This window comes from Parasteatoda tepidariorum, chromosome 2, assembly GCF_982258835.1.
Source record: "Parasteatoda tepidariorum strain Cologne lab strain chromosome 2, Ptep-v5.0, whole genome shotgun sequence".
NCBI classification, from domain to species: Eukaryota; Metazoa; Arthropoda; class Arachnida; order Araneae; family Theridiidae; genus Parasteatoda; species Parasteatoda tepidariorum.
The window spans coordinates 89364050-89436138 of record NC_141756.1 but is presented as its reverse complement, the minus strand read 5'-3'; the positions used below and the strand labels follow the sequence as shown (position 1 = coordinate 89436138).

Genomic DNA, 72089 nt, shown 5'->3' with positions numbered 1-72089 from the left:
TTAGTAAAAAGCTAAATCATTATTCTGTTAAATATTAGCAGGTGACCAATATCAGCCAAGAATGCGTATGTGCATGTGTGTGAAATAAAGTTTCATTCAAACTGTTTTAGGAGGAATGACGTGTGAAAAATACTTACTCCCCCACATTCCTCTCTACCGATTTTGAAACGCCCGTTCGAGATATGCCTTTTTATTAGTGTTGACGTTAATCTCCCAACTTTAATTGTAACTTAAAATCGACCAAATTCGACTTTTAACCGTTTGCTCTAAGTTGAAAAAAAATGATGGCTTGAAAAAATTAGGTGTTAAACCCATAAAAACAGCTTGCCCAAAAACAGCTTTTATGGTGTTACAGAAACTGCCACCATATCAACCAAAGTCGATCGGCCAATTGTGTTAAAAAAAGAAACAAACATAGAAAAAAAGTTAAACTGCTTCTGAAAATTTCAAATTTTCATGAAAAAAATAATCAAATTTAAAAGTAACTAAAGTTAACTAACACGTCCATAAGTCCTTTCAGAGCTAAATTTGGAGTAGTGCCAGTTAATGCTCCTCCAATATCTGCTGAATAGCAAACTCTTAAGAGAAGCTACACTTTTAGAGTAGAACTTTCAGCCAAATGGTGCCTGTAAAAATATATATGTTATCTTGGCTCGTTGCTGGGTTGTTATAAAAATAAAAAAATACTAATGATGATGAGAATTTAAGAGATAAATTGGGGCCGAAACGAATCTGTATAGGTTTGCACAACACATCATGCCGCAAATGTTCATACTTATCCTGAAGAAATACACTTCATAAAAGACATACCTCTTGGAAGTTGTCCTCCTTTTTTTTAGGCTGCAAGGAAAAAAGACATCTAGTCCACTATAAGAATGAGCGAGTCCATGTTATGGGCACTAACATTTTTTTATTTGATGTAGATCACTGACATAACACAACGTCACACTATTCAACAGGAATTTGATAGCACATCAACAGCCGGAAAATGAGAGAATTTATTTTCTTTAAAACCAACAGTGGTACAATGGTGTGGATCTGGAGCGGTGGGCAAGGCATAAAGAATCGAAGACACCACGAACTGCGTCGATGTTATCTCGGAATACTTCCATTATTCTTTTTGCGTGTTGACTATAGCAAAAAAGACATAAATTGACTTTTCAAGAAGAGATGGTTGCTTCAATGAAATTATACATGATGATGATCGCCATGAAATGTCAGCGTAAACACCCACGAGAGGGTGTAAGAAAAACTATGAAACATCTCCGTCTCTCAAGGAGAGGAGGGGGTAAAAATTAAAAATCCCTGTTAAGGGATCGTAAGTTTGTGTTGTGAATGAATTTCGAATGCTGCCCGCTCCCAGAAATGGGCGGTATTTAAAGAAATAGCAAGAAGTGGAAGTTAAACTTCCTAAAAAAGCAAAAGAATCTAGCTTAAGGAGCGAATTGAAGTGAGTTGACTAACCCCTTAAATTTAAGCATAATTAAATACTAACGGCGACCGTACAGTAACTAAAAACATGTGTTGACATCAAAGGTCGCCGACAGCTTTTTTTCCAAGAAAAGGAGTGTCTGAGGAATGTGCAAGGAACTTCCTGCTGAAAATGTCCTCATTGCGCTAACGCGTTAAGGGGCGAGAAGAAAAAGGTGAAGACAATAAAAATTGTATCATAAAATTATAAATTAAGCCGGAAAAAATAAGTATTTTGATTAACAAAACGGGATATTTAGAAATTAGGCTGTGACTTAATGTCACAATATATAAAAAACTCTTTCATATTTTATTATCGAACAATTCTTCTTTAACATTTATGCCTTAAAATATTAAATGAAGAGGCCTAGAGAACTAAAATAAATAAGTTTGAAAACACTAATCTCGGTTAAGAACATATCATGCTTCCATACGATTAACAAGTAAAATATATGAGAACTTAAACCTAAAAAAAAAATTTTTTGAAACTCTTTTGAGCGTTAGTGATCATTTCACATTTTTTTTAAAATACTCGCTTCACAAGTGTTTTTACTTTGATCTAAATATTGGTACAACCTAAAAAATATTTTGTGAAACTCTTTCAAGCGTTAGCGATCATTATGACTTTTTTTAAACACTCAAACGGTGCTGTTCGTTAAACGGTGCAGTAAAGCTGCCACGGTGTTCGGTAAAAAGTTCTGTGATGGCGTCAATTTGTTGTTCTCAGGCATCAGAGAAAGGTTTTCTACCACAAAGCAATTAGTTCGAATTATTGAAAGCATTACACATGGCTTTTTCAAAAAAGAATCCACTGCTCTCCTGATGCTGGAAGTGGGAAAAGCTTTTGATCGCCTCTGGCACCAAGACCTCATTTACAAGCTGTTTCATCGTATTTAATTTCTATTCGTATCTGTTCTGTGAAGCTATGTTCGAAAAACTTGATATTCTTTCTATTCTGCGTGTAGGTTTGATTTACAAGCTAATAATTTAGGAATACGTGCATGTGTACAGCATAAATTATTGATTTTAATATATCATTAAAGTTACTTTATCCACTCAAAATTGATATTCTTTCTATGCTGCGTGTAGATTTGATTTACAAACTAATAGTTTAGGAATTCGTGCATGTGTGCAGCATAAATTAATGATTTTAATATATCATTAAAGTAACTTTATCCACTCAAAATTGATATTCTTTCTATACTGCGTGTAGGTTTGATTTACAAACTAATAATTTAGGAATTCGTGCATGTGTGCAGCATAAATTATTGATTTTAATATATCATTAAAGTAACTTTATCCACTCAAACTTGATATTCTTTCTATGCTGCGTGTAGGTTTGATTTACAAACTAATAGTTTAGGAATTCGTGCATGTGTGCAGCATAAATTAATGATTTTAATATCATATCATTAAAATAACTCTATCTACTCTTTTGCGTACAGCATCTTGCTATAGTAATAAATTTTAGTGTTACGAAAACTAAAAATGGCGTCACCTACTCTCCGACATGTAGTGCAAAAAAAAACTTTCTTGGTGTTTTACTACATGTAGGTTATTTAGTGTTCTTGGTGTGCAAGGGTCGATATAAAGGGGTGATATATTGTATTTTTAGGCGTCGATCGGACCTAGGGAGATCAATGAATGAATACCTATCACAAAGAATTTAAATTTAAATTATGCCTTAAGTATCCCCGAATGGATTAGCGTGCCAATTTCTGCTCAAATTTTCGGTAGTGATATACAAGATGAATTATTACTTGACCTTTAATTAATTATTTTTGAATGAATATAAATATTTAATATTTTGTAGTAGGGCTCAATATTAAAAATTGCATTCCTCATATATGGCTTCAGTCATGTTAACTTTATTTTAACAAACAGATGAATGAACTGAATGTGGAACATTTAGGAAACACGTCATTTTTCTTATTATTTCTTTAATAGACAGTTGATTAAGTGAAATATAAAATCTTGGAGGTTGATGATCAAAAGATATACCGACCCTTGGGGTCAGGAAATATCAAGAAACGAAATTTATCTGTGGTGTCTTAGTGTAAAGCAGCTTTACCGCCATTTTTGATGTAAAGATGAGCTAAAATTATTTTATAGCGTATGGAAAAAGTATATTAAGTGAATCTTCTTGTGTTTATCCTAATAGATAAACCCGTGGTGGCTCAGGGGATAGAGCGATTTCCTCCCAATGATGCGATCCCGGTTCAAATCCCAACGAAGGCTGGTCGATACGAGTTTCGCACCCGACTCCTACTGACCACAGTGCTGACGTAAAAATATCATCTGTACTAGACGGATCATTGGTTAGAGGATCTTGTCATCAAACTGACAGAGGGAGGTTTTTGTGGTTTTCTTCCCCTTGCAACGCAAATGCGGGTTAGTTCCCACGAAAAGTTCTCTACAAAGGCAAATTTCTCCCAATACTTAATTTAGTAATTCCCTTGTCTTCCGGATTGGATTCAAAATTGCGAGGCTGCGGAGTTGAACATTGGTAGTCGTAAACCCAGAATTGGATCGGCTGTTTAACGATGGTTATAAAATTAAATAGATAAACCCTGAGGACACTTACAATCAAATTTTTTATTAAAAGAAATTTTTTTCTTAGAAAAAAATTCAGCCTAGTTTTTAAATGCTTTGCATTAAGTAAAATAAAAAGAGTTTTTTATCAACGCATGGTGAAATTACGTCAAATACAATTCTGGGGGGAAAAAAGCACTTTTTTTATTTCAAATTTGAAATGAATTTATCAATAATGCACTGTAAACTTTTAAATATTTACAACAATGCTTCACATGAAATGCTTACAACAATAATAAACTCTTTCAGAAATATAAAAAAATTCTGTCTTGGACATTGTTTTAACAATCAACTCATTTCTTTAAAATATTGTTGCAACAATGAATGTATCTGATTACAATGGTAATAAATGCATTAAAAATTCATTCTTGTTTGAGCTTTCTCAAATGCGGTTTGTGTTTTGCGATTAAAAAAACTTATTGAGTGATAATTATGAATCGAAGCGATTTATATCGTTTTGCTGTGTTGAATAACTGGCGGAAGGGACTGGAAAAATATCCCAGACCCAATCGTAAGCATAAAAACGTACTTTTTGTGATTTTATCTGTAGTTAGATATCTAAATGGAATACTGCTGAAAACAATCTAAAACTTCTGCGCAGTAATCAACATATTTTACAAAAACTTAAATTTAGATAAAAAAAAAACAGAGAAATCGTTAACATGAATTAAAAAACTATCTATACATTATAAAAAATATTTTGCTTCAAACTTGGAAATTTTTCCCAACACTTTTACCATTCATTCATTTGAACTTAACTCCAATAAAAATACTTTGTTACATGGTAGTATTAAAAAAGGTACTTTTTGATTATCCCGTCAACCTGTCAACTCCCTCGAAAATGAGAAAATCCTTTGGTGCTATCACAATGAAAAGCAATTTCCAAAATAAACATTCTAAACTCATTAAATTTATCAAATAATAATAATAAAATAATAATGAAACACCACAGAATGAAACGACTAATTGTTTTGGCGATTTCATTGGCACTTCAGTTGTATAACTCTTTTGGTTAAGAGGTAATATAAATTACAGGATAAACAGTAAATGAAGCACCACAGACTGAAACAGCGAATTGTTTTGGCGATTTCATTGGCACTTCAGTTGCATTACACTCTTGGGTAAGAGGAAATGTCAGTCACGGGATAAACAGTAAATGAAATACCACAGAATGAAATAACTAATTGTTTTGGCGATTTCATTGGCACTTCAGTTGCATTACACTTTTGAGTAAGAGGTAATGTAAGTCACAGGATAAATAGGAAATGAAATACCACAGAGTGAAATAACTAATTGTTTTGGCGATTTCCTTGGCACTTCAGTTGCATTACACTTTTGGGTAGGAGGTAAGGTAAGTCACAGGATAAGCAGGAAATGAAACACCGCAGAATGAAGCAACGAATTGTTTTGGCGATTTCATTGGCACTTCAGTTGTATTACTCTTTTGGTTAAGAGGTAATATAAACTACAGGATAAACAGTAAATGAAACACCATAGAATGAAACAACTAATTTTCTGGCGATTTCATTGGCACTTCAGTTGTATTACTTTTTTGGGTAAGAGGTAATATAAATCACAGGATAAACAGAAAATGAAACACCACAGAATGAAACAACGAATTGTTTTGGCGATTTCATTGGCACTTCAGTTACATTACACTTTTAGGTAAAAGGTAATGTAAGTCACAGGATGAACAGGAAATGAAACACTACAGAATGAAACAACGAATTGTTTTGGTGATTTCATTGGTACTTCAGCTGCATTACTCTTTTAGTTAAGAGGTAATGTTAGTCGTATAAAATATATACATCCATTAATACTTTTACATCCCAATGTCTGGAACATCAAGATAGTAATTCTTATTGAGTCGTCTTAGCAAAGCAATGCTTTTATTTTCCATAAAACTAAATTTAAATGCGTGTTATTTTATTGCTCTTGCGCACCACAAGTCACGGAACAAGCAGAAAATTAAAAACCTACAGAACGAAATTAATAAGTAAAACAAGACAGTGGTTTATATTTAAAAATATTTTTAAAAAAACTTTCAGTAATTAGACTGGTACTTATCAATTTCAGGGGCAGCAAAAAATTGCCTTAACCGTTATTGACATAAAAGAGGCATAATTAATTGTAGTTATTAGCGTTACTGGTACAGTAGTTTTTTAATATACTAGTACAGGAAACCTAATATATACTTACTGCTGTAATAGGATTTTTACGGCAACCCGGAACTAATAAATATCATTCAAAAGTAGGATTCAAACTGAATAATATGACATGACAGTTAAGCAATTACCATATTTGTTCAGAATATTTCATCCTTTATTTTCTTTGTACATTCCATTACTTATTTCATTATTGTGATTCATTTGACCTAATACATAACTTAGAATAGTCAAATGATAATCAGGTTGTCTTCCTAGAGACCATCACCTGAGTTTCCAAGATTATATTCCACCAACACTCTTGAGAGTTATACAATGCTTTTTGGAATTAAAAAAAGAGGCTTCTGAAACAGAAATAAAACATACTATATTAAGACAACTACAGAAATAAGGAAGAAATGTGTACAACCATATTTTTTTTAGAATCTACGTTTCTATTTTTTTAATGAAATCAATATTTATGGAGTTGTTGTTTTTTTTGTAAGTAGCAAGTGAAAGAGCATCTGAGTGTGGCATTATAGTAAAATTTTCTTTTATGAATCAATTGATAGATCATTAAACAAGATTTATACACATTTTATATTGATTAATATTTTAGCTTATGAGGATGGGAGCGAATTCGATGACGAATTCGATGAGGATGAATTTGAATTCGATGATGAATTTGAATTAGATGAGACTGGTATTGACCAAGTGTAAGTAGTTATTTTTGAAATCTTGTAGCTGATAACCCTCGTACAATAAGATCTGTATATATATGTGTAACTTGTATACAGAAAATTAATGTCCTGAACAATTTGCCCTCTATTCGTCCTTAATACTCTCAATAAAATATAATAAAAGAATAATAATTTTAAAATTATACATTTACGAATTTTAATACCAGAATTTTTCTTACTATCGACTGTTTATAAAGAAATATCACTATGTAACTACTGTTTGTGCTAGAAGAAAGTAAAATTTCCTTTAGCTCTTATTAAATTTATTGAAACACATGAAGAAATAGCACAAAACAGTCACATAGAAATAAACTAATACAAATAATAATTATTAAAAAGGAAATGAGAAGATAACATTTACTGGCATGCGGACATAGACTCAACCTAACAGTTCAGTAGCTGGAGACTGCAAATATTCTCGCTAGATGGCATTTAGCAGGCAATTTCGCTTAGAGTGGATGCCGTGGCAAACTGAATTATAATTAAATCTGTTACAACTACTTTTTATAAGTTCTTTATAGTAACCATCCTCACTGATCTCAAAGCGATTATTTGAAGCCAAGAAATTTATATTCAATAGCGTGGGAAAATTTTTTGATTACTATTTTTAAATTATGTTTTAAAACACTTTAAAATATTATTTAGGATCTTATACGAAACATGGGAAATTTATACATAGGGTATTTAATATTCATGGAAAACTTTTATAACAATAATACTTGCTTATGGAAAGTGTCCCTTAAAAACAGAAGTAAAAAAACGAAATATAAAAGAACTACAAACATTTTTAGAACTTATATATATATATATATATATATATATATATATATATATATATATATATATATATATATATATATATATATATATATATATATATATATATATATATATATATATATATATATATATATTAAGAAAAATGTACTACATGTAAGTATTTTGCATCTGTTTTGAAAAATACATCTTAAATTAAATCAAGCAAAAAGGGAATTTCAAAGAAATTTTTGTATCACTTTTACAATAAATTGATCTTACGAAAATCAATAGAAGTAAACATTTTTCTTTTACAACTTTAGCTCTGATACTGAGTGTGATGGGGAAAAGCTGACAGTGGTAGCTAATGATGATGGTGATGATGAGTCAGAAAGGTATAATCATTCGAATTGTTTATAAATATTTTGATAATAATTATTTTAAATGCTTAATATAATTTTCCATGCACCCGACTTGTGAAATTTCAAAAAGTTCATTCTCTTAATGTTTTTTTTTTAGAAATTATTTGTCTGGTTTTGTTTCAATTTTGGATTTCGCTATTATTGTTTAGCATAAGCAAACACTTGTAAATCTTGGTAATCAATATTTTTTGGACTGTTATAGAACAAAAACAATAATTAATAAAAATGAAAATATCTTCGATTAAACCAGTTTTACAAATATGTGTAATTTTTTATTCACGTAAACAGCTTGAAAAACAGACAAGTAAGCAAAGGAAAAAAGAAAACTGACATTAAGTGATCCGAAGTTTCAGCCGCTCTTCTGGAAAAATTATTGTGACCCTATTTATGAGTTTACAGTTCACCACCTCATGCTTTAGGGACTAAGGATAAAAATCATATTTTTTTATAGATTGTACCTTTTTTTGTCTAATTTTATCTCTTAAAATATCGTCTACAGAAATAATTCTTTAGCATATATTATGTCAACCCAACAAACCTTAAAGATTGCATATGGTACAAGAAAATTTGGCCATAACATTTAACATTGTTCAGGTATTCCATTCCGTCTGTAAACTAAAAGAAACTCTGATTATCAGTTTCATAACCAAATTTCTGAAATAAAAATACTTCTAATGCAGAGGTTTGTTATAATTAAATTGACCCTATTCAAAACCCGAATTCTGATTGCATTACTGCATGGTATGGGCTTGCTTATACTTGGACCGTTTATCTTTGACACTCCCTCCTCAAGATCCTAAAACGTGCTCTGTAACAATGCTCTATAACTATGGTACATCTTCCAAGTGAGGTTTTGTACCTAGAATATTTAGATTCCTTAACCAAAAGTAAAAATACCCAAGTCCATGGTACAGTGACCTCACTTGATAGCAGATCATTCACGACAATGATTGTTAACCAGTGTCTTTATACAAGATTGAGAAACTTTTCACATTGGAAGCCAAATGAATAAACTGTTTGGTGTTAACTTTGGCGAGAATCGCGTAATATACAGAATTTTTTCATCAGTCTGGCCTCTTTGTTCACCTGACCCAAATCCATGTTATTTTTGTCTGTGGGGATTCTTATCCCCACACGTAATCTTACGTTTTAGGGCCGTGTTTAAAGTGGATGAATGTAGGACCCTATCTTAATTTAAAACCAGTATTACATGCCATGTTTATGAAATCCCTCGAAAATTTATTCTCTCTACCACTGAATATAATATGCACTTTCAACACGTAACACTAAGCACATTCTTTAATTAGATAAATATCAACGATTCTGGGAAATTTTCTGTTCTTTAAGAGCAACAAGTGTTGTTTAAATTTGAGCTGTTCTTTTGTTGCGTAAATCATTTCCCCATGGTCCATATGTCGTAAATACCGAGTTTCGTCAAAATTTAAATAGTGTAGCGGGTTCCAGAGGGTTCTGGATGTGGTCACTTTCTGTGTAAGCACCCTGTATTTAAAAGAATATTTTTCGCTTCTTATTTTAGTGACGAAGAGTGTATGGTGGAGTTGAAGGCCGAATGGCCAATGTTTGATGAGGAAGATGAGAGTGATTATAAGGTTGGTGATTATGGATTTAACGATGAGGAATTTGATGAGGGTAAAAATGTAGATAAACTTGATGGTGAAGTTTTTGATTCTGAAGTCGTAGGTGATGTAGTAGTTGAGGAAAAAGTTGAAGACGACTTCACAAGGTATAATAATTAATAAAATTCTTGTGGTAATCTAATATTTGCGTAAAAATGAGTTTCAGTGTTTAAGTTATTTTTCAACGTATTTCAAATTGTACTTTCGTTGCTACTTTAGAATTTAAGTGCAATCTAATAACACGAATACTCTTGTGTCCTAAACAAAAATGTATCTTATTATTTTATTAATCTTGAATCAACGGTACAAACTATCAAACATGATCTTTCTGCATAAGTAAGGAGTGATGTAGTAGGAGTCATGTAGTGCATGTGATATATGAAAAAATATAATTTCTTGCTTTGACAGGAAAAAAATGAATGATCAAATTATTAACATGTCAACTCAATGATACTTTGTTTAGTAAGAAAATTATAAATGCTAATACTATAAGAGTCACAAACATACCAGTTTAAAAGAAATTTGAAAAATGTTTAGAGAATGCCTTTGAAGGTTTTCAGTATAAAACAAAGAAAAAGCTGGCTTTGAAGAGTGGGTCAAGCAAATTCGTATTTTCTTCAAAAAAAAATTTTAGAGATTTTTCAGATTAATTTTAGTGAGGACACACACTTAAAATACACATTTATTTAACAAAAACATTGTATTTTACTAATAAATTGTTTTTTTTTCTTCTTTTTTATCTTTAGCGCTGAATGTTTTCATCCAACTTACCTATTCACTGATGAACAGATATCGAAATTGTACAAGTTGGATGTATTTCATGAAAAGGATTCCATTGCATATGGTATTCCGGACCAAAGGTACTCTTTACTTCAAAAATTTTGATGATATAGAGTGATTTAGAACAGAACATGATTATTTACAAACTTGAAAAGCGTATCATAACTATTGAGAATTGCAAAGCGACCCATGGCCAGAGATGTCACAGCAAATGGTGCCTCCTTTTTATGAAAGGGTTGCTAATGTGCATTTAAAAAGGCAATTTTGTCTCAATTTTATGTTAAATTTATGTTTTGTTCTAATTATGCTAAAAATTGTAATCAACTGAACACAGAAACAGCTGTTTTGGTGAAATTTAATGTTTTGAACACCAACTTTGTGAATTTAGCGTGTCAGTCTCCGTAATATTAAATTGCGATGAAAAGGTATTTTGGAACCTACTTGAATGCAATTTTCGACAGTCTTAATAAGAAACGTAAAATTAACCTTTATAAATAACGAACAGCGTGAAATATATTTTTGTTCGTTATATGAGTAATTAATTTAATTTTAAAATCCATTAAATCTAAACTTTTTTTATCGCGAAAAATGTCATAACTGAGAATTCATTTTTATTACGTAAATTAGTTGAGAAAACAATGTTGCGTCTTTCGCAATATTTTACGAAGATGATACCTCAGTCCCATTTCCCTAAAAAAAGAAATGATATTCAACATTTAATTGCTGCCTCCTTAAATTTAATATTGAAAATTGATCTGTGTATGTGATGGTTGATTTTTCAATATATTTACTTAAAACTTTTTACTAAATAAGCTCTGGATATAAAAAATAATCATAATTCCGTTTCAAAGGAGGGATCAGTTGCAATTCGAAGAACTGACAAATTAAAAAGGGAAATAAATTTAAATTAATTGAACAGATTATTTTAAAGTTAACGGAATAACATTTTAAAATACAGTCTACAAGTATTGGTGAGCAAACCAACTACAATTGCACTTATAAGGCAAATTTGAAAACCTCCTAATTAAAATAAAAATCAATATATCAATTTTGAAAACGTTACAAAATTAAAAAAGAAATTAACAATAACTTGATATTTAAAAGAATCAACTATTAAAAGAAATCATAATTTAAAATATAAATTTCTAATCTGCATCTGAGTTTTAGTAATTGAAATTAACATTTTTACTTACAAACGTTTAGAATTAAGTGTTTTAGAAATTTAACTGAATCAACTGAACTAATTTATTGTATTTCAACAATTAATTAATCGTATTTCAACAACAAAATAATTTCAGCAAAAAAATTTTTGGCAAGCTTTTTAATAAAGTGATTTTTTTTTTTAATTTTAGATTGGAAAAACATGAGGAATTCTTCATAAGAGACATAAGAGATTATTACGACATCAGCGATAGTGATCTTAACATCATTGAACATGCTGAAAAGAAAATCAAGAAAAAAGGATGCTTCCATTTTTTCTCAAGAATTTTCAGCAGATGTTTTAAAAAACAATAAAAGAGATCAATGTGATGTCACATCGTTACCATCATTAAAAACTTGCACATGCTATTTCCAACAAAATGTGACATTCATATAATGATATTGTTGTGATACTTGAACGCATGTAAATTGTCTATCCCGAAAATGACGCTTAAATTATTATATTACTGAAAGTCTGGAACATCTGTAGACTTTCTTGAAATTGACATTCCAATAATTATATTGCTGTGATTATGTAATATCTGTAACTTATCTTTCGCAGAAAATATAATATTTGGCAAGATTAAAGTGTCTTTCATTTACATTTAGTGTAAGAAAACATGTGTCTAATTTATAGTGCGGCTTTGAGGAGAACTCCTTCAGACTTAAGATCTGGGGCAGTCTGCTGCTATGGTTACAAGCTAGAGCACATTTCTAATGAGGGTGCAACAGAGGAATGAAGGTGCTGATTGGTTTACTCACACTGACCTACGCAAAGATCATGATAAAACTATTCACCCTACACCCCTATTCGAAGTGACTTTTCCTCGTAACCATGGTATCCTGCTGCGACGCGAGTCTGTTGTCTGGAGGAGTTCTCTTGAAAGCTGCTCTAAACATGTCATCACTTAAGCTTAAAAAATATTTTTTATTCTGAATATACAGGGTGTTCCAAAATTCTCTTTACAACTTCAAAAATTCATAACTTCGAAAAGAAACAAGATATTTATATTCTGTCTTTTGCATGTATTACTGCAACTAATAAAGTTTTGTTTAGTACACTTCAACATGTGCACCATTGGTGGCCCTAAGCACTTCCAGTCTGTAATCAATTTCAAGCCAGGTGATGTAAAGATAATTTTGGAACACCCTGTATTATTCCAGGATTTACACGCATGGATAGCTAGTGTTAAGCATATATACCTACTTTTTTTCCAATATACCTCAACTTACATTTCATTTCAAATAAGATTAATCAAAACTTACATGCTAGCAGTCATAGCCAGCTAGCTGTTGTAGAGTTAACAGCCGCGAGAAAGGAAAGAAAATGACAAATAATTACAAAACAACTCTTACAAAATAATCAACTCAAGGTGTTTAATTCGACTTCATAATATAACATACCCTCTAATAACTACGGAATTTCAGATTTAGAAATGTTTTTTTTTTTTATAGTGGTAGCAAATGTTATATTAATATAAGGGTTTAATAAATTGAAATGCAAAGAATTTTGTCCTCAAATACAAATAAATAATTTAAACGGATAAATAAAAGGTAAAATGAACAAATGGTGATGAACATATGTTCTGTCAAGAAATCTAGAATAATTTGGTTTCTTTCAAGAAAATTTTAAGCTAATTACCACAAGAAATAATATGCAGAAACCTCAATTGTTAGAAGGTATGAAACACAGCAAAACCAGTGAGGTTGACCACACCTTGAGTTGATCACCTGCCTAAGTTCATCTTAATGATCAATTACAAAATTAAAAAGAAAAACAGATCAAGAAAGAAAAGGAAATAAAACTTCCAGTTTTCATAATTCCAAAGCTATTTCGAAATGTTTAACAGCGTAGTGGTGTTCCACAATAACCCCTGATGGATACTTTTAATTTGTGATGTCCATTTTTTTAAATTTTGCTATTTGGTTTTCAATTTAACAAAGAATCATGAGCTGTAGGATCTTGCATATATATGCGTAACAATAAATAAATAAGAATAAATGTTAGAAAAATGATAGTTCTATTGTGATTTAGTTTTCGTTTTATATCGAAAAGCTGAAATTAAAAAAAAGGAGATAAATTTCTTATTTTTTGAGATAGCAGCTGCAAAAAAATCATACTGCTAACAGTTATCGCTAAAAATCCCTTAGACATAAAACAACTCAAAAATAACATCCGCACCAAAAATATCGGTTTGTCCAACCATGGTTCTCTTCCCATGCTCCTAACTGTCGGTTGGAAACAATTTACTTTACTTTTAATTTTGAATTCTTGGCGTTAGAAATGGGGGTTACGGCCCTCAGCCCAACCATTCAAAATTAATTTCAATTTTGAATTCCTCTTTCTTAAATATTCCTCTTAAATATCCCCTAATTATATTCTTAAATATCCCTCTTTCATAACAAACGAAAATGTATATGATACAGCCAAAAATAGGCTTAATACTGCAATGATACTACTTCCACTATACACTAAAGATTGGATTAACCAACGCCATCATAGGTCCTTAAAAGATATGCATAAAGACTTTTTGTTGCTTAAATTTAAGTTGAATTTTATACAATGAAAGCAAAAAGAGGAATAAATCCCGTTCGAGTTAAGCCTGCACTCAAATAACAGAATAAAAAAATAATTACCTTTTGTTTTTTGGAGTGTTCGCTCAATCAACTTTTTTATTTTTATTCGAAACAAGTTTAGACATGTTTTAAAAAGAAGTTTTGTCAATTTTCAGACATTTGTTCGCTTGCTTTATAAAAATAAAAATAAAACTTTGGTAAAAAATAATCTGCAGAAGCTGAAATAATCTGCAGCACCCGCTGCCGTGCTCGAGGGTTGCTGCTACCGGTTCTCCTGCAGTTAAGAATGTGCAACTACCTAAACATTCTTAACTGCAGTTTGAAAAAGCAATAGTTAAAAAAAAGCATATTTCATTCCTAAGGAGATTAAATTTCGCTAATTTTGATTCGCTTACATCAAAATTAAAATATTTGATTGTGGTCAAACTAACTGCCTTTACCTATAACTTATTATAGAGGTTTAACTAACCGTCTTTATAATAAATGTATTCGGTTAGAAAAAACTATAGTCAAATAAAGCATATTCATTCTTAAGGACGATAAATTTCACTAATTTTGGCTTGCTTACATCAAAATTAAAATATTTAATTGTGGTAAAGCTATCTTTGCCTATAACTGGCAGTATAGGTCAAATTAACCGTCCTTATCTATAATAAATGTATTCAGTTAGAAAAAGCTATAGTCAAACAAAGCATATTTCATTATTAAGGACGTTAAATTTCGCTAAATTTGGTTTGTTCACATCGAAATTAAAATATTTAATTGTGGTAAAACTAACTATCTTTACCTATAACTGGCAGTATAGGTCGAGTTAAGCTTTTTCTAACCGAATGCATTTATTATAGATAAGGACGGTTAAGTCAAATAAAGCACATTTCTTTCTTAGTAAATATGAGTTTAGTCTGTTTTAGTTCGCATACATCAGGATTAAAAAATTGTATTATAAGTAGGACTGGGCGATATTAGAAATTATATATCGTGATATATCGTCAGTTTTGCATCGCGATATAGCGATGTATCGCTATATAGTATTTTTGAATTTCATTTACTTTAAGGCACAGAAAGTCAGATTTCTATCAAGACTTCATACGCATATTGATTTAAATCAATTTATAAATTTGAAAATATATATGTTTTGCTAAAGAAAGATATTAAATAAATTGACTAAGATGTACAAATCTTACTTAAAATATTTATTGAAAAAATGTGTGTAGATACAGAATGAAATATTTGCACTTCTTTATCGTTTATAAGGTATAAGCAGTCTTAATTTAAGTTCATCCCTAAAACACCCTTAATGAAAAAAAAAATTGTTATTAAACAAAAGCTGATTTCAAAATATATTTTAATTAAAATAAAAGTTAGATTGACTAAAAGCCGAAGTTTAAAATTAAAAATGTTCGAATTTTAAACTAAAAAGTAAACATAAGATTTGCAATAATTTCTTAAAATTTTCGTTCTCTGAAAGATTTCTCAGTTTAAAAGTAAAAAGGGAATTTTATAAAGATATCTAGCTGAAATTATTGAAAGAAAATTTAAAAAATTAAAAAAAAAGTTTGTTAAGAAATTCATTATACACTTAAAACAAAGTGTTAAAAATATTTTTTTTTTTTTAAAAAAAAGAAACTTTTTTTAACAAATCAATATTTGCTTGTACTATTATGCGTAAATAATTACAGAATTATTAAGTTCGATCGTAATGTTCAAATTCTTAATGAAGAAGTAAGCACAAGTTTTGTTATATTTTCTAAAGATGATCACGCAAATAACAAAATATTTCTTAGTTTAAAAATATAAAAATAAATAAAAGTGAAATTTATCAATATATTTACCTAACAGCATAGGAACAAAATTTAAAAAATAAGTTCGTTAAAAAATTATTTGTATGCTTAAAACAAAGAGCTAAATAAATTTTAGAAAAAAAATGCTTCTTAAACACTATTTTTATTATTATTTCATATAAATAATTAAATTAAATTAAATAATGACCGAATTATGAACGAAAATCAAAGTAAGGCAAAGTTTCTTAATTAAATTCTTAAAAATAAAAACAAAAGAATTGTGATATTCGGTAATATATTTAGCTAATTAACTAATAGTATAAAACGAAAATTAAAAAAAAATAATGATTTTACTCTCTAATAAAACGAAGTAGTAATTGATAAAAAATAAAAAAAAAAGAAATGAATAAAATTCGCAAACTTTTCAAATTCTTTTGAACAAATAAAGTTTATTGACTTATGTCCAAAAAATAAGTGTTGTTTTAACTTTATTTCTAAAAATAAAAACAACTCAAGATTTATAAATTTAAAATCAGTAATAGAAGCCCATTAAATTATTAGAAGTTTTATCCGAAAAGTTTTTAATAAATTTAAAAAAAGTAAAAAAATAACCTAACAAATTTATTTACTTTGTAATTTAATTCCTTATGGGTGCCTTAAATTAGATTTCCGATAATTTTCACATTTAAAAATATAAAAAAAGTTTTGTCAGAAAATAAATAAAAGACTTACCTAATTAATGAAGAAACTTTTCTTTATAAATTCTTTTCAATAATAGATTGCGTTCAGAACAAGGTTACGACGGCGATCACGAAGTTAATCCCATTGAAAATAATCTACAAGAAACGATTTCAAATCGCGAAGGTGCGAAAACGAACATGTGATATAACGATATAAGGTCTCAAAACTGATTCTGATTCTACCGCTCATCAGTCAAGGCCGTCTCAACATAACGAAACAATATCGTCTTCCACAGCGCGAGTTGGCATCGGAACGTAAGAGAAAGTCCTTGCGTGTATCGCTATATCGTCTTCTTCACTCGACGGCTTAAATCAGATTTCTGATGTATCGCTTGGAATGAAAGTTGCTGTATCGGTTTGCCGATATAGGCGTTAAATCGATATGTCGCGATATATCGATTTATAGCCCAGTCCTAATTATAAGTAAAATTAACTTAATAACTATATTTAACTAAGTGATGGGAGTGATGCAAAATAAAAAATAGAACAAACCATTCCTTTTTTAAACTTCTGTTGTTTAGAATGACTCACTCTGTAAAAAAATGCCGAAGCATATGGTTGTTCTGTAATGACAGCAGTTTAACTTTCTGCCAACAAGATATACGAGAGAATCGGTGAAATGAATGTTCCAGCCATGGATTTCATTTATCAGGCAGTCACACGTAAATTATGAGCAGGATTGTATTTGGAAAATGATTCTTGCAATGTTTCATTAGATCAATATATTGTAAGATATTGAATCGATGCATCTTTTGTTTTTGATTTTATTGAGAAAATTTAAGTTTATCTTTGATAAAAAGTAGGAACACTTTATAAATTATTTAAGTACATCCATGAAAAGAATTCCGGATCGAATTACGGTATAAAGTACCAGCACTTTAAGTGCATCATATGTAAAATTCATTTTTACCGTAAAATATTATACCGTAATTTTTACAGTAATATTTGTTTAATTAGAATAATTCAGTTATTTTGCTTTAATACTGTAAAAAATCACACTTTAGCGTGTTCCAGTAAAAGTGGATTTTAAAAAATATCGTCACCCTGAGTGTCGATGCTTTTTACCGTAATCTGATGCGGAGTTTCTTTTACCGTGTATGCTGCATTATGGAACTAAGTGTTTTATTCCATTATATCATATAAGTTAGATTAATATTTTTTCTAAAAATATTGTGCTGTACCGTTTTGTAACTTATAACTTTATTTACACAAATTTGAGCTTAAAATTAATCATGTAACATATAAATTACTCATAAATATTTTCACTGCATATTAAGAAATTGAAAATATTACTGTATTGTAAAATAAACAAGTTTAATATTTTTAAAATAATCACAAAAATCCGAACATCATATTCCTGTGAAACAAACGATTCTGATGTTCGACATAAATTTGATACCTGAAACCTAATAAGACATCTTACAAATGTGGTTTTTTTTTTCTGCTGATGATTGATGATAAAAATCACACAAATGGCGTAACAACATGATTGCTCACATCAAACCATGATAAATGGCGTGTCAAAAAGAAAGATAATATTGAAGAAGAAACTTACTGAACATAAAAACAAATTGATTCAAGAATGTATTATTAATACATTTGTTTCCATATTTTTTGATTTAGGGGGGGTGGGGAAGGCCATGAATTTTGTCTTAACATCTTTAACGAAACTACTTATGATCTTTAAAAAATTATTTTCCGAGAACAGAAAGTGTGGAAATTTGCATTTTGGGTTTATAAGGTAATGTAAATTTTATTTCATTTAAGAGGATAATCAAATCTTTATGATGAAAAGATTAAACATTCAAACACGAAGTTACTTTTCAAAAAAAAAAGTTATATTATTATTATTATTATTATTATTATAAAATTATTTAGCTAAACATGAACGAAAAAAAAATCTAGTTAGCTATCTTAACCCTTTGACATAGAATTCTTATTAAAACTATTTTTCGTACTTTTTTCCTTATTTTGCATTAATGTAGATCAAAATAAGTGAAAAAAATAATATGTTTAGCATTTTAATAATTTTTGTTTAAGAAATACAGCATCAGACGCCAGTGTTTTCTGCTTTACGGGTAAAATTTTCTTAACGTGGCTCCAAACAATATATTTAATAAATAATTATTCAAATTTTCATTTATTTGCAGTTATTTAGACCTAAGAGAAACAGTAATTTATCATTGAAATCTTTTCAATTAACAAAACAGTTATTGATAAACTTTTGAATATTGAGTTTAAAAAAAATTCAAACTACTTTTTTTGGATTTTACATTTTAGATCAAATATAATTCTGAGAATCTAACAGATTTTTTTAGTAACTATTGGATTGGTTTTTATAATTAAAAAATACCGAAAGCATTTTTACTTAAAATAGAGAGTCAGAAAAAAAATTTAGAAAAGGAACACCGGTGTCCTATCTGAGACCAAAGGATTAAATTAGTAAAAAAATTGGAAACAAATAGAAAAATTACTTGAAATATTTTTTTTCTACCTTAAAAAATAAAAGAAAACTCAAATTATATCCTCTTTACCTTGTAAATAAGAGCTTTGAAAATTACAGATCCAAAAATTTAAATTTTCTTATCGTTATAAATATATAAGATAATAAATGATGATCTGAGTAACATAATGGCAGAGTTATAAATTTCAGTCTGATATATTTATTCCCAAAACTTAAAATGTCTACGTTATTTTAAAATGATGATGACAGCAAAACACTGTAAATATTTTAAATAAAAAATTTACAACTTTTTGAAAGCTTTCAAAAAATAAAATAACTCCGCATAAAATACTGAAAGCATTAAATATTAATGCAGGAATGTCTGGAATAAAAATCTCAAAATTGATCACGTTTCAAGAAAAAGTCATTTTGATATAGTTGTTAAAATGCCATTAAAAATTTAGTATTTATAGTTTTGTATAGTCTGTACGAAACAGATTTCATGGCATAAAAAGAAGATAAAAGTTCAATTTTAAAGAAATAAGTTATTCATAAAAAGTACTATGGTAAAAATTGCGAGTTTCACTTTTTGAAACTAATGTCTTACAGCACTTTGCCAATAATTTACATTGTAATTTACATTTTTTATTAATGTTTTACACTTTTTATAACACCTTTATCATATTTAAAATCATTTGATTAAGGATAATGCAGTTTTAGAAGTGTAAAATTTGTTTTTCTAAGCTTAAAGGACAAGTAATTTATCATCATTTCCTTTCATTTCACAATTTCATAAGGAATTTTTTTTTCTTCAAATAAAAAGATAATTTAAATGGAGCATTTTATTTCATAAAAATATCGATTGCAGTAGTTAAGAATGAACTTTCTTACTACACATTTGTGTTCTTTAAACTGTTAGAATTTAGCGGTTGGAAAATTCAACATAAAGTCATTTTGATATATCTGTTAAAATGTCTCAAAAATTTCATTTAGTGTATGATTTGCGTGAAACAGTTTTCATGTCACGTAAAGAAGATTAAGTTTAATTTTAAAAGAAAGTTATTCATGAAAAATATACAATGCTTGAAATTCTGTCTATTTCTTTCTTTTTTTTCTTTCAATGACTGATAAATTTAAGACTTTGCCATTAATTTGCGTAGAATAATTCAGTATAAGGAAGTTTCAAAACTGTAAAATTTATTTTCTTAACCTCAAAAGAGGTTAAGAAATTTATTCTCTCAATTTATCAAATCGTCTTTTGTATTAAAAAGTATTATTTGCCTAATCAAAGCAATTTTTCAAATGGAACATCAAAAACTGCATTTTTATTTTGTAAAAATAAATATATTTTACAGCGTTTTGAATTAAACATTTCGTAATAGACAATACAGTTTTCTAAACTGAACGCAATTTATATACAGGGTCATTCTAAAAAGATGGGCAAAATTTTAGGAAGTGATAGTACACACCCAAGCAAACAATTTTTATCAAAGAATGCATGGTCGAAAACAAAACGTAAAGGTGCTGGCGCATTTGGAAAGTTGTTTGATGCAAACGTAAAAGCTCCATTCCTGTTGCGAGTTACTGCGCTGCGTTACTAGTCACCAAGCTTTCGGTCGCTGCAGGGAAAGTTCGTGATATGCCTGGTGTGTTTCAGAATGTTCACCTATCTTTTCTTCGCCGTTGTACTGCATGCATAGCTGCTGCCGACCGCTGTTTTGAACACTTATTGTAATCACATGCCATTAAATTTGCTTTTGTAACTTAACTTCATCGTTCTTTGTGTGTTTTTGTCTCATATAAGAACATAAACTTTGACGCCCTCTAGCGGTTTTGCGCTTTGTTTTCGACCATACATTCTTTGATAAAAATTGTTTACTTGAGTGTGTACTATCACTTCCTAAAATTTTGCCCATTTTTATAGAATCACCCTGTATAATTTGGGATTACTATCCGTTATAAAATTTATCACATTTCATAAAGAGTAAGTAACAGAGGCAATATTTGGGAACTTATATTACTCATACATTATATATTTTTTAATTGCTGCTCACCAAACAAGTTTCATTAGTAGTTATCAAGAATAGGAGAAATCATCAACTGCGACACATTGTTGGAATATTGAGCATAAATTTAATTTCGATAATGCAATAATTTCCACTTCAGTAACATCAGCTTTACTCGATGCCCGGGAATCCTGTTTCATTCATATGAATGCTGACTCCCTTGTTAACTTCACGAGTTCCTCACTACTCCTCCATAGCGTATGGACTTTGATTTGCCCCTCTAGGCCACTGTGGTTATTTTTGTTCTGTTTCAATCTTTTTTTCTCTCATGGCAATTGTGATTTTTCTAGTTTTGTTTCTCCCCTTTATTTTTTCCATTTTTCTTCGGCAATTTTACGTTTTATATTTCAATTCAGTTTTGTTTCTTCTCATTCAAGTCTGACAAGCCTTGAAAATGGGTGACTATTGGCTATCGCAACGCTCGAATACGCCATCTGGGGAGAGACCGGTTTCATGCCTTTGGCACTTCTCCTTTCCCTCTCCTCCTCTTTTCAGTTGTATAGGAATGTACTACGATATTTTCACTTTTCTTAATATTTTTCCTTCGTATTTAATAAAAATATTTTTTTAAATTTCCGTGATACTTTTCTTTAAAACTATGTTTAATGTAGTTTTCAGCTCCATATAGTTTTTCAACTTAAAATATTTTAATCTATATGAAAATCAAGAGAGAAACTAACGCACTTCCTTCCTCTATGACTCTCCACGCGCTAATGGGAAAAGCATGCGAAGTGTTGCCATAGGTAGAGAGTTCTGCTCTACGCCACCTGCGGCCCATTTTGATTGCCAATATTTGAGCGCTTTCGGAGCATGTCAACTGTTATTTCCTATTTATATATATTTCTAAGCAAATGAAGTTTTTTTAACTGGTAAGTCTCCTCTGTGGTATCTTTTTTAAATAACGTGGAGAAACTGATTGAAGAGTAGAGGTTCACATATCATGTAAACATCTAAGAGGTAGTGATTTTTGTTCCCATACAACAGGTAACCTTACGGCAAATGTTGTATTTTCATTTTCTTAGAAAGGCTGACCAATTAATACTTTTTTAAACTTGATAAAAACATTAGTTTGCCAAGCTCTTTTCTTTAAAGATTGAATAATGGCACGCAAAAATTTTACTTAAATCATATTTATTAGCTTTTACTGTAAACCTTGTTTTTGCCCTTTTCTCATTCTAATTTCGTTGAAGCTCACAAATGAAGCATTTTGTTAGTGTTTAAAACTCAATAATCAGGCAAAGCTTTACTTTTAAAGTGCTGTGGAAAGTATATAAAAGCCTGCGCACATAAAGCTTATTTCATTGAAGGTCAAAAAATCTAAAATAAACCTTGAGAAAGTGATTTATCCTCTGTTTGAGAACTCTTTCTATTTTTGATTTGCGAAGAATGAGACTCATCCTCGATTTCAAAAGGTTTTTCTAGCCTTGTTTTGTAAAGGCAGGTTCAATCTTAATAGAAAATGGTTGTTTGTGCGAGCTTAATGCAAATCTCATAGCTTGTATACTAGTATAGTTAAATTTAACATTGTCTCATGTATGCATGGTTTGTTCGATGATCATTCATAAACATTGAAGATTTTTATTTTTAAAAAAAATTGTTGCTATCTGGGGCCTATTTTTGTTAAAGGAAGGGAGTTGCAAACAAAATCCTTAATCTAAATTGATTGAGAAAAGAATTCCCAGTAAATTTCACAAATTCAATGAAACTAGGTGAACAGATTAAATCAAGATAATATAAGCTATTAAATTAACAAATCCTCTCACATAGCAGAAATCCGAAATTTTAGTTTTCCTAAGACCTTTAGTTGATTAAATTCTGGAACTAAAAGATTTCGAAAAGTTAGAATTAAGCTTTTAACTTGCGACAAATATTTTGAGCCACATATTTTTGTAATAAACTAACCATTGAAATATTTAAATACAGAGTAAGCACTTGTTATTCAATTATCTAAGCTAACGTACAGGATAATTATAATTTGGGCAAAACTAGGATTTATAAATAACAGAGAGAATCATAGCTATAATTTCTTTAACTTAATAAAAGATTTATCATAATCAAAAAATGTTTTCTTTTTAGGAGTTTTTTAGAAAAAATGCATAAATTTAACTAATTTTATTTAAAATTAAAATATATAGAGAGAGTGTATCGTAAACTATGTCTTTTTTTTTCTTTTTCTTTTTTTTTTACAAAGTGTACCGTAATCATTACCTTTATTACAGGTTTTTAGAATCCTTGCTAATAATGAAGTAAAAGCACATACACTTTATGGGTTACAAATTCGTCACGAAAATAGTATTAAAAACATTGAAACCAGTCTAAATGCAGGATGAAACTTGAACGTGCCTCAAAATAATCCCATTGCACTTTCATTAGTTACCTCTGTCAACCAAACATGTTTTGATGTTCGCAATATTTTCTTCATCGTTAATGATTCGCCAGATTTTGATAACGTTTTCCTTTCTTTTCTTCACTTGAGTATTAGTTTTCAACCCTTAAAGTGTATATTTTTAATCCACTTTAAACAAGAATTCTGATAAACTAAGAGACCTGCATAAATTCATAGCATATTTTTTAAGCAAAATGTTTTCAAAATAAATACGCAATTCAAATTTTATTATTGTTGTTGTCTTTTTTTTTTGAAGAAAAATCAAGTTAGTGGTAGTACAGCTGATAAGATTTAATAAATGTATATTTAAAATATTTGTTCGTGAAATTCATTCCTAAAAAATTGGATTTAACATTTTTGATATTAAACTTTTGATATATAATTTAAAATCTCAGAAGAAAATAATTTCGAATTCGTAAATTTTCAATTTTCATTACTATTACCAAAAATTTATTTGCGTAGGCCCAATAATCAGGTTATTTAAAACTGTAGTTATTAGTATTTATTTATTCAACATTATGGTTATTCTGCATTTTTATGTAAAATTAATAATGCGTTAAATGGGTTATTCACTTGAAAATATCCCATATCATACGCTAAGTTTGAAAATCCCGAAAAAATATAAAGAAAAAAATCTCTTATTTATTTATTTTCTCATATCAATGTATAAAATGAAACCCCAAGACAATTTTAAAATAATACTGATGCAAAATATCGAATATGCAAATATCATTCATAAAATATAAAATAATTCACAAACATAATTTCAAAATTAAAAAAAAAAAATTTTAAAAAATATTATTTTTCTTCTTTCTTTTTACTCAATCCTCTCCTGAAAGAAATTCTTTTACGAAGAAATAAATTTTTTAAAAAAATAATATTAATTGCATTCTGCATCATTTTATTATATCTTCTCAAAATTATTTCTTTTATTTCACAAAAGGCCACATCATTCTTATCAAGTTTAATACTCCCATGGCTCCCACACCACAGACTAAGATACAGCTCAAAAAAATAAAGACAAAACAAGAATCATTCTTCACAAAAATTCTAAATTGAAACTTCTTGTTCTTAGTACTTTCCAAAAAAAATCTCACTTTCTTCTCCTAATGTTTAGGTTGATCCAGTTGCCTCTCTTTTTATTGCTATCTTCTATTTTCGGTGCTAATAATGAACCCAAGAAACAAGTTTTTATCCTATTTAATCCTGTTAAGCCCCAGTACGTGCTGACATAGGGGCGCCATCTTCCACTTTTATATCACGTTATATTTATCTTCTCCGAATTCTTTCCCATTCCTTTTTCCTCTCATTCTCCTGAGAAGCTTCCTGTAAGTGCTTGAACGAATAACTATTGAAGTAATAGGACACACGTTCTGACATTTCATCCTGGGTTAAAATTTATTGAGAGAGAACTATAGGTCACTTCTTCCTCTTGAAAAGGCTTTTATCTTTATTCGATTTGGTTTCGATGGGCAAATTTTAAAAAAAAGTAATCTTGGATTTTGGTCTTTTATGTTTGCAAGATAAATTAAATCTGCTCCAGTAGTTTTCTCGAAGCCAAGTAAAATTAAAACTTTGTAATGAAATGAACTTCCTTAAGATCTTAAAACAAAAAGCTATGTTCGATTTTGAAATTGCTATCTACAGTATGTAGTTAACAATGAAAGCAAATCTATTTCTTTATCTAAGTTGGCAACACTTACGTTATACGTAAATGCGCTGAATAAATTGTTACTTGATTTTTAATTACAAACTTACACACACCCAGGAAATCTATATTAATAAAGCAGAATATATGTATGTACCTTATACAAATCCTCGATTCTGAACAAATTCACGCCGAATTAAGTGTATAACATTCAGAACACCATATTGCATGCTACATCCCAAAAGAGTTTTTTATAAGATTTCATAAACATTTTATAATATGGGTGATTTGCCAACTTGCAGATCTAATCAATCAAAATTAAGTTTTATAGAACGTTTTTCATTAATTATTTAGCTTTGTTCTCAACTGTTAGGCTTAGGTTTCAACTGTGGTGAAAACGTCATCGAATTCCTATTTTAAAAGGTAAATGAAACCACGTGTTTCGTTTACTGATAAAGCTTTTGAAGCGCATTTCTATAAACCTCAACAAGAACTAATAAAATAAGTTCGAAGTTATCTATTAAGAGAGGAAAATTGTAACACATTCTAAATATCACAGTTTAAATATTATATGTGAAGCTAATCCTTCTTTTGGTGAATTACATTTGGCAATTTTTTACTATCAGGAGTTGACCTCTAGTAATAGCATTACAACAAATCATACTGAATATGATTAATCTTTATTTTATGGGATGAACTTCTAAAAGCATATTTATCTTAATCTGATAACATAAAGCCACCGGGTAGGGAAAAATAATAAGAATGAAAAGGAATAATTTTTGCTTATTTTATTTTGTTGATTAAGTGTCTTTCGATTTTGTGCATGATTTGGAAGTGTTGATTAATGCAAAATTATTGATTATTTACCTTTTGTTCCCCATCCCGTACGGAGAACGAGTATTCAGCTAGTCTAATGAAGAACACGGTAAATAAAAGTATAATATTCTTTCAAAATAATGATTACGGTATAAAAATTAATTGCTCAAATAAAGAGATTACTCTCCAAAGTTTATATTCGTTATTAAAATTCGTAGAGTAATTTATAATTTTCGTAAATCTTTAATGATATCAAAATGTAATTATGATTATCAACAAGGTAAATTTTTCGTAAGCAGATTTTAATAATGAACCTCTCATGGAACCTAAAATTATATAGAAGATAAAACTCCTTAGTAAACCGTAAATTGCCATTTTTCTTTCTGAAGACATGCAAAATATATTTGTCTGCTTTATCTTTATCATAATTTAAACTAAGAAATTGTATAAAAATATGCATTAAATAAATTATCCAATTACTAATGGGTCTTAAATGCGAACTTTGTATGCTTGTAGCCAAGTGATTTGTGTAACCTTCCAAAGCGTTTTGACTTTGATTAATATTATACAGATTTTCCCTGCTAAGCGGTTCTTTTGGAGTCAAAACGACAAATTTTAAATTGGTGAAACCTGAGATTATGCACACTTTGAATTTTCGTAATTTGGCTTTTGGCGACAGATTGGGAAACAATGTATTTCCGTCACATGGACAAATAGTTCTTAATCGAGATTTATATCATGTAAATTAGCATTTTTCATCAAAGTCACATTTACAATTTTGTAGTAGCACCACCCAAATTAGCATCCCTTTTAAGATACCTGCAAGTGACGTCGCTTACAGGCATTCAATTAAGTTCACTTCTTCTCATGTTGCAAGTATACTAATTTTTTTCAAACTTAGTCAACTTGTTTCCTTATCGCTCCTATTTATAAAAAAAAGAGCTCTTTTTTTAAATTAAATTTATCTATTTAATAATTAAAAATATTTGTCTTTTAAATTATTTTGTGTTAATTGAGTAGAAACAATAGCGGGAGAAAAAGCATTTGTTGAGAATTCTTTAATGGAAAATTCTAAATTATTTCATAAAATTATTATTAACTTCATTAAACAATTAGTGAACCATGAAAGTGATATTTTTCGTCATTTTGTCAGTGATTTTTAAATATGGACAAACTCAAAATGTGTGATTACGAAAATGGACATCGCACTTGATTCCGTTCTTCAAAGCTCTTTCATGAGTATTTTTCTCTTTTTAAAAAATAAACAAATGTATCCAAATAAATTCGTAATCTGATATCGTCCATTCAAAATCACTTGGTACATTTTATTACATTATTCTTTAAAAGTCAACAGTTGTTTTTACAAGGGCAATACAGATGTAACAAATTTATAATAATGGTTGCAAATTAACGTTGTAGGAATTTAGAGTATTAAAGCTCTCTTTATCCTTAAAATTCTGAATACCAAAGACATCATCAGAAAAGTTACATTTGTAGCATAATGGCTATCCATCCCGACCTTACAGACAGAGCTCCGTACTGATTATGCTTAGTGTTTAAATAAGTAAGGAAAAGTAAGCATGCAATTCCCAGCTTTGTTACATTTTGGTTAAAAACTAAAAGGGCATTTTTATTTATTTATTTATTTATTTGCCTCGATTTTCGAAAACATGCATTTCGAGCTATGTCCAGATTTAAAAACTCACTGACGATATGTGTAATTCTTATTTCTCTAGATATTTTTTAAGGCCATTTCGAAGCAAATACGCTGATTTTCGTTTTAGTTACCTCACCCTGTATTTTTATTGCAATACAGCTTATTTGATATTGTGATATAATAATTAATTACTCTAACGGGGTAAACAAAAACTTTTAGAAAATAAATTTTCAAACTTTCTCCCTGATTTTTCTTACTCATTTTATTGAATTACCTTGATTTTCGTAATCAGTGACATAAATTTTATTATTAATTTTTCAGCTATGACTCCTTCTTGTACAGAAAATATCTTACAAAATACTTAATCATTCCATGATAGATGAAAAAAAAGGAAAAACTTTTTTCTTGCAAAAAAATAATGAGGCTTAAATGTACCTCATACTTAAATTATCACATTTTTCCTGACTTTTTGGGTAACTCCCTGACTTTTACGGATTGATTGAATTCTACGACATTTCTCTGTGCTTCATAATTGCACTGATAAACCCTCTCAAGTTACCCTCAGCTTTTTTTTCCAAATTTTTATTGCAAGCTTTCCTGCCTCAAAAAACTATTTTTCACCATATTACTCAATGGGAAAGAATGCAGAGAAATTTCAGTATAATTTTGTCCATTGGCTGACCTACAGTTTGTCTATAAAAAGAACTCCCCTCGCTACAAAATCTAATGCAGTCTGCAGCATATAAATAGCACGTTATATAAATGGAGCTTCTCTCTTCCCCGATTCTTTTTCTCTTGCAGACTCAAGACAAAACCTGTCCTAAATATTAACCCAACACCCCTACTTGAAATAGTTAAACCTTCTAACCATCACTGCCACTGCTCCAGAAGAATGGTATGGGGAGTTCTTTCCATACGCATACTATATTAAGACCAGGATTTTAACTCAAATCTGGAGGAAAGAAATTCCCTGTGTTTTCCCTGCACATATTATACACAATATATTAAGACGAAGCACGCATTTACTGTGAGCTATATTTGTATAATGATACTAGTTTTAATTGCGTAAGAAACTTAGAGAAATAAGGAACAGCTCCGCTTGCTTAAATCAAATAATACTATAAATGAAACAGAATAGTATAGCAGAACTATCATCTTTAAATATCCCATAGATTGTGAGGTCAACATCTTAAGACAAAAATAAGAAATAAAATTCCGTGTATTTTCCCTGTTTATAAGGAAAAATTGAAAATGTATTTCATATTATGAAAAATGTATCGCATATCAAGAAAATGTATCCTATATCAAGTAGATATATCGAAATATTATTTCCATTATTGATTAATAAGAGAAATAAGATTATAATTTTGTATGTATTTATTCAAAGAAAAAAAACTGAAAGAAAGTATTAATAACTACTCTACAAAGTTTGGTATTATTTTCTGACTGATAAAGATTGACTTCCTTTTTAACTTCAAATGTTTTTAATGAACAATTATTAAATATTACAATAAAATATGAAGCATATTTAACAATAATAAAAATAAATTATCGCAAATATTATTTTACAAAATACATTTCCAGTAAAGCCTCTGTGGAACGTTGGCTGGTCTTTCATTGCTGTTGACAAAGATCCAAACACGAGTCTCACTATAACAGTTTATTTCAATCTTTGGCTTTAATTCCTACAATTGCTAAAAATTCAACTTCAAAAAAGTTAAAAGATGTATAGAAGAGATCTTGAAGATTTCTCAAAAAAAATTCGGAAAGTTTGTGGAACGAATAACAAGAATTGAGTGAATTCACTGAGTATAAAATTCCATCTAGTTTGGTGTAATATGTTGTAAGATAAGTCGATAATTTTAGCAGCTCTTAAATCATATTATAGTAGTAACTTTTCATCATATTCTGGAAAAAAGAACACATAAAACGGATTCTCAAAACAAAAAAACAGTGAAAGGTAAAGGAAAGCAAGGTTCATATGCAGATACAGGAAATCCTTCAACAGAAGAAGAATTGAAAGAAAAAAAGTGGAAAAGTTTATTGGACAGATAACAAGGATTGGGTCAATTCACTGAGTTTAAAATTCTAATTAGTTCTTGGGATGTGTTTTCAGATAAGTCGATAATTCCAGTAACAGCACTTAAATCTTATTATAGAGGTAACTTTTCATCATATTCTGGAAAAGGGGGCACATAAAAAGGATTCTCAAATAAATAAATTTTAAAGAGAGAACATGAAAGATAAGGAAAAGCAAGGTTCATATGCAGATACAGGAAATCCTTCAACAGAAGAAGAATTGGAAGGAAAAAAGTGGAAAAGTTTATTGGACTGATAACAAGAATTGGGTCAATTCACTCAGTTTAAAATTCTAATTAGTTCGTGCAATGTGTTTTCAGATAAGTCGATAATTCTAGCATCAAGGGCCTGATTATCGCCTAGGCCCAATAGGCATGAGCCTAGGGCCCACAATTTCTGAGGGGCCTCAAAAATTAGTAAAAAGTCTAATGAAAAATGGGCTAGCTTTGGGTTGGGTTATTGTAAGCTGTAATTATTTTTTTTCTGGTACGTACCAGATAAAAAATAATTACAGCTTACAATAAAAAATAATTCAGCTAATTAGTGACTTTCAGAAAAAATCACTGATTTTAATTGTTTGTGGTCACCAAACTATTTTTATTTTGACATAACATCGTTTTGTTGTTTTATATTTTGCTTTAATTTATAGATAAATAAATTTTATCTTAGAAAAATAATATTCAATTGTCTGCTTTCAAAATATCTTAGAATGTGTATCTTGAATCATGCAGTTCAATAGATTCTTTTTTATTACTAGGACTACTCTTCAGTAATTTAATTTCAAAATATTTTGTAAGGGGCCCGGAAAATTTCGTGGGCCTTGGACCGGAATTTGTCTTGATCGGTCCCTGCTAGCATCAGCTCATTAATAATATTATAGAGGTAACTTTTTATCATATTCTGGAAAAGGAAGAACATAAAAAGGATTCTTAAATAAATAATTAAGAAAAATTTAAAAAAACGTAAAAATAAGTTGTATTTATAGCTGCAGTAGCAGTTGGGGCTAATATTAATGGCCAGTCCCTGAGTTGTAAAAGCTGGTTTTGTTATGGTGCCGGTAAAGCAAATTCATAATATTTAAGTTAATGCTCAGGTACAGGTTGCAGTAAACATAAATAAGTAAAGAAATAATATTAATAAAAGAAGTTATCGAATCTTAAAGGGATAAAAATTAAAAGACGAAAAGATAAAGAAAAAAAAATTTAAAAGAACTATAGCTTTAATATTTAGTTGAACAGACAATTCGCGATCACAACGAACTATAGGGGGCGTTGTTGTATGAGACGCATACCTGCGATTTCTATATGAACCGTCATTCAGTTACTCTGGAGACGTCTTTAATGTAGCGTGTAGCATTGTAACGTTCCTTCTTTAATGTGGCTTATTAAATTTAAAAAAGAAAAATGTTTGATATCCTTTCTTATACAACCGAAAACAAGATGGTATCTCTTTTTTTTTTAAAGAGGGAACATCCAAAACACATCTGAAAAATATTTGTAAATAAACAGAAAAAAATATGTTGTTGTTGTTGTTGTTGTTAATTTACGTCGCACTAGAGCTGCACAATGGGCTATTGGCGACGGTCTGGGAAACATCCCGGAGGATGATCCGAAGACATGCCATCGCAATTTTGATCCTCTGCGGAAGGGATGGCACCCCCGCTTCGGTAGCCCGACGGCCTGCGCGCGAAGTCGAGCACTTTACGGTAGCACAGTTTAACGAGGACCAATACCGCACACCCTCGGTCCCTACGCAGACTGATCCAAGTGGGTCACCCACCCGCACACTGACCGCAGCCAGTGATGCTTGACTTCGGTGATCTGATGAGAACCGTGTCTTGACGATCAGTCCACTGCGGGACGAAAAAAATATGTATCTTCTTATTAGAGTTAAAACCTAATGCCTGAGAAATAGTTTTACTAAATTTAATGATGTAACCTGAAAGGCCTATTTAAACTTTACATTCCATAGTTTTAAGAATCATATCACTTCAAACATTAAAATAAGCAAAAAGTATACATAAGCTTCATAATTTTATGTAATTTAATTTTGTAAATAAAGTTTTTTGACAAGTAATTTTATCAAAAAAATTTTAAGTTTTAATAAAAATCATTATTTAGAAACTGAAAAACATAAAGTAAAGAATGCTTACGGTACAAAACAAAAAAAAAAACAATTCTAAAAATTCCTTATACTAAAATAAACAGCTTTCATGTTTTTTCTTTTTTGATTCATAATCGGACGTAGAAAACCATTCTATAGAAAACTATCATCAAGAAAAAAACTACTTAAAAGTAAAATTTTTCATTTTATAAAAATTAACACTTACCTGCTTTATAAATCAGAAGAATTCTAAAATGATTTGTTCTTCGATTTTTGTTACCATTTTTTAGTGCTACGAAAATGCGTCTTTGGGATTTGTCAAAAATAGAAAAAGATGCAATTTTATTTTTTCTGGAGTGAAATATTTTGCCCATTGTCCACCGAAATCCGATAAACTACTTTGATTTTAAATAAAGTGTTTCGTTTTATGATTTGTCACAAAAATTTTAGGTGTAGATTGGCGGCACTTAAAAACAGTCAAATCTGTAGCTGCTGTGGCGTTAATACATAAGTACCGAATTTTTATTCATACTTTTCTGAATCATATTACTTGAAACATTAGAATATGCAAGAAGTATACATAAACACATAATGTTATACCATTTACGTTTTCAAAAAAAGTATTTTGACAACAATTTTTATCAAAAAATTATAAACTATAAAACGGAAAATAAAGAATTCTTAGGATAAAAAACGATTTTAAGAATTCTTTACATTGAAATAAAAACTTTCATATAGTTTCTTTTCTTATTATTCTTATAGTTCTTAATCAGATGTAAGAAACCATTCTGTAGAGAACTATCATCAAATAAGAAAAAAAAGTTTTACAAGCTAATTTTTTATTATAAAAATCATAACACTTACCTTCTTTATAAATCCGTAGTGTTCCAAATGAAATGTTCTTCGTTTGAAAGTTTTATTTTCAAATAATATATACATAGATTATCCCTTTATTACTCTTAGATAACATACCACACATCAAAATTTTATAATTGTAAGATCTCGATATGAATTTGAATATGTAGCTTAAAAACAGAACAGCTGAATTCTAGTTGAAATTATCTATTCTTTCAAAACTAAGAAATACTTACCAAGAAAACGATAGAAAAATTTATTAATCATCAGCACAAATGACACTATTTCAAGTAATTTGGTTGATTCTTTATTGTTGTTTTCCGAATTATATAGATACAGAAATATATACTGTTCTATAACAAAGAAGAATTCTATAACTATTGCAGTTCTTGACGTTCTGAATTCGCATTTCTTTATTGGAATGACGAGAGCAATGTTGACTTCATTTTAATTTGTAATGAATTGAAGACAGAAAAAATTATTTTACCGTAATATACACATATGTAACAGCAAGTGATAATGAAATTGTAAGTTATGTTGTTGGTAATAGAAAGGTAAAAATTATTGAGAAATTGTTCTTCAAATGCTTGGCGTGTTCTGCTTCAATGTTTGGCATGTTCTGGTTAGTTTTTTCAAGTTCTACAGCTGTTCCTTAGGGAAATTTTGATTTTTATTTGCTGCTAGGAAAATGGAGTCCGTCATGGCCGATGATTTTCATGGAACTAAATGAAAACGTGATAAATTAATGTCTGATATTTACAGGCTCTCGATAGAGGGCGTACTCGAGCGTTGCGATCGCGAATTCAAAATTAATAATATCAATCACGAGTAAATTATTTATCATTAAAATATTTAAACTGATTTAGATCTTTGCTTATTATTTTCATCTGAATAAATTATTTTTCAAAAATATAAGCCTTTGTTTTAGATTTAATAAGCGTTTGTGAGTTATAAAAGTTAAACATCGATTATATTTATATTATATTTAATATTTTGTTTTCGTACATCAATTATATAAACTAATTTTATTTTCTGTTTGCAGCAGAGTTGCAACGAGTTAGGTTACAGTTATTTTGGATATTTGACAGATTGAAAACAAGATGTTTTCCATCATTTTTTTACTTGCACACTCAAAGACGTTTTTGTAAATGCAAGCTGTAAGCTACAAAATTGATGAAGTAAAATATCTTAATTATGTTTTACCTGAGCTGTTTTAAATAACAAAAAATTCCTCCTCTTCTTTTGACGTACATTCCGATATTTTTAATTGAAATTTTTGATTTACTTATAAATAAGGATTCCATATTTACGTAAAGGTTTTGGAAGACAGATTAATATAAAGAATGAAATGTGCTATGCAGATATTTACTAGTTATTTCCTCCCTTTCTTAGAATATTTTGTCACATAGCCTGTTATTTTATGTTTGATGTCTGTTTGGGTTAATAATAAGAGTTCTTATTTCCATCAGAGTTGCATACTGTTGTAGTATTCGATACTGTTGTAATATGTTTCCTCTAGGAGAAAAATGAGCAATGGAAGAAGGGAGCACATGAAAAAAGAAAAAGGTTGGACGTTTTTAACTTTTATTTCCCCTAATACTTTTTAATTCTAGTGTGTTTTATACCTACTTTTTTTTACTCATTTTCTTATGAAACTTAAGTTTGGCCCGGTATGGATCCGGGAAAGATTAACGTATCAGTACTTGCGTCAAAATAATTGCCAAATTTTGGTGTCTACTGGATAGAGATATGCTAAGAATTAAAAATGTGAAATAAAACGGCAAATTAAAAATGTAAAACTCATAGCCACCATTGAGCTAGCCATTTTTTTTCTAAGAAAAAAAGATTGTGATAACAGAAATGTAGCCTATTTGACTCTGCAATTGCAGTTAGATTCAACAAGTATCTGCAGGAAAATGTACTCAAACTTTTTTAAGTGTATTTTTAGTAATTTATTTTAAATATATAATTTATTTTGTGTTAGGGGACATTTCATCCAAGGCAACTACAATAACCAAGGTGCCAGAATATTTTTGTACTTGAAAATAATTTATAGTGGTTTAATTTTGGTTGCTAAAAGCTATAACTTTTTGTTTTGCTCTTTTCCTGTAATGTTTATGTATATATATATATTGGGGATATTTCTGTATCATGATCTGTCTCGCCAAGATGCCAAATAGATTTTAAACTTGCAAATTTTTTTAAAGAAACATGTAGATGTTTGCCCCGGCGTGGCTACTAGTTATACCTTTCAAATTGGTCCCTTTCTGTGATGTTTTTTTTAGTTTCTCTTAGGCCACTGCCCGGAAGTTTGGTGATTATTCTGCCACAGATCACGATCTGGAAATCTCCCTTATATATAGCACCCCGACAAGAAAAGTGTTATAACTCTGAAATGCAGCATTTGAGAAAAATCAACATAAAGAATATTATAACTCTTATTCTGAATCAGACACAACTGTCCTTGGCTGGATAAATTGAGAGTTAGAGATGTGACAATTGTTGAGCTTGATGGGGCACTACGTATTTTTTATTGACATAACCTCAAAATTGCTGTTTGTTTACTTATGTCCCGTAAAATTCTTGCCGGGGTGTGATATATATATATATGTAGTTTTTGCATGCTTTTATCTGATGTAAATGACCAAGATTTTTTACTCTTTATGTGTAAGGAATTGATTCATATTTTCATCATGACTGCATTAATGGTGGTCTGTTGGTCTAAAACGACTTAAATTTGATTTGGACCACCATAAAATAGTTAGCAATGGTTTTTTGGACCTATTAATGTAAAAGAATAGTATGCTGTTATCAGAATTTGATTTTCTGTTTTGTTTTGTGTTATTGTTGCAAAATGCCATATTGCATATATCTGTGAATATAACATATTTTGACCAATGTAACATATAACATATGTCTCACTGACTCATGGCATCTTAACACTGAGTGATGTTTTTCCTTTCCTGAGTTACACTCTAGCTCAAGAGAGGAAAGTTATTTAAATTTTTTCCTTTAAATAAATAAATTTTCTCATTAGACAAATTTTAACATTTATCTTTTCTTTTTTTTTAAAAAAAAAAGGAAACTGTAATTTGAATTACTAAATTTTAAATAACATGCTTAGTGATACTTCAGAAATAAGTAAGAAATTAAACAAATTGATCATTGTCTTAATTTTAATATTCAATAATTCTTAGAAGAAACCCTGTAATATTTTTTATCCCACTGTCTGTTCTACGTGTAAAAAGTCTTATTTTAACCCGCAGTCTTCTCTGCATAGCTAAACCTGTTTTTCCATATAATTAAATTTAAAAAATTAGTGTACAGGGAAGAAACCTTCTCAAAGTTTGGCCCTTTTGCTAAAGAGCCAGTGTATTAATAACCAGGGGTCAATACGGAAGAAAACTGAGACCGTTTTGCAATTACTTCACAAACTTCAATCTCGGAAAAAGAAAGAAAAAAAGGCCCCTTCAAGGAATTCTAATATGTAAAAACAGACCCTTTACAAAATTCAAATTGAGAACTGTCCGTACGTGAAGTTTCACATTATGATCGCAATGATGTAATTTTACAATGACACCATCTTAAATGTAAAAGGGTTAAAACTTGAATTCAAAATTTGCTTATCATAATCCGGTAGTTAAAATATTGAAGCTTAAAAAGTCTTGTTGAAAAGGTCGAAAAAATTATCATTCGTGCTTAAAATTACAATGGATTTGTCACAAATTGAAAGTGTCACAGCGTGATAACTCAAAATTGAAAAACCATGTGTAAGAATCATGAGTAATTTTTGAAAAAGCTTTCACCAAACAACGTGACATTATGATTGAATCGTCATGAATCAAACGTGTCAGAAAGTGATAACTCAAATTCGAATGTCATGATAAGATAGCATTAAAAAAATTGGAAATCTAAAAAACACATTTAAGAGAGCAAAAAAAATTATAAAAACCTCTGAAAAAACTATCTTTGAATGACCTGAAATTATGATGAAATCGTATGTGTCAAAATGTGATAACTTGAAATCAAAATTCTTGCATTGTGGTAACATCGAATTAAATACTTCAGAAAAAAACCATGTGAAATTAACCCAAAAAAATTGTTCAATAACTGTCTCAAAACTATCAACGAATAATGTGAAATGGTGATGGAATCTTCACAAATCGAACGTGCCAAAAAGTCATGGTCAGAAATTACCAAAAGTCAAAATTCATGTGTCGTAAAAATGTATTAAATATTCTGGAATTAACGTAAAAAACTATAGGTAACCAAAAAGTGAAGAAAGAAATTTTCACAAAAGTATTTTTCTTGAAAATCAGCAACAGAAAATCTTACTTAGATTGGCCCCTGATAACATCAGTAGAATACATTAATAATAAAGCTATAAAAATGAAAGGCAACAATTGCGTTATTAATACATAATAAAAATTTTAGTAAAAATTTTGACGGAGCGGTAGAAACCAATAAATATTGTTGAAAAGTTTCAAAGAAATACCTTCTACAGTAAGGTGACTTAAGGCAAAACTGCCTCTAAAAAAAAAAAAGGCATTAATTGTGTTTGCTTTTAAATTTCAACTAATGATATATTCTTTTGCTTTGATAGATTCAGTTTTACTGATTTGAACTTATCTTATTTAACAATTAATTTTCTCTTGAATAATTATGTTATGAGTTAAAAGAAAATTCTGACTTTTTTTTATATATAAGTGAGTTTAACAATATTTTATTTAAGACGTATATATATCATTCCCTAAATAAAATGGGAGTGAAGCAGTATTTTTATTAGCTAAGTGATGTCTAAAACTAATCATTATGACGGCAAAATATTTATTTGTTTCACTTTACTGCTTTTTGTGTAGAAAAATACCGGTGTGTTATAGGTAAGAAAAATAATCTAAATTGGATAAATAAAAAATAATTTGAAATAATCTATAGAAAAAATTGGTTTGGCAATTGAAATATGTTTGATGTTTCTAAAAATGTATCAACTGTATTTTCTTTTCATGCATTGTAAACTATATCATTATTTATTATTTCAGACTAAAGCAAAAAGTTTCATCAAATGTGTTCCTTCCAGAAGAACAAAGACTTGGAAAAGAAAAAATATTGGAGGTAATCAAGATGTAACAAGAAGAAAAATTAAGTTTCCAAAAATGATCTGAATAATCATGATTCTGAATGAATTATAAATATCTTCTCATTATTCTATGCCCTAAGATTTTTCATAGTTTCTATAGATTTTACTTTTGCCATCTTAATTATGGAAAGCTTTAAAAGGCAGAAGTGCTTAATTCTACTGTTTTGTAATGGCCCTTCTGCTTACTATATTTTTCACTCTTCGTAGTTATTTTTTTATCTAGCTTAATAATTTTGATAACAAATAACTTTTATGATGGTTTCTACTGAAGAAAATTTTGAATCATCTACTTTTTATACCTTGAACTATTCTTGTAATAAGAAACATACTTTTTTCAGTTTAAATTGCCAAATTTCTGTAAACTCAATGTAGTTTTAGCTTCTAGTGTCGCTTCATGTTTTCGAAGTTTTAATGTATTAGTATAAATTAAAAATTTCAACAATGCAATTATGAAATAAGTCAACAGTGTAATTTTCTCCATGTATAAAAAATATCTTATATAGCTTCTCTTTTTAGTCAAATTCTTTTGAGAATGATACCTAAATGTTTATGCCATTGAATGTTCCAATCAAAGTTGAACCTTGTGATGAGGAAAATAAGCAGATGTTTCCTAGTCAAACAGCTTCTAGTTCACATAAAGATTTCTACTATGTTGACAAAAACTGTGTAAGTTTAGTCATTACAGTCAAAGAAATACTTGTTAGTCACGAGTATTTCTTTGAAATAAATCTATGTCATTAAAAATTTTCATATATTTTATTTTATCTTCTCATTGCATTATCTCTTTCTTCTTATTTAAATGTTAAGAATTTATTTTTCACATATCTGGCCAAAAATAATCTTGCTGACCATAACTTTAACTAAATATCTTGACCATTTGCTTATTAAAAAAATATTCATTGACTGATCTAAGAGTGAACACCTGAGGATGTATCTCTTTCCAATATCTTTCTGTAAATTTGTTTTGTTTTGAAAAGAAAGCTGCAGTTTAGAAATCAAAGTTCTGCATAAATGGTTGCTGGAAGAATCAGAAAAGAATAAAAAAATGGAAGAAAATAAATAAAAAAAATTGCTATCAAAAAATAGTAGTACTGTAGAATTTGAATTTGCAATCACTCGGAAGTAACGGTTTCCCGCTTTTAACATCTCTTCAGGTGGTCCCTTCTCATTTGATATCAATAATATTAAAAAATCCCTATGTCTAGAGCGTCCTCTAATAATATATCCCCAAAATGCCAACAAGTTGGAGTCTCGCACAGCTTCTAATATCCAAGAATCAAATAAACCTGCTAAAGGAAAAAGAGCAAAAATGAACTTTTTTTTCTTGAGAATTTTCAAAAGACAAACTTTCTTTGAAGAGGTGAATTTTTTCTTTTTTAGTAATAGTAAAAACAAATTTCGCCTAAGTGGCAAATTCCTTTGCGGAAATATAAAATGAAAAAATGTAATATGGCGTGTATATTATACGAATCTGATTATGCCCCAATTCTTTTAAGATTCTTTTTAATATTAGATATATATTATCCTTAAACTTCCTTTTCTTGAAAATTTAAATTTTGGGTATTAGTCAGGTGGAGCTTGAAATATAATATTGAACACAAATCCAACATAAACTATTTCGATCAATAAAGCATTTTAAAACTATGATGTTCAAAGTGAAGTATGTTACAAGTAAGAAATCTTAAAACCATATTTATTGTTGAATTTTAATGCCTAATAAATTAAAGAATAATTTTCAGAATTTTTGATTTTGGAAAGATTTTAAATATTTGTACTGTATTTTCTCTTTAGCTTGCTATACATTATACGTACATTAAGATTTATTTTCTTGTTTTTCTGTAGTTTGAAATGAAGTCAGCATTTAATTCTACTATACCAAAAGATGAATGTGATGCAACTGAATATGTAGAAACTTGTTATGGTGATAAAAATGAAGATGAACTAATTTTGCCTGACATTGCACCAGATTCAGAGTATGATGATACCAGCAATGTATGTTGAGATATGTTTCTTAAAATTTTAATTAAATATTTCATGTTTTAGTTTGTAGTTCCACACTTCAACAGCAGGAGTAATGGTCATTGAATATTATATTTGTATGTTTTCCTCATTTTTTAAGATCTCAACAAATCTCTCCCTTCCAATACAAAATAGTCAAGAAAAGTCATAAAAAAGAAATTTAATGCACTTCAATTGGGTAAAGCTAGAAAGAATTTTAAAATTAATATAGTTAATTTGCAGATGTTAGGCTTTTTTTTTAACGTTTTATAAGCTGATAAATTTTTAGAACTATTTTATTTCTATAGTTTAATCTTGAATCACCTGTGTTTCACCATATTGTTTGGCACAGCATGTCCTCATTTGGACCTTGTGCAACTAAACCCTACATTCAATCAATGAATCACCTGTGATGTCCTTGCCCTTCAAGATCTTAATCTGATACTTACTTTGCTGTGATTTTTATTTTTATAATGTATTGAGATAAGTAAATCACACAGTTTTTAAATCAGCAAACTTCTATTTATTTTTTAATTTATGAAAGATTTCAAATTGTAAGTATACACTATTAATTAATATTTAAAAAAATTAACATAAATAACAATGTGAGATAAATTACTTCACTTATCTTTACATCATTTATAAAAGGCTTCACAACCTTTTTCAGAAAGAGGCTGCAAGAAAAATTTAGTCTGCAGGAACCACAAGTTTTTATACAAATAATGGGAACTTAATTATTACTAAATTTAATTAATTTTGCTTTTGTCCAAAGCCCAGAAGCAGAAAGTGCCTAAAACTGTGACGCACATCGCAGAACAAACGAAGTCCTGCAGAACAATTTGTATCTTGAATAAGTGGCAGCGTTTTCCTGCGAAAAGGCTGTCACTTATTGAAGATACAGATAGTCAAGTTTTTTTAAAATGATATTTGAAAAAGTAACAAATCAAGAATGTTTGCTTTGGTTTAAAAAATAATGTAGCGTATCTGTGTATGATCCTGCATTTTAATTAATGAAAATATAGTATTTTAACGTAAAGTTGACTTTTTTTTTCGCCGTGAAATGCTTGCATAACATTTGTATAATTAATAAGTCCTGTTGCAGAACATTTGAAAATATTCTGCTTATGGGGTCCAAAGAAAAGATAAAGTATGTGTGTGACAATTTTGAATTTTTTGTCTTTTTTAATAAATTGCGGCAGTTTTTAAATTTTCTTTGGAGAAACTAACTTTACTATTCTTTCTTTTTCTTTTTTTACTGTGTGTAAATAACTTTCATCTAATTTGCAGGAAAATAATAATAAGTAAATTAAAATTTCTTGCTCTGGGAATTTCTACATTTTCTAGTTTCAAATTAATAATTTCAACAATTTATAATTTCATTGAAATCAGACTCAAAAACATACTTTCTCTGAATGAACATGCCTACATTTTTCATTGGATTTGGATATCTGACCCTCATAATATAGAAGGTAGCCGCAATCTGGGAAATATGATCTCAATAGTTTGGTCGGGAGAGCCGTTCAAAGTTTGGACCCCTTAGTGTTAATTTTACTTTTTGTGTACTTCTCTATATCTCGAGAACTTCTTAAGTGAATTGAAAAAATTTTGCACACAATTATAGAGTTCATGTATCCAAAGACAATAATTGGAAAAAATAAATGTTGTAAATGTTTACCATTTTTGTTATTATTTTATTTAATATTAGTCGAAATAATATCAAAGGAAGAAAGTAAGGAATATAATTTTTTACATCGTTTTAAAGAATATAATTTTACATAGCAAAATAGTAAAAAATTTGAGGGAAATCTGTCGAATAGTTCCTAAGAAATAAAATGTTAAAAAAGTCATATTTTAAAAATTTGATAAATGAATTTTTTAATTGTAAGTAAAATGTTTTCAATTTGCTTTTAAATTTCTCGAGATGTGGCAAAATATGTAAAAAGTAAAGTCGACATTAGGGATCCAAACTTTGGAGCACTCTCATGACCAAACTATTGGGACCATATTTTCCAAATTACGGCTATCCTCTATGTTTTGGGGCTCAGAAATCCGAATCCATTGAAGAAAAGGTATGTTTATTTAGAGAAAGTACATTTTTTTGTCTCATTTCATAACTTAAAATATCGTCTGCTCTAATTAATAAGCATATTTGAGGTCACCCCCTCGAACCATTAAGATAGGAGTCATAGAACGTGAAGATCTGATCATTATATGAAAAGTTATTCAGTGTGGCCAGTTTATAATTTTGCACACACTAAGAAAGCTTTAAATGTTTCAAGTATGATTAAGGTGTGATTAAACTCCTGTTTCTTTGTATTAGATGCAAGGTATGAAAATGAACATCCCCTTCTCCTTGTTTACGTTTTAGGAGGATTTTCTGGACCGCTGTTTAATTACTAAGTCTGTTTACATTTATTATTCTGATTATGTGGGTTATTACTTTTTAAATCATTCCAGGCAGTTCAATGGGAGTTTCATTATTTTTCTAAATCATTACAGGCTGCTAGTCATCTTAAGAATTCTTACAATTTAAGAAATTCTCAAATTTTCTAAATCCATTTTAAATATAATATGGTCAACAAGAAATAAATATGTATTTTTTTGTTTTTGAAGGATGTTGGGCAAAGTGCATCTTCCAGCATTCCAGAGATGCCACAGCAACAATGTGTTCATAAAAAGAGGAGGGGTGAAAGTAAAAGAAGGTTGAATTCCAGGAAAAGAAATTCAGGAGAAAATTATAGGCTGTACGGTGGGAAAGGTCCAGTGGTGAAATCAGCAGAAATAGGTCGAGATTGTAAATGTCCAAAAAAATGCTTTGAAAAAATAGAAGTAAATGAAAGACAAATTTTATTTCATACATTTTGGAAGTTGCAAGATTTCAATGCCCAAAACAAATTTATCTTTGATTTAATAAAAATTGAAAATGTGAAACGTAGATATACGAAAGGTGATAGTAGACGCTCTGTGTCTGTCGTTTACAATATGCAATTAAGTGGTAACCAAATTGCGGTGTGTAAGAAAGCATTTGCAAGCATTTTAGGTCTACAAAATCATATTGGACGTATTAATAACATTGTTAAGAAAATGAAAACGACTTCTGCTTTACCTCCCGACGGACGAGGTCACCATGCTTCCCACCCTCATAAATACACGGACAGTGACATAAATCAGGTTCATAAACATATACATTTTTTTCTTAAATATAAAAGTAATTATAGCAAGAATAAGAATTTAAATAAACAGTATATCTTAATGGAACATTCGCTATGTAGTTTGTATGAAGATTATGTGGCCAATTATTGTGAAGAAAATAATATACGGCCAGTTTCTGAAGATAAGTATAGAAGAATTTTCTCCGAAGACTTCAATATAAATTTCGAGCAACATAAGTCAAAGGCAAATCTTTCATGTCATCAGCTAAATGTAAAAAATACAGGATTAAAAGATAATGAGGAAAAGAGTGACAAATGTACCAGTTAAAAAGAAATGCATTTAAACAAAGTGGTCAGACTAATATTTCCTTGCAGACAGAAGAGACAAAAAAATATTCCTAATTAAAATTTTATTACTTTTGACAAGCTTGCCCTATTCTGAAACTTTTTTACAGGTACAGTTTTATATGCTATTTTGTATGCTATGTAAATTTTGGACTCATAACTTTAAATGTCCACATAAAACTTAAGTGACATGGATTTCTTGTTTGGGATGAGATTGTTTTAAAAAGATACTCAAATTGAATAATCAGTTGACCAAATAAATATTTTAAATCAAATGATCAAGTGATAATCTAATAACAATTTGGGACAATTTTTTTGGCTAGAACAAAAATTGAAAAGTGATTTGGATTTGATTCTATCGAATGGCCACTGTTGAACTCTGTTTTCCCACTTTTGGTTCACACAATATTTCCATTTTTACTGTAGTTACAGAGTATGTTAAATGACATGTGCAATATAAATATTTATACTATATTTTTCTGATGAATGTATTTAGATATTCAGTGTTTTCATCATAGAAAAAAAATGGGTGAGAATTTCTCACCCTTTCTCAAAAACAGGGTGAGATTTCAGAAAGTTAAGTGAGATTTCCAAAAACTTAAAAAACACAAATAGACTTGGAAAAAAAATCATTTCTTTTATTATAATACATTTTTAACGTCTTCTATTTTTTAAAGCATTGAATATTCTTGCTGCATCATCATAGAAGATTTTGCCTTTACTAGGTATTTGTCCATCTTACATTAGTGCATAAAAAATTTGAACTTCTTGCATGAAAAAACCTTACCTACGGTAAACACGTGGTTGCAGAGAAATGTGTTCTGAAAGGGGTTCCGTGGTTCGGTTGTGTTCTGTTGTTCGAAAAGGTTCTGAACAATACTGGTAAATAGGGAAGCTAGATAACGGAGCAAATGTTGAAAATAATGAGAGATCCAGGAAGAAAAGTGAAACGGATTTTATTCTAAATAGCGTAATTCGAAGCTTCTTCCAAAATGCGAGAAATTCGCGAATTTTGAAATTGATTTATAGAATGCGCAAATTTCTCGCAGTAATAATTTTTTAATGCGAGAAAAGAAAAAAATATGCGAGATTCTCGCGTTCTCGCGCTGTAGTGAAAACACTGGATTAATTAAAAATGCTGTAATCAAACCATTGAGTGAAACAAAATGATGCATGGTTTCATAAATTTGGGTAAACTGAATACTTGTTTCCAAAAGAGAAACTTCAATAAAGAAAACAATCCAATTTATTTTGACATGTGCTTTATTTAAAGTCTTTCAAAGTTGTAAAAATATTTATCAGGCATTCTTATTGCTCTCTCCTAGTTAAAAATATATTAGATGTCAGCAGACATTAAAGAGTGTGAGCTGAACTTTTTATTAATATTTTTCTAATAATACAATACTGCAACTTACTACTTTTTAAATTTCTCATCCGCAGTTATGAAATAATTATTAAAAATGTGACAAGTTTAAACTATACCATCAAAAAGAAATCAGTAGTCTTTTTTATTTAAATAATTAATTTGTCTTTAATATTGCACAAATATTCTGCTATTGTGTGATAAATGTTCATTCTTTTTCATGAAACTTAGTATATATGTGTGTACAAAAATATTGGAACTTCTTTGAAAGAAAGGTAATCTAATGCTGCATATTATGGATATATATATTATTATTTAACAATAGATAATTGAACTTAAATCATTCTGTGATCATTCAACTGGTAAAATAAGAACTGAAAATGTGCATTTTTTTATATTTACATTAATCAAGTTGGTGTGAGCTAAAATGGTTCAAGAGATCAACGCTTGTCTCCTGATGACAGAACCAAGGTTTGATTCCCAGTCATTCAGAACCAGACTAACATCTGCCCAGTGGTGACATAAAATGCTTTGCAGTGGTAGCCAGATCATAGATTTCATTAAAATTCCCTTGACGTGGCTAAGCGTTAATAGTTTTCTTCTCCATGTAACATTAAAGCAGTTATTTCCATTAAAAAAAAATAAAAAATCTGATGATTAATCAAAGAGCTCCCTTGTCATGTGGTTTGGATTCAAAATCACAAGGCTACAAATTTAACATTTAAAAAATAAATGGGCGAGCTATGCAGTGCCGATTATGAAATAAAACAAGTTAGTGGAAATTAACGTAAATAAACTTTTAAAGTTTTTATTGCAATTTTTGAAGTGTTGTAACATCACAACTGTATCTTGCTTTATGATTCAAAAATATAAATTTGGTGAAAATGTTTTATAAAATTGCTCTTTTAAATTATGCCAACCATTTTTTAATTGCTATGGATATATGCCAAAAAATATTTTTTAAAAATTAAGTATGAAACTAATACTTCAAAAGCTCATTAAGTTCATATTGCAAATACTCACAACTTGCCAAATATTAAATACATTTTTTTATATCAAATATGAAGTAATCTTTAGTTTTAAGTAATTTTTCTAGATAATTTCTAATTATATTTAAAAAAAAAACATGCAGCAAAAAATATTATTTCTCTTGATGCCAATACTTATGTGAATGTACTGTGCGCGAAAAAAAAAAACGGACCATTCTAAATAACTCTTTATCTAATGATAGCATCTTCACGTTCTAAGACTTAATGTTAAAGTTTCAAGGGGGTGGCCTAGTCAAACCATTCAGACCATATTTTCCAGATTGCGACTACCCCCTATATTTTGAGGGTTGGAAATCCAAATCCATCGAGAGAAAAAAAGGAATATTTATTCAGAGATAGTACGGTTTTGTGTCTGATGTCACAACTTAAAATGTTCTCTGCACTTAATAATTAGTATACTTAAGGTCACCCCTTGAGCCATTAAGATTGAGTCCTAGAACATGAAGCTCCGATCATTAGATCAAAAGTTATTCAGGGTGGTCTGTTTTTTGTGCTATGTTCATTAGGTTTATGAAACAGAGTGTTTGCATTACATATAATAAGCAAAGACTTAACAGTAAGTTACAGCCTAATGGAAAAATTTTATGATGTATTCAAATATTGATCTATAATTAAACTAAATTTTGATTGAAAGGTACAAGTAGAGTATTATCTTAACTTACTTTTTAACTGAAAAAACCATCTATACTTCTGTAGAAATTGGTAAAAATGTCAAATACCGAGAGTGTCTTCACAGAGTGTTTCTATTATTTTCATTAAAAATATAATTCACCTAAATCAATAGAATATAAAATGTAACATATTATTATGCTTGTTAAGCCTATATATCAATATATATAGAGAGAGAACCTTCTATGTCTACAACATTGCATACTGTAGAGATAAAAGTTGAACCATGTGAAGATGAAAAAGACAATAATGTAAGTTTATTTAATAAAAATAAGATATTTTAAAGAGTATATAGTATTTGAACCCTCTTAATTTCTCATTCTACTTGAATTTGTGCACAACATAATTTAAGATTTTAGCATTAACAAACAAAAATTTCTGAGAGAATGTATGTGCTTTGATGTAAATAAATTGAAAACCTATTAAAATTTATAAGGAAAATAGTTGGAGATCCTTGTTTAACTTTATATTTACCAATACAAGGAATTTGATATCACTAAAGCCATAAAATGCAATAGACTACGATGGCTCAGGCATCTATACCAACTTGTAATAACAAACCAGTAAAAAAGCTCATATTTTCATGGGAAACAGAAAGTGAGGAATACCACCAATCAGGTGACTTGACTCAGTGGAGAAGGACTATAATTTCATAAATAAGGGAAACTAGAAGAGCCATGCTGCTGGAAGGATCAGATATTACTTGGAACGTACAAATTTTATTATATTTTGTTAACTACCTGAATATAATCTGAAACTTAAATGTAATTTATTTAGTAAAGAAGAAAAATTATTTTAATGAAAAAAATCTAACATTTCTGTTTGTTTCTTTGTTGGTCTCAAAACACACTGAATTTTCTAACAATTCCAAGGTTTTCATTTTTTTTTCTCTTGTTCTTAATGTCCTTGGCAGCATAGCTGCTGCTTCATTTAATGAAGGATGTGGATTTGAAGATCCAGTCTTCTGTATCACTACTAGATCCCATAATTCCAGGTGCTGAACTTACCTCTGATTCCCAATTTATTGCTGTCACATTTCCAATACTCTAAAATTGGTATTGGCACACTGTCCTGAAACCATTTATGATAGTTTTTAGAAACTTTTTACCGGGTGAATGATAATTAAGTTTAATTTACTTTTTTTTTGTTTGGATATTAGAAGTTGTACAGGACTCACACTCATCATCAGTATTTTAGGGTAATAGATTTAGAGGATGCACTAAATGTCAGGATTATTTTGACATTATTGATATAGGCGACAAGAGGGTACCAAGCTGGAAAGACGTTAAAAGTGGGAAATCATTATTTGTATGGTGGTGTTAAATCTGATATTAGATTTTGTTTATTTTACTTGCATTGTTTGTTAGTTATTTTTTTATTATAATTATCTTATGATTATTTACTTCTAAAATATGAATGAAGCATAAATTATTTTTAATTATTAATTTGATATTCCTTGTTAACTTGAATATTTTCTTCATAATAAGCATTTTTGTGTTTTCTTTCTAGGTTTGTTCTTGTATGATAGATATTAGCACCATCTTGTCTTCAAGTATGCGACACAATATCAATATACAACATATAAAATATTAATCGAGGTTATAAAATATCTTAATGATTGGGAAATATGAAGATAAGTTTGAAGCAACTGAAAAGTATTGTTTATAAATTGGGATCAGTTTTGAAAAACTAAACAAGTGTTTGCTAGAAAACTCATCAATAAAGTATTGGTAGAAGCTGAAAAGGGCTATTTGAATAGACTTGTAGGAGTGTTTCACTCCCTTGATAAAAAGTAAAAACTAAAAGAGTTAGATTCTCCTGTTGAGGCAGAAAGCAATACTAGTACTAATTTGTGGCTACTTGACCCTCACTATATTTGTCCACTGAAAAATAAGGTTCTCACTAAAATGGAGAAAAAAAAGTCTTCTAAAATCTTTAGAGCAAAATCCTTCAGTCAAACTTCATGCATCTAGGTTGAGATCATTATCAACTTTGCAGTACTTTTTAGTAAATAAGCTTATTAATGAAACCTTTTCTGAAGATGTTTTGGGAAACTTAGAGCATCCTCTGGAATATGTTTTTTCTTGTAACACTTCTTTAAAATCTGTACAGCTTCCAATATCTAATAAATCCAAATATAGATTAAGATTTACAAACAATAGTTCCAAGTGAATCAGTGTCATCATTTTCCAAAACGCCTTTGCCGATTATTTTAGAAAATTCTTTCCAACAACCTGAAACCATTCCTACACTAACTCAAATATTTAAGCAAAATTCTTCTTTGCAAACTTGTGAAGAATCTTGCCCCAACACCAGCCCAAATATATCAACAAAATTCAAGCATATTTTTAAATACAACTTATTCATCATTGCAAGTCAAAAAAAATATTTGATTCAACACCTACACGATCAATAGAACAAAATACTCACGAATTTTTAATACAACATATGATTAGTCATTAGGAGTCAAAAAAAGAATATTTTAATCTGACATCTACCTGAAAATTCAAAAAACAGGCTCACATATCTTTAAATCCAAGGTTTTTATTACCAACTAAAAAACATCTATTATTTCAACAACTGCCCAAAGATTGGTATAAAAATTTCTTTGTTTCTTAAAGAATATTTTCAGATTCAATTTACTCCAACTCAGTAATCTAACTCCTAAAATTTTGCAATAAGAAATTAAGCGTATTCTCTAATCATATTCAAATAATTTCCGCAACTGTTCAGTTTATCTTAATACATGGTCAAAATTCTAAGGCAAAAAGACATCATTTCAATGAAAATACATCATTTATTCAAACATTCTCAAAAAGTGCAGCTCCTTCAAAACTATTTCTGTCATACCAATAGTATTTCAACATCTTCACATCATTTACCACATTTTCCAATGTAAAAACCAATTCATCGGCAGGCCTTTGAAATCACTTGTTTTGTGACTGGAATGTTTTTATGTAAAAAAGTAAATATGTATACGAAGTTTTCGTCAATAAAAATGTTTCTGAATATGAGTAATTGTGCTTGCCAAGTATTGAATAGATTTAATTTTCATCAGATATAAAAAAAATTCTGTAATTAAGTATGAACTTATAAATCAATTGTTTGTTATTTTACATATGTCTGGAAAACACTGATTATGCAGTAAATGAATAATCTCAGAAAAAGTAAACATTTAAATATGTTGTTTAATGAGACAGACTTAAAAACAAAGCTTCTTTTACCTAATAAAAAAAATTTACAACATTATGCAATGATAATAGCTGTAATCTTGTTTCTTAGCTTCCATTTTAATTGTCTTAGTTAATTGATTAAACTACATAAAAAGCATGGTTTTTAAAATATTACATAAGGGAATTAGTTTTTTTAATCCTGAATATTTTTTATCTAATCTATTTATTTTGTCTGAGCACATAGAGAATTACAGCAATGAACAGAGAAGCAGGTATTACAGTTAGAATGTGAAGCCTAGGAATAAGTAGTTACAACAGTTAAAGTGTTAAATTTTTATTTTTTAACAATAAAAAAAGGTGAGGAATTAAAAATAAAACTTCTGTGGGTGTCAGTGAATTTGAGTTATAAAAACTGAGACACTCTCATTACCAACAATATTAAGTGCAAAATAAATAATAGGCTTTTTATGATATGTTTAAAATGGCAGATAGATGCTACTTGTAAAAAGTCAAAATATTTATATCCTAAAATAGTAAAATAAATATGTAACATCAATAATCTTAAATGACTGACTTATATGAACACCAAGTTCTGAAGAAAATAAATTATAAATCTTTGAAAGAAGTCTCCGCTCTATTTTTTACAGCAATTAAGGAAAATAAGGTATAAATATGAGCTATGCAGTAAATATCAACCACCAAGCAGAGTAAAAGCAAACAAAAGATTCAGGTACCACCAAAAAAGAGGTCATTTATATGCAAGATGGTTGGACTATGTTGATAAAGATCTCAGAACCATGGAAGTAGAGAGAGATGGCAGAATTTTAGAGTTGAAAGCAAATTCAAGGTGCTCATGAAAAAGATAACGTAGATAATAATCATTTTTCATCATAATATTTTTATTTGTTTTAGAATAAAATAACTGGTGATTTCAACAAAAAAATAAAATGCACAACATATGAATAAAACAAATTGAGGTACAGTAGCTCTTATCAACAATTTAAGTTATGTGTAACCCCAATACATTTTTTCAGTCTTGGAATTGTCACAAAATCTGCAAATGCTTTTAAATTTTTGTCATGCTGAAGTGTCTTTCTATTCAGCATGAAAGGAAAACATTGATAGATCCTGAGATATTTTTAAAATATCTCAAGAATCTCTTTAAAATCTGCACCAGTTTTCTTTGTTTTCCAGATTATTAAAATTGCCCAGTCTAATCTGGTAACAACGGAAGAGTGTCGCACTTCTCGGCTTGTTGGCCCTGTTTAATAAACACCACTTTTATCAAATTTCTAGCAGATTTTTGTTGTTCATTGTTTTGAATAGAAATAGCAGCTGGTATTGCTGTCAAAGGAAATACAGGTGGCTTAACTAAAGAATTTTTGAGTGCTTGGTCAGAATTATTTATTAATTTTTCATTTATAGATTGCCTTGTTTTCTCTTGATCAGACACTTTTAAAACTTTATTACATCCTGATGGAGAGGGCAAAGATTCTAGACATTTATGCTTGTTGTTTTGGATAGAAATGACATTTGGTGTTGGCAATGTCTTGCTACTGGCACATGTACCATCAGAAACTGGCAAAAAAGAAACTTTAGTCCGAAATTTTTTTGCATAAGTTTTTCTGGGAGCAGAAATTTGAGGAGGAGGATCATCATGATCTGAATATAGTTCTGTTGAAGAATATGTGAATTGTTTATTAGATTGTGTCTTGCTACTGGCACATGTTCCATCAGAAACTGCCAGAACAGAACCTTTTGATTCACATTTTTTTGCATATGATTTTCCTGGAGCAAAAGTTTGTGTAGGAGGATCATCAGGATCCGAAGATGGGTCAATTGAAGAATATGTGGACTGTTTATCAGGCTGTGTCTTGCTGGCACATAATCCATCAGAAGCTGGCAAAACAGAAACTTTTGTGCGGCATCTCTTTGCATAAGTTCTAGGAGCAGAAGTTTGAGGAGGAGGATTACCAGGAGATGAAGATGAGAACTGATTATTAGATTGTGTTTTATTGCTAGCAGATGTTTGATCAGAAGCTGGCAAAACACATATTTTTGTCCGGTATTCCTTTGCATATGATTTTCCTGAGGCAAAAATTTGAGGTGAAGAGGCACCAGTCTTCGTCAGTTTGTAACTTGCTCGAAGACGACCTAATTCTGCTGTTAGGACAATTTCATTAATGAGCTTATCAGCACAATAGTATTGAAAGCTTGAAAATGATCGCATTTTAGTGGCATAAAAGTTACCAAATTTGTCAAATCGGTCTTCTTTAGTATTTATTGATAGGCGTTTTTCAATAATTTGAAACAAAGAGTCTTTTTCAAGTTCAAGGTAAAATGACTGTTCAAGATCACTTTTGTTGGTAACGTGAGTAGGAGTTTTACAATTTGCAAGATGGTCAAGGGGTTGCTCTTTCAATAAAAAGATTTTTTCATCTAGATTAAAGTGTTCAGCTTCAACTAACACTTGACGACATAGATTTTCAGCCATCGCTTGCTGATTTGTAAAAGGAACAGTCCTCAGTTTTGCAGCATATAGTTTTCCAGCTAAATCAAATTTGTCAACATTAGCGCACTCATCAAGGTACTTAATAACATCGAATAGTAGTTTATTTTCTTTATCATATGATGAACTATTAGATGTGTTTTGAGGTAATAACTTACAATCAGAGTTGTTGATTTGGTTATAGGGAATCTGTAAAAGAGATAACAAATTAAAATTTTCCAAAATTAATAAAATGAAACAAAAAAGAAATTAAATGTTTTGCTTAAATACAAAAATGTGGAATTTATGAAAAAAATGTTAGAATGAAACAAGAAAACTTGATTAAAATGCTTTGAACATTACTAGAACATATATGGGCATAATCAGGGAATAGTTAAAACTCATAGAATTTCCATTAAATGCAAAATTCTCCAGAAAGGGATATTAAAAAATGGTAAAATATGATTTATGAAGCATTTTTTTAAAATACCAATTATTAAAAACTTTAATCTACATACGTGTGGCTGTCATGAAACATACTTTGATGAAAAATTTGCATTTATTAATAAAGCAATTATTTATTATGTTAATTAAAGCAAAGAAAAATGTCACTATTGCTCCCAGTTGTATTTCTTTATTATTTGTAGGACAAATTTTTTTAAAATTAGACCATGTAAAAACATTCAGCAGTTGATCCTAAAAATTATTAGCACAAATTTTTTTTTTCTTTATTGACTATTATTTAGTAGTATTACAAAATTTAACACATTTTATAGCAACTTATAATTTTTTTCCTACTAACTATGAACTTATTCATAATTCCTAACCTTAAAAAACACAATAAGCACAGAAATTTCCCTAAATTTTAAATTTATATGTTCTTTATATAAAAAAATATTTTTTTATTATTTAAGGAACAACAGTGACTGTTAAAAGACAAAAGTGGTCTAGGAGCAAAAATTAAACTCATCTTTTTTTCAAAACAAATCATTTTTAATTCAGGGATGAGAGTAGTTGAAAAGTAAAAAAGAGGAAATTCAAGAACGAATATATATATATACAGGGTGTCTCAGTTAAGCGTTTCAGAACTTCTAAAAGGGGTAGAGGGCATCCTGACGACTCGAAATCATATAGCATTGTGGGGTCGGAAATGCTTTCCTGAAGCGGTGACGTACACAGAAGCACCATAAAGAAAAGAGACTGTATTTGAAAAATCGCTATAGTAATACATTGAAAAAATTATATGGTACATGGGCCAAAGTAAGTGTTCGAAGTTTCTGCCAAAGGCTACAATGTACACCTCACATCTTCGGCGCATGGACATTCGAACATTCTGCAATACTCCAGGCATATCTCGCAGGCAGCTACTGCGATTCTTGCAACCAGCATTATCAACAGGGGTGTCATAAACCAGTGTTTTCATATGACTCCAGAAATCAAGACAGGTCGGGTGACCGAGGAGGCCATATAATTTTTTCAATGTATTATTATAGCGATTTTTCACTTACGGTCTCTTTTCTTCATGGTGCTTCTGTGTACGTCACCGCTTCAGGAAAGCATTTCCGACCCCACATTGCTATATGATTTTGAGTCGTCAGGATGCCCCCTACCCCTCTTAGAAGTTCTGAAACGCTTAACTGAGACACCCTGTATATATATATACACAAAAATTTGACAAAAAAGGGCAATTTTTTAACTTGTAAACCATGTGATTATAAATCCCGATCATTAATTTTGAAATTGTATGAATATGAATTAATTAAGAGAATATGAATCACGAAATGAGGCTTTTAAATCACGTGAATATGAAACTCTATATCGAATTTAAAAAATGCGAAAATACAAATCATGATGCGTAATTTTTAGATCACGTAAATACGAATCACAATGCGTAATTTTTAAATAGCGCGAATACGAATCCCACTGTCTAATTTGTAAAGCACGTATAAATAGGAAAATCGATGTTTGTGTTTGATATTACAACCGCAAAAACGAATCACAACATTCGTGAATACGAATCGCTACATAGGGTTTTAAAAGCGTGTAATTACAAATCGCGATATTGGATTTTTAAATCTCGTAAATAAGAATCGCAATGTACGACATTTGAATCGTCTGATTAAGAATCGCAACGTTCAACTTTTAAATCAAGTAAACACGAAAATCAATGTTTGAGGGAGGAATGAGGACTTCAATACTTTCGCTTCGCGGAAAATTTAATTCCTCATAAAATATTTTAACTTGTGCAAAACAAAAAATTCAGCGGAAATTAGCGGAAAAAATGGGAAAATCTAAAAAAAACGGAAATCCGTGGAAGAATCACATCCCTGTTAATTGCATTATGAACAACATATTGGAAATATTTTTTTTTGTAAAACACTAAAGTAATAAATTTTTTCCCACTCTTTAGAATGTTACTGCCGTAAATAGTGATTTTGTATTTAATATCTAAAATTTATATCTCTTAAATTTTACACATTAAATATCAGCACAAAATCACTATAATTCATTTATAAATTATAACTAAAATGTCTAAATATTTAATTTATATGAAAATATCAGTATTTTTTCATTTTTATGTCCTTTTTTTACGTTAATAAGTAATAAGGTTAGGTTAATAAGGTGTTACAAGACGATATTGGCAAAAATGTCACATTGATAGATCTTTCAAAGGGAAAAAGGGTGCTGCTAAAGGGAAAAAATCGTCTAATGACTTTGATGAAGTACTTTTTTTAAGTTTTTTATGAACTGATGAATCTGAGTAATATGTGCTTTAAAAAGTCTAAAGAAATTGTATCTAATTTAATTTTACACATCCAAATGAAGTATTTAGCATAAATGTTAATAGATAGTGGGAATGTAGATAAAATGTGGAAGCCTGAATCTTCCTGATCTATATCTCAGGATTCATGTGCTTAGATATTGGATTAAATCTTTTTTCAAATTTTGCATGCTCTTCAAAATGTTCATCACATAGATATTGTATTAAATCTTTTTTCAAATTTTGCATGCTCTTTAAAATGTTCATCACAATTCTATTTCTTATGTTGAAAGATTATAATACCCTACAGGGCATATTTTTTTTAAGATAGGGAAATGAAGGGATATGTACTGCTGTTTTTCGATGGAACATATAAGTAGGAAGACAAAAACTTCAAACATTATTTATTCTTTTACAATCCAGTCATTTTGACTGCTTTTGGGCAATTTAGGTATATACTAAGTTTCAGTCTTTCAAGTGTGAATACATAATTTCATTTTCAATGCAAAGATCATGACATAGGTGAGATGAATTCATTAATCTTGCGAGAATGCACTAAGTTAGCATTTGATCCACAATTGTGCATCAGCAGCAACTTTGTCATAAATAAATTAATGTATACTAGTTTATTTTTGACAGAGTTAACTAATTAATGCAAACTAGAAATTAATGAATGATTCACAACTGTTAAAAGAAAATGAAAAAAAACTTACATTGAGGTCTTTCAGATGAGTTTGTGGTACTGTTTCTGGAATAGTTTTTGAAACTGACTCATCCATTTTGTCAGGCACATTATTTTCTTCCTCATTGGGTTCAGTTTTGATGACAATGGAACTTGTGTCAAAGTGAACATCATTTTCCTCAATAGGTTGCACCTTTAAATTCAAATTAGACAAAGATAACCTTAATTATTACTGAAAGTATTATCGAGAAATTACCCAATCCTAAATTTATTTAATGTTCTCAATAGAAATCTCATATGCCAATGTTATGTTTATGTTATGAATGTGCTCTATCATATTGCAATATACACATTATATATATATATATATATATATATATATATATATATATATATATATATATATATATATATATATATATATATTAGCTATTTCAAAATTATTATACCTATGGAATGTACCTTATCACAGACAGTATCCCTGCGGCAGAATTTTTCAAGCTATCTGTGATAAAATTCTCTAGCACAAATATCTTTCTGCAAGATACTTTTAATAATAACAAACATATATGTTACTAATTTGAAATAACAAAAGCGCTGTTTACAAAAAAAAACTGTATATAGATATTTTGTTAATTAAACATGTAATATTTTTTTATTCTAATATTATGGGTGATATTCTAGAATTTTGTTGGGAGGAGGGGGGACGCACTAATTAGTTCCTTCTTTGTAGTTTGTAAATAATTATCACAAAAAAAATTAAAAAGCATGAAATACGTAGTTGTATTTGCTGAATATAAAGATCGATGATGAAATCATGTGAATCGGACTCCTCAAAATGGGGTTACTCAAATGCGTATTACGTTTCGAGATTAGGTTGTTGTAACTAATATCATATAAAAAATATCAGATTTAAATACTCTGGAAAATAAATAGCAGTAAAAGCCAAAATATCGATAGAATCATTGCCTTAAAAAGTAAATACTCAAATGCACAATTCGAATTTTCTATATTGTTTGAAATATTTCGGGATATTTAAAAACCACGTGAGAATCAATAAATGTCGAAAATACAATCAAAACATACGATACTATCGGAGTAACTACTATCGGATCAATTTTCGGATACTATCGGATCAATTTTAAAATTGCATAAATATGAATCATGATGCCTGATTTTAAAAATCATGTGAAAATGTGTAACTTTAAAATCGGTTTTATATACAATTGCATGATGCACATTTAAGACTTCGCTAAAAATACACACACCAGTTTGCAATATACAATCAAAATGATCCAGGGTCTTTTTTTTTTCTTTAAATCTTGTATATACAAAATGGTAAATATGTGCAATATATTGTACTTCATTGATTTAAATAACTATTATTTTTAAATTTATACAATGAAGAAGAAAAAATAAATTTTAATTTACAGGAAAAGGATGCTTTTCAAAATATTCTTTTCCATGAACAGCAGAAATGACAGGTAAATCACATTTAGACTCTAAAGCCTCATCATTATTGAGATTTTCTTCTTTGGATCTGAAATGCATAAGTAATGATTTTGATATAAATGTCAAAATTTAAACAAATATATCTTATGAACAAATATATCTATAAATTCAAACAAACATATCTAACAATCCCCATTCTCACCATTTATACCATTTTCATTAATATTTTCACTAGACCATATTCATTAGTATCCCATTTTAATTAAATTAGACCTTTATAGTTGACAAACCTTTAATGAAGTTGTAACAATTTATATCAATTAGTTTACAAAATTAGACCCCTCTAAAAGACCAACCATTGATAAAGTTGAGACTGGGTAATAAATAAAATTTCACAAACAATTATAAACCTCTTTTTTTTTATTTCTGAGCTTTTATCTATTTTTTGAAATTCTTTAAGCATTTTAAACTCTGTTATAATATCAGGGGTCTGTCCAGACATTTAGTGAAAGGTCCGTTTTTCGAGAAATTGTGAAAAAATTACTCACATTCTTTCAACCAGGGTCCGCTTTTATGAATTTGTGCAAGTAGGGTCCGGTTATTGCAAAAAACTTTTTCAAGGAGTTTTTAAATTGTAAATAGATACAAGATTATGCTCGGCACTATAAAATTATAATAAAAAAAATTACATTTTCAAAAATAAACAGCAATTGCTGCTTCTAAATTTGAGATGCAACATACAAATACAGTCGGACCTCTATTTAACGAAGTTGCAAAATCCCGAAGAAAAAAAACCGTTGTATGGAAAATTCGTTAAATAGAAAATCATCTTTTGAAATACTTACACAACGTAGAATAGGTTTTAAATTCACGGATACTAGAAATAATTAAAATTGCAATTGATACACCTTTATCTTGTAAATTATTATCAATTAATTATTTTATAAATCTTACCCATAAAAGAAATTTGCAATGAAAGTAAGAATAGAACAAAACATTATCCAGTGTGTTATACTATCATGCTACATATATTTTCCCCTGAATAAAAATGCTAAATTTTTATATATTAAAATTATTGCTTCATTTATTATAAATGTAATTTTAAACATACATTTTCACATGCATTCTTAATTTTAATTACTATTGATAAAGTCTGTTAATTTTGTCTGAGTTTTTTGTTTGTAAAAGTGTTTTTTCTCATAATAGGTCTCGCATTTTTGTAATGCACCAAAAATTCCTTCAGGCGTATTCTCCTCAAACTGCAATCCACGTCGAATTGTTTCCACGGATTTTAACATTTCATCATATGAAGGTTTGCTAATTTCTTCATCATTTCCGTCTTCATCTTCTTCGTCTTCCTCACAATTTATAGCTGTATTGTTTTTATTTTTCACAAAGTCTAAAATATCTGATTCAGTTAATGTTTCGGTGGTTTCAGCTTCAGAATCAATAGAAAGATAATCATTTATCCGTACATCATCATTAATTTCGTGGTTCTCTCTTAGCTATACCCACATTTTTTTAAGTTCCTCTAAAGGAATATCATCCTCGTCCTCACTTTCCAAATTCTCAGCGTTGACAAAGAATCCAGCTTTAGCAAAACTGTTACGAATGGTGCGATCTGTAACATCAGAGTTCCATGCTTTGGAAATTTCTATTATGCTTTCTCGCAAATTGATCTTTGGCATTGATTGCTTATTTTGAAGCGCAGCGATAACTTTCCGTACCATTCTTTTGCGGTAGTGCAGTTTAAAGTTTTGAATCACCCCTTGATCCATTGGTTGTAGCTTCGATGTAGTGTTTGGAGGCAAGTAAAAAACTGTAATGTTTTTCAGTTTTTTGTTGATATCCTTCGGGTGGGCAGGGCAATTGTCGAAAATTAGAGCAATTTTGCAATGCTCTGCAACCATAAGTTTTTTCCAACTTTTGAATCCATTTTTCACAAATGTCTGCCGTCATCCATGATTTTTTGTTGAATTCATAATCAACCTCCAAAGATTTTGTGCCCTTAAAACATCTTGGAGTTTTGCTTTTTCCTATAATTAAGGGTTTTAATTTTTGATTGCCAGTCATATTTGCCCCTAGCATGATAGTTATTCTTGCTTTGCTGTGTTTTCCTCCAAAGCATTTTTCCTTTTTAAATGTTAGAGTCTTTTGAGGCAAACATTGAAAAAATAAAGCCGTCTCATCAGCATTATGTTTTCTGGCTTATAATCTTTTAAAATTTTATTAAGAGTCTCTGCAATCCAACTTTCACAGTCCTTATCACTGACGTCATTACTTTCGCCAGACATAACTTTTCCTACAATTCCTTGTTTTCTTTTAAATTTGTCAAGCCATCCACTACTTCCTCGAAATTCATCGTGTCCCAATGCCTTTGCAAATGGACAATTACAGCATATCATAAATTTTTTTATTTTCATACCTAACTTATTGGAAATTCTCTCCTGAAACCGAAAATCTGATTGTTTTTTTCGGCAAATGTTAATTTATTTAGTTATTAAACATTTAAATTGCCCCAAAAGGCCTCCGTAAGTGATGCAATCAAAAACGATCCCTGATTGGTTATGACGTCAAATGTGCCGAAGGGAAACGTGCCGTCTCCATCCGCTAAGGCTATTTCAATGCTCTTTTAGTTTTGATATCACGTATATCGTATGAACATCCTTTGTAAATTATCAGTAAAAATTTTGTGAATTAAATTTACGGTTCTGAGAATGTGTGCAAAATGAAAGAAAGATTTTAAAACTTCAAACGTTGTTATTTATCATTAAAATATCTGAAGAAATGATTATGTAGCTCTTTACAGCGAATCAACATTTCTTTTCGGCTGAAATCAGTGGTGTTAAAGTTCATAGAAAATACTATTTTATTCCACTTACTTTAAAATTAAAATAATGCTTCATTACAACCTAATTACTTAATTAAAGTAAGTCGCAGATTGCATAGAAATTTTATACATTTTGATATAGGATGGATGATTTTATAATTCGTTATTGCATTAAAACAAATCAGTATTTTCATAATTTTGTCCATTGAAAAATATCAGTCCATCATCGTTACAATCTATGTGTTAATGATCAAAAATTCAAATAATGTAATTTAATGTTGCTTCTTTAATTTATTTATTTATTACTAGAGTTGAAGGATTTTCTTTTTAAGTAAATATTTACTAATGCAGTTTATGTCATCTTTTTTTTTTTGTTTCACTATGTATTAAATATTTAAATACACATTAACGCTTATATTTATTATTCCTAGCTTAAATAGGAATTCCGTTACAGTTCGAAATTATTTTTATTTTTAAATTTATAAATTTTAATTCCTTTTTCTGCAATATAGTATTAATAAAGTATGGTTATTGTTAATCTCTCTCCTTATTCTTGCAAGCTATTTGTCAGTGCTTGCAATGAAGAATTCTAAAAAGGTAAAATTAATACATTATACATTTTTAATTAAAAAAATTTATTAAAATAGTTTTAAAAAAATCTCAGGTTATGCATACGGTATAGCCGAAAACGTATCAACACTTTCAAGAATCTAGTCCATTGAAATATATCTGACCATCATCATCACCATAATCTAGTTATACTTAAAATTTCACTTAATTTCTCTTTTATCCGCACCTAGTTAACTCATTTATCCACAAAATTTCAGCGAATATCATTAAGCTGGAAGGTTTTGTTTCACTAAAGAATAGAGAACAAAAATAAAAAATTAACTTGCACAAAATGGAAAGAAATTCTAATGCACATTCTTTATTATTTATTAAATAATTAAAAAATAAACAGTAATGTTGATATTTTTTCTCAAAATTTTTATTCTTTGAGTAAATAGGAACTTTGCTATGGCGAAAAATTATTTTTAAATGCATTTAAAAATTTTTATTCCTATTTCTGCAATAAAGAACTAAATAAATGCATATGCTTGATTTCAAATACTCTTATAACATAGATTAAGGCAATTAAAGTAAAGTTAATAAAATCTGCAGGAATATATATATATATATAAAGTTTTGCTGGGATCACAAGTTTTTTAAGAGGCTACTGCTATGAAGACAATTACATGCTTTGAATTCACAGAATAAATAGATAAAAATTATCAATAACTTAAGCTGTCCTACATTTTAAAATCTAAAACTATTTATTCTACATAAGAAATTGATCCAACATTTCTTTCACTTAAGATGAAAATAAATCTTCCAAATGAACTTGAAGTATACATTAAAATTAAGATCATAGTTAAAAAATGAAAAAACGAAGTTATTTTGTGTTTATAACGCATCATTTATGAGCAATACCATGCACTTTTTTTATTCAACTAAAAAATCTTAAATATTCCGAGCTAGAAAATTTCGTCAAGTATTAACAATGTTTTAGTGGGTACCATTGAAATTTAACATTATAAAAATACGTTATATCAAATCCACATTTTTATTAAGCGATATTGAGGTGCAATTTTTTATACAGATAGCTTTAGACCATCTAAAATAGTTGGATTTAATTAGAAAATTCAAACGAAAGCTAGAACGTATTAGTTTTCACAGCACAGCTATTGTAAGTGAACGGCAGATGGACACGTGTGACGTCAGTTCGTGCATAATCACGTGACTCCCCGTTTCAGGCGAAAACGAAAGTAAGCGTTTTTTGATTGAAAATAACTAAATAAATAGTCTTCTTAGAAAAGTAATAAAATGTTTTCTGGGAGTTTTGAGGGATTCTGAATGCATTAAAATTAAAAAAAAATTTGACTGTAATTGTCCATTGCATTGCTTTCTCGGTTATTAAAGGTCCAGAGATCGGCATGTTTTTATCTCGCATTGCGTGTATCCACTTCAAAACTGCCTCATTCATATCTTCATAGACACATGTTTTCAAACGTTTTGAACAAGGATTTGGTAAATCATTGTTTTTAATCTTATCACGGTTTCTTATTATCGTTGATAAGCTGCTTGAAGGAATACCAAATTTTGATGCAATATCTTTTTTTTTTACACCTCTATCCACTTCTTGAAGAATTAAAAAAAAATTTTTAATAGTCAGGCACTTTCGCTTCGACATTTTGCAGCCGCAAGAAAAGCAACAAGCAGCACTCTGATCAGCAATCTAAAAACAGGAGGCAATTTCGAGAACGGAGCTCTACTGAGTGAACGTTGAAAGTTCTTCTAGAAAGGAAGTGAACAGTGGGGGTGGGGATAATAGGACATGTCAATAAGGGACAAGGGACCACACACTTTGATGACACATTCATTTTATCTTCTCTGCTCATTTCCTATTTAAGGAATTTGACCCTTTTCTAGTGACCTTGCATTTCCTGTATGAAATGCAAACAAAAAGGGAAAGGAATTTTACTGCTTTCTCTAAAAGTTAAGGGGATGCGAAAATCAGTTCAAGGTCATTTCCCCCATGAAATGCGTTAACAAGTTAATAATTTTCTCAAATATTTTGGGACATGGGGAAAGTAGATCTCAAAAAAAAATTCGTTAAATAGAAAATTCACTTCGCTATTTAGAAGTTATTTAACGAAGAAATTTCCAAAATGTTCTTGGTTCCACGAAAAAATTCGCAAAATAGAGAAATTCGTAAAATGGAAGTTCGTTAAATAGAAGTCCGACTGTATTTGGTATTTAGCCTATACTGCTGAACGCAGAATAATCATTTCCGACGAATATCGGAAAATTCGTCTGCCGAACACAAAGCTTAATTCGTCTACATCCATCTTTCTTGTTTTCTGCCCTGGGAAGAGTTTATTCGACTAACAAAAAAATAATGAAGATAAACAAATTTGTGAAGGGTTCGATTAAAAGAAAAATTATTTTGTGAAGGGTCCGTTTTTAAGTTAAAATATTTTGTGAAGGGTCCGTTTTTATGAAAAGATATTTTGTGAAGGGTCCGTTAACAGACCCCTGAATATGGTATGAAATATCTACAGAAAGTTGGATTCCTCCACTTTCCGTAGATATTTCATACCATATTTAGTAATCTCTGAAGTCAAAAAAGAAAAGTATTTAATAACTGAAACAGTAGAAATATAGCAGAATCCTAGTTCTCAAGAGAACAAAAAAATAAAACCAATATAGATATTGAAATGAAGTGCTCAGTGTGGACATTCTAAAAGGCATTAAAATAACATAGTATTGATTATGAGTTACAATAACATTGAATCTGCAGGGCTTACCATATTTTCTGGTGAAAGCACCACATATCGATAAAAATTAAAAAAGTTATCATAATCGCCGTTGCGGAGCAGTCGCCGCAGAGGCGCGACTCTGCTCATATCAGACTCCTTATAAAAGAGACCTTTAAATTACCATTTAGACGATCTGTATAATAAAAAATAAAAAAATTTATACATTTCATAAAGTTTTAATTTCAAAATTATTAAAAAATAAAATCCATTAGCAGGTCCATTGCTTACAGTTGTAGACTGTTAAGGCAAGGCTGAATTAGATCATCCTTGATACAGGTTTATTTGGAATAAGCATACATAATAAATAATTTTTTCAAATGGTCTGAAAATAACATTAAATACAAGAAAATATTTTAAAATACATCAAAAAACGTAATTTCTAAATTATTTGGGGGGGGTTGGAGAGAATAACCTAAAATGAATTAACAAAGAGTTTACATAAAATTCAGCTAAAAAAAAAGCAACAAAACAATGTAAAATAAAGTTGTTTTTACCAGTTGGCGCTAGAGTTATGCTAGCAATAATAGTGTTCATACTTCAAACAATTTTACATTTGTTAAATGAGCACTTACTTTCACGAATATTTGAAATAGAAAAAAAGAAAAAAAATAAGAAAGGAAAAGGAACTTGATAAGACTAAAATTTTAACTCTACAGCTACACGGATATTTTTGAAGAACAAAAAGGTTTAAAGGTTTTGCAAATGAAAATTTTTAAAAATTGGAACAAAACACAAAACAATTTAAAAAAATAATAATGACACTTTGTTTGGGGAAAGACCGATGATTTTGTGCAGGATGATGCAGATATCTATCTACAAATTTCATTGGAAAGGAGGAACAACATACCATACTTCATTTAGCTTTATATCTAAAATATTGATTTCTCATAATTTTTCCCATTAAGATTTTAGAGCAGGGTGACATGTGTTACATTAAATTAGTTTTAGTAACATCTATTAAAAAAAGTTTAAATACAAAGTTTTTAATCAAATGTTTAAATATTTTTGTTCGGTAAATTAATTTCTAACAATGAGTCGCAAACTTCACCTATCGTTATAAAAAAAAAAAGTTTAATAGTCTCCTTTCCATATTACATACAGTTCTGGGTTACTTTTAAATAGATATTGTCCTTCTTGAACAATGATTTCACACATTATTTCTCATTTCTCAGAAATTTGTTTCCAAATATAACGCTAGGATTCCTACACATTTTCTAATGTGCAGATAGTTTCTGGATAGCAATGCAAAGTGCATACATCAGTCTGCGCTAAACAAAAGTATTGTTTATACATTAAAAAAAATTCAATTTTTTGCTCGACTGACTCGTATGTGCATAATTCACGAATGCAAAGAAAACTATGTCTACTGTTTTAGATAGCAATATCAGTAGAGTAAATAGATTCAAGAACAAATTTGTACTTTTTATACATAAAATCCTTACAACTATTAAACTGATTGTCTCGGTTGGAATTAGTCTCATTATATTCAGCGAGATGATATATATACTGAAAAATATTTCTCGTGGAAAATATGCCCTCTTCACCCCCATTTCCCTCAAAAAGCAGAAAGGGGTACAAATGAGAATAGGAGAGTATTCAAGTATCACTTAATAACAAAACAAAGCTTTCGATGAATTGAAAAAAATCTTGGGTATACTTAGTTGTTCCGCCTCGCCTGGCCCTTTTATTCCCAGGCATTTTCTCTATAATTGGCTTTTCCTCTCTCCATCGACGGATGCAACGTTCGTCTATCTCAAATTCTCGGCCCGCTGCCCGATTGCCGATTTCTTCAGCCCGCTTAATTACAGACAGCTTAAATCTAGCAGTGTAGCTCTTTCTTGAATCCATTACGTTGATGAAGAAGGCAAAGGTTAACAGGGATAATATAAGGAAAAGTAATAACGAAACAATTAATAATAACAAAATAACTAATAATAAAGAAATAACTAATAACAGGAATAAGAAATTACTAAGCACGCACCAAAAAAATTCTCAAGAAGGAATGAATGAAGCGGAAACGAGTTTTACTTTCACAAACTTCGAGGGTCAAATTTTAGTGCGTAGAATGCCCTTTCGTCTAACAGAAATAACACAATATGACTCAACATAGAAAGAGAGAAGAAACTGTTTAAAAGAGGGATGTACCCCACCTCCTCTTGTCATTTCTACTGCAGCTGTTTAGGAGGAATCAATCGGTTATTTTTAAAGGGGTTGGGGAAAAGAAAGGGGGATAATTCCTTATCTGCTCGTTCCAATCACAATTTCCAAGGCGCTAAATGGATTTTCAGCTTGTGATCTTTTTTAAGCTGGGGTTGGATATAAGATACCAGGGGTCTGTCTAGGTTTTTCTAATTTGTGAAAAACTAAAAATTATGTTAAAAAATCAACTTAAAAATATGGATTTATCGTTTCTTAAGGGATACAAAAATAAAATTTTAAGAAAAAGTATTTTGTGAAACTACCGTTTTTCCTAAAATTGAATTTGTGAAACTACCATTTTTCCAAAGTTGAATTTGTGAAGATACTGCTAAACGGTAGTGAATTCGGCCTGGACAGACCCCTGGATACATACCTTTTAAATTGATTTCCTTATGGGATGCTTTTTTTTATTATTATCTCGTTTATTTATTTCCTTGCAGGCTGCTGCCGAAAGTTGCTGAAAATTGGAAATTGTTCTGCAGCAGATCGCGATATGGGCGAATATTTTGTCGACTTCCTTATAATTTTTTTAATGAAGTCTTTCTCTCAGAAAATTATTTCTTTTTAAATAATTTTTCCTTGATAAATTTTTTGGCACTAAAAATTATTTCACAGAATCGCCGCATGTAGGAAAGAATAAACTTTTTTTTCTATAGCGCCGCGGCGCTTTCGCTGAAAGATACGGTAGTATACCAATATGGTAATTACAATTGAATGGTCTTAATAAAGAGTATGGACTATATAATTACATAGGTACTTTGAAACTCAATTATCATTTTTAAAATTTGAAATAAAACAGTGTGATCATGATAGAAAATACCTTTGTGGTCAATACACTAAATAATTAAAAATATCAAATTATAAAGCTGTAATATGAATTTTTAATTTTAAAAAAATTGTAAAACTAAAAATGTGAAAGAAATAAAAGATTTTGCTATCATATTTTCAACTCTAATAATGGAGTACTGTTGCGACTTGCTTTGTGACTAGCTTGTAACTTTTTCTGTAGTGACTAACACTGAATATAGGTTTGAAAGAGTCAGAGAGAATGTTTAATAATGTTTAAACAGACTACATTGGATAATAAATACTTATCAAAAGATAAAAATTTTATTATTTTAAATAAATATTTACATACCTTTCATCATTTTCAACAGTTTTTTCAATCAGAAGAATCTTTTCTCTTTCACGCCGATTTTTCTGACTTTTTGATGCTTTTGATGGAGTACTCCGTTTCCGATATTTGTGTGGGGCACCTTTACCCATAACAAAAAATTAGATGCTCCTAAAATTTAAGAAAGAAGGCTAGAAATAGTTTAATTACTAGTAGTAAAGAGTTATTAAAATTGTAAAAATATCAATTATGTTCTTCACATAACTTTGAGCTTTATATAAGTCTAACCATACCATTAGCTAGCTAATCAGGTATATTAGCTATGCTAATAAACCATTTCATAATTTTGCACTTGTGAAGCAGTAGGTAATGTTTAATTTTGCACATGCCAATTAAACATCCATGAAATATGCAATTGGAAAATAATTAGTTATATTTCATAGTTGCATAATTAATTATAGAGATACTAGCTGAATACCTGTTCTTCAAATGAGGTGAATAAAAATAAGTAAAGAATAATAAATCAGTACTGAGAAACTCTACAAAATCATGCTCATAGCTGAAAAGTATATACCAACATAGTAAAAAGCTTGATAGAAAAACTAGGTAAGTGAATTTTTTAGAGGAATTCATGAATCAGAGAAAGTAACAAAAAGTGGTTACATCAATATGGGTATGTTTAATGTAACAGAACTGTTTTTGTCTTCATTTAAATCTTAACATAACTAATCCACATCAGTTTTCAATATGCATACATGATTTTTATTTCAAATTAGTCAGTGGTAAATAAAATAAAGCAAACAATTATTAATCCCACCTTTTAATTAATTGGCAATAAAATAATTCGGAAACAATTTCTGTCTTTGTTCAGAAAACTTCATTTACCTGGTTCTTCCACTCTTTCAATTAACATAGCTAAAATAATTTAAATTTTTCTTTTATTTAATATTATTTGTAGCCTCTTTTGGAGGCTTTACGTTATTTAATTAATCATAACTAGTTTTTTGTAGTTCATTCCATTAAAATGAAGATTGTATTTAGGATCACTTGTCATGATGCTGGGTTACTAGTTCATTTAACAAAAAACAATTACTTTAAAAGATATACTAAAAATAATCATTATAAGCAAAATTTCATTACAAATTAGATTTATTATCACAAGCATGGGTAAAAGTTAACAATGGGCCACCATTAATTTTAAGCCCTGATATGTTTCTAAATACTTTTTGAATTACTGCTCACTATCAAAAATCACATATATATATATATATATATATATATATATATATATATATATATATATATATATATATATATATATATATATATATATATATATATATATTGATATGAAAATAAAGGTTTATAAGATATTGACTGATTGGGTTTTAAAATTTAGAGCTAACATCTTTCTCTCCTCAGAAAAAAGATCGAACTATCATCTAGATAAATAAGGATGGAGTTTTGAGTTAAAATACGGACAAAAAGACCTTAAAATAACTAAAAAATATTGTTAACATAAAAACCGATAACTTTAAACTATGATGATATCGCTTAGAAGGTAAGGAAGGAAAGACTAAAAACTTAGATTATAAATTATATACACTAATTATAAATAGATTATACAGTGAGTCACACATTAGCCTAAAAATCCACTTTATCAGAAAAAATTACCACGGAATGCGAAATTATCTATAACAGTGGGAACACATACAAAAAAAAAGAAAAAATTTATGCATAAACAGAAGGGAGAATCTTATGGAGATCTTCCTTGTAAGGAATTCTTTTGGCGCCAATTTATTTATTTAAGATTATGACGATTCATTTTTCAAAACTTTAATCATTTTAAAACACTATAATAATTTTTAATATTCTTTTCTATAAAAAGAAGATAAGTTTAAAACATCACATAATTGTGGTATAATCACATAGTTAAAAACCCATACCTGCGTTTGAAATAAGTCCTGTTTGTTTTACTTATGTTATACGTTTTGGTTTTGCTTTGTTTACTAATATTCATGAGAAAGTTTCCGGCTGTTACTTTTTGTTGCATCGAAATCTTATTGATTAAAGGGTCTTTCTCACTGGGGCGCAATGTACTGCGTCTGCACCATAAATTTGTGCTGCTGGGACACAACGACTATTGCAAATCGGCTACTTCAAGTACAGCTCTTTCCGCAGTGGACGGATCGTTAAAACACTGTTCCCAGCAGATCACCAAAGTCAAGCATCACTGGCTGCTGTCAGTGTGCGGGTGGGTGACCACTTGGATCAGTCTGAGTAGGGACCGAGAGTGTGCGGTTTTGATCCTCGTTAAACTGTTCTACCGTAAAGTGCTCGACTTCGCGTGCAGGTCATAAGGCTACTGAAGCAGGGGTTCCCTCCCCTCTGCATAGGATCAAAATTGTGATGGCATGCCTTCGGGCCCATTGTACAGCTCTAGTGCCACGTAAATGAACTACAATTACAAATCAAATACAGCTCCGAGCGAGACGCCCTGTAGCTTGCATTCCACTCTCACGTGATTACTCCCGGCATTTTGACTGCAAATTCGGACGTCAACCTGGTGATTCAACCTGTTTTGTTGCTATTCAGGAGCAGCATTCAAGGCAGTATTTTCCAGCATGATAACGCTCGCCTTCATACTACTGTTGTAATCCAACATGCTCTACAGAATGTCAGCATGTTGTCTTAACCTGCTTCATTGGACAACTTTAGCGTCATCCACAAACAGAATTTACTATACCCATATTGACCGACCAAGTGCAACTGGCTTGGAACTCCATCCCACAAAATGATATACGGCATCTGTATGACACAATGCATGCCCGTTTGCATGCTTGCATTCAAAATTCTGGTGCTTACACCGGTTATTAATGTACCAGTGTACCAGTATTTCACATTTGAAATGGCTGTTCTCTTAATTGCATTAACCTGTGATCTTGAAACATGTTGACCAAGTATCAAATGATTAAATTTATAGACTTCTGTGAAGTGTGGTTCCTGCCAAAATCAGTAACCAGAGTAGCCGCCATTGTTGGAGATCACAGCGGCCACACACCTCGACATTGATTCAAATAGACTTTAGATGTGTTCTTGGGTTACAGCAAACAAAGCAGCTTTCACACGCTGCCAAAGTTGATCTGGTGTGGCAGCTGGGGATGTAATCAGGGTCAGGGGCGGATCTACTTAAGGGCTTTTTGGGCTGCAGCCCAGGGCCCCGTGGATACAAAGGGCCCCAGTCCCCACTGAAAACAATAGGTGATATTTTGAATTTAAAAAAAATATCTAATATTAAAAAAAATTATTATAAGGATGGCAACCCTGACTAGATCAATCAACCCATGCATGTGCGCGTCTATCGAGCGGAACGGGGAATTACCCGTCGCTTGTTTTTGGTCAGTGTATTTTTTCGCGTCTATTACGGGGGATTCCTTTAACCTAGTTGGTGAAGAATCTGTTAAGGTTGCAACCGAAATTGAGAACTTTTTGGGAGTAGTGCAAAAAATATACGTTTTCTTTTCTACTTCGACTCATAGGCAGGAGCTGTTAAATCGTGAAACAAAACTCAAATTTACGTTAAAAAGTTTACGCCAGACCAGATATGGTCTTATCACTATGATGCTGTCAAAGCTTTGAAAAATAATTATGATGACATTATGAAAATTTTCGAAAGTTTCAGCGGAAATGAGGATGAGAAAGTTGATTTCCGGAAAGAGGCACGAAATTTATTCAATAAAATGGCGAAACTCGATACTGCAATTTTGATTATTTTTTGGGAAGATTTAATTTAGTTAATAAAAAAATACAGAGCCCTGGTTTAGATATTTGTGAAGGCAACAAGTTAATTGTGGTGCATGTACTTTGTCTTTCGAACTGTTTTACCGTATTGTTTGGCGCAGCATGTCCTCTTTTGGACTTTGTGTCACTAAACCCTAAATTCAGTTCAATTCAATTCAAGCTAATTGTGTCACTAAAGGACTTCGTGAACAACATAAGGCACCAATCAGATCAGAAGCTAAAGGAATACTAAGAGAAAACTAAAAAATTAAGTACTAGTGTGGGAATAGACTACAATGACATAAACAAGAGACGCATTACTCCAAAATTTTCAGATAAGTCTACAAATAAATTCTCAGTATACGGCGCAGAAAAATTTAAAAGAGACACGCTAAACGTTGCGTTGGATAAGCTGATTATGAATTTAAATAAAAGGAGCCAAGTCTATGAGATGTATAGCAAGAAATTCAAATTTTTAAAGGATTTGCAAGACAAAATTATGGAAAACATAGATTTGGAAAGTGTACGTAATATTGTTGATTATTATCCAGATGACGTAGACGAGCATTTAGTGAATGAGTGCATTCAGTTAAAATCTTATTTACTTCAGTCTAAGCCCGAGTCTTACACCTCTTGCAATGAAATTTTTATGCTAATATATGAAAAGAAACTTGTTGATGTTTTCCCAAATTGCTATACTATCATCTTAAAGATTTTTTTAACTTTGCCAATCACTAGCTGTGAAGCGGAGCGCTCTTTCTCCAGGATATCATATATAGAAAACAAATATAGGACAACAATGTCGAAATATCGACTAAATCATTTATCAGTTCTTTCCATAAATTGTGATTTAACGAAGGATTTACAATGTGATGAGCAAATAAAGGAATTTGCAGCACAAAAATGCAGAAATGTAGCGTTATAATTTATATAACATAACTACACATAACCTGTCAATTTCTTTTGCAATAATGTTGTACAGTTGCTGTTTGTATAGACAAATAAAAGTAAATAAATAAAATTATTTTATTGTCCTATTTTTTCTATATACTTATCTACATCACTATAGTAAACAGTTTTTTTGACAAAATGGCTATTAGGGCCCCTAAGTAGTTTCAGCCCAGGGCCCCACAAATTCACGATCCGCCCATGATCAGGGTCAATCGTTGAGCAATACCACAAGTTTTCTATTGGCGAAAGATCCGGAGAGCAATTCAATCTGGCTATTGACGAAGAACCCTTGGACAATGCGTGCCACGTGTGGTCGCGCATTATCCTGTTGAAATATGGCTGTAGGCAAGTTCTGAAGGTAAGGAAGGACAACTGGCTCCAGCACCTCGGAGATGTAGCGCTGCCTGTTTAAAGTACCGCCAATGCGTACTAGAGGAGTACACGTCGCTCCGTCGTACCCTTCTACATCCAACGATCACATATCCCCATTACAGTTGTTTGGTTTCGTCCAACACGACTACTGATTTCCCTGAAAGGTTATCCACAATTTCAGTAGGCCACCATCCTTCCTCTATCGAACTCGGATACTTGATTAACTCTTTAAAGACCAAGTGGCCTGAAGAAGTCCGGACTACTTAACGACCGTCTGGGGTCAGTGGGGAACTCTGAAGGGTGAATGGGTAGTAGTGATTGGG

The 72089-nt window shown here is 29.8% G+C and overlaps 2 protein-coding genes across 9 annotated transcripts; one reads left to right on the top strand and one right to left on the bottom strand.

The window, feature by feature from the left end:
• The first annotated feature begins 33952 nt into the window (after positions 1–33952).
• Positions 33953–49619, top strand: LOC107441174 (uncharacterized). 4 transcript variants are annotated; one of them, XR_015431441.1, is made up of 6 exons: positions 33953–34458; positions 37932–38004; positions 38546–38695; positions 39872–40021; positions 42641–43634; positions 48115–49619. XR_015431441.1 is itself a non-coding variant. In XM_087157705.1 (5 exons), exons 3-5 carry the CDS (start codon positions 38573–38575, stop codon positions 48196–48198), a joined length of 357 nt encoding a protein of 118 aa, XP_087013831.1. In that variant the 5' UTR covers positions 33953–34458; positions 37932–38004; positions 38546–38572; the 3' UTR covers positions 48199–49619. The 4 variants fall into 4 exon arrangements, 2 of the variants coding, with proteins under 2 accessions (XP_087013831.1, XP_087013830.1); XR_015431442.1 differs by lacking the exon at positions 38546–38695; XM_087157705.1 differs by lacking the exon at positions 42641–43634.
• A 1040-nt stretch (positions 49620–50659) lies between these two features.
• On the bottom strand, positions 50660–68748 carry LOC107441172 (uncharacterized). 5 transcript variants are annotated; one of them, XM_087157698.1, is made up of 6 exons: positions 68610–68748; positions 66688–66834; positions 65008–65187; positions 57141–57249; positions 55741–55902; positions 50660–52476 (listed from the first exon to the last, which is right to left on the bottom strand). In XM_087157698.1, the coding sequence occupies exons 2-6, from the start codon at positions 66813–66815 to the stop codon at positions 50992–50994; spliced, it is 2064 nt and encodes a 687-aa protein (XP_087013824.1). In that variant the 5' UTR covers positions 66816–66834; positions 68610–68748; the 3' UTR covers positions 50660–50991. The 5 variants fall into 5 exon arrangements, with proteins under 5 accessions (XP_087013824.1, XP_087013825.1, XP_087013826.1 ...); XM_087157699.1 differs by having other exon boundaries at positions 66688–66854; positions 68610–68716; XM_087157700.1 differs by having other exon boundaries at positions 68338–68617.
• Positions 68749–72089: the final 3341 nt, after the last annotated feature.

Bases quoted from the DNA above. Each gene is read 5' to 3' on its own strand.
- LOC107441174 (XM_087157704.1), top strand. From the start codon at position 38,573: ATGTTTATGCCATTGAATGTTCCAATCAAAGTTGAACCTTGTGATGAG. The intron at 38,696-39,871 runs GTAAGTTTAGTC...GTTTTTCTGTAG, and splicing joins ACTATGTTGACAAAAACTGT to TTTGAAATGAAGTCAGCATT. The intron at 40,022-42,640 runs GTATGTTGAGAT...TTGTTTTTGAAG, and splicing joins AGTATGATGATACCAGCAAT to GATGTTGGGCAAAGTGCATC.
- LOC107441172 (XM_087157698.1), bottom strand. From the start codon at position 66,815: ATGGGTAAAGGTGCCCCACACAAATATCGGAAACGGAGTACTCCATCA. The intron at 57,250-65,007 runs GTATACCCAAGA...TATGCATTTCAG, and splicing joins AGGCGAGGCGGAACAACTAA to ATCCAAAGAAGAAAATCTCA. The intron at 55,903-57,140 runs GTAAATTAAAAT...TTGAATTTAAAG, and splicing joins TTGAAAAGCATCCTTTTCCT to GTGCAACCTATTGAGGAAAA.